The sequence below is a fragment of the Dreissena polymorpha genome, chromosome 1 (genome assembly GCF_020536995.1).
Source record: "Dreissena polymorpha isolate Duluth1 chromosome 1, UMN_Dpol_1.0, whole genome shotgun sequence".
Lineage (NCBI taxonomy): Eukaryota > Metazoa > Mollusca > Bivalvia > Myida > Dreissenidae > Dreissena > Dreissena polymorpha.
Window position 1 is genome coordinate 134,383,630 of NC_068355.1, and position 62,416 is coordinate 134,446,045.

The following is a 62,416-nucleotide window of genomic DNA, read 5'->3' on the forward strand; positions in this document are numbered from 1 at the left end:
GTTCTTGGTATTTTTGCTGTATATAGTGTTTCTATAAAAACTAAGTTTAAAATATGACTTAAATGATACTATTTTGAATTTTATGACACTTTGTTTTTAACCGACCCCAATTTTTACTTGGCTGAAATCACTTACATTTCATGGTGCTCTTCCATAGATAAAAATTTGTAAAAAATAAATGTCTGTAAAAGAATACTTATTTCATCTTGTTTAAACTTTAAACACCTTTACAGCATCTGTACACACCAACTGCATGCCCATATTTGGAAATTTGAAGAGTGAAAATAACCACGAATACAGGGTCTGAAAAGATAATTCAGAACTCAGAGTACGAAAATTATAATCACGAACACGGAGTCTGAAATAATAACAAAACAGGTCTGCAAGGATAACTTACGAATGCAGCTTTTGAAAATGACGAGATGATTAAAATAGATTTTGAGAAACATATTTATAGTGCGAGAAAACTATTTGAAGATTCATTTTAAATAAGTGTTTAGGATACATAAATTTCAAATGATAATTTTGTTTAGGCGAGGGCCGATTTCCTGATCGAAATTTAGTCCGTTGTCTGGAGAACAAATGATTCAATATTTAGGCGAAACAAAGCTACAGAATAGTTAATTAAAAGCCTGATTTAACGTTTGTCTCGAGTTGTGTTTTTATTTTCTGAATAAAAATAGAAGTACCAATGAAGCAAGAAGTATAAGCGTTCATTCGACGCAACAACTAAATGAAGACACATATGACATGGAACAAAGTGCTGAAAACAGTATTCACATTGTGTACACAATATGTGATAACAAAGATTAGTACATATAAGCGACTAGCTACAATTAATAATGACTGCGTAAAACACGGTGGTAGTATTAGTAAGTACTGGCCGCTTAAGAAAGAATGGAAAACGTACATTGAATATTTTCATTCAATCATGTAGTGCAAACTTAAACCAACAAAACGTTAAAACAATGACAATATAACCCTGGCTCGAATGGACTAGCAAACAGTTTTATTCGAAGATTTCAATGCACAAACGGTTTTATTTTTCATATATAACTGAAATTCCTGAGCTTAAAATGAACCAAAAAACCCCTCGAATATTTGAGCCAGAATACGATACATTAATTAATGAATTGAACATTAAAAAGGTCATAAAAGTTAGTAAAGAGAGCATGTTCACATTCACAGAGTTGCCAAATAAACACTCAACAATAAACCATTTTATTATTATTATTGATATTATAAAAACTTGATTATTTAATTAAAATTACGAAGATTTAATTTAAACATAACATGACGCATATTAAAGAAACTGTGAATGTTTTTTCCTTTACGTCTTTGTCGGCCTTTGCTACATATGTCTTGATTTGCCACAGAAAAGAAAGGAAAAGCGGATAACATGGAATAAATATCTTGTATGTACACATGATAAAATGCATGATCTTAAATATATAATGTGCAGTTACTAACTCACTGTATCAATTTCACTCTGGAATTCAATGACCTTTTAACAACATTAACAAAACGTGATTTACCTTTTCATGTAAGTGTGCTATGTTCTAAAGAACCTAACATGTAAATGAAACTATTTACTTTCATTTTTTTCTAAATTATTATGGACAATTTGCATATGTCTCGTTAGTAGCGACACACGAGTGTGTTGATTATGCAGAGATTATATCGGGTACATGTTGAAAATTGAAAACTGACATACGGAAAGGCGTTTATTGCAACGTACTGCAATTTTCATTCTTTCTTAGCCGCATGTATATCTCAGTTTCTATTCCATGTCACCGGTAGTGTTTGTTATATTAATTGTTACCAACACGATTCTTTCACAAACTATTTCCGAGACTATACATGTTCATTGTTTGCTTCTAACGCAACCGTTAAGTTCCAAGCTATAATTTCTTATATGGCTTACATAAAAAACATTGCCGCCCTTTTCCTTGGTTATTTCTCGGTGAACTCATCTATTCAAACGTTTCACTAACACGTCCTCGCTTTTTTAGTTACAGTTCCCTTCTGTAGGAAAGAACTACTTGTTCATTTACACGGGGCAGACATTCTGGCTGCTTTGGCTACATCACTTGTTTCATAAAACCAGAAACAACGATACAGCACAGTCAGTACGTTTTGCCACAGGACATGACAAAGAGGAACCCAATGAACATGCCCAGAGGATCGACAATCAGTGGACCAAATGTCATTGGACCCACTATGATTGGACCAAATGTCATTGGCCGCACTATCATTGTACCAAATGTCATTGGACCCACTATGATTGGACCAAATGTCATTGGACCCACTATCATTTGACCGAATGTCATTGGACCCACTATCATTGGATTCGCGGCCAGTATTGCGACGACATGGACGCCATGTGATGCATGTCCTGGGGTCCGCCCCCTGGGATTTGAACAGGAACGGACACCCCTGGTGATATTAAACCTGAAATTTGAGAACACGTATAAACGAATGGGTCTTTTTAGGCAGGTTGACATACAAATAAAATAATAAAACAATTGTTTACTTACGATATTATCACAATACATATTAAGAATACTGTATTTCAGTTTGAGTACGATGTGACCGAAAACTTCACAACACGATATTTCTCATAACATTTGTAAACGGGATATGTATAGAGATGTGCCAATGTGCTTACAAACAATGATTTTATTATAAATTAATGGAAATACAATCCAAAATGCTGGCAATTTCTCCTGCTTGCTATTTTTTCCGAGTGCAACACAATATCGAATCCAACACAACACTGCAGTTCTAGTCTATGTGTATGTATGTACCCGTATTGATATATGTCCTACCCGAGGACGCACCATTGTGAGAGTTGAGATGGGACACGTGACTTGGAATGCTGCCTGCTGCGACTGCGCTGCACGATGATCTCGAATACGCACTTAGGGAGAGAGCGTCATAGCTCCGAGGCCCCGGATAGTCTGTGCAATAAATAACCGAAATTAACAAAATCGCATTCACACGATTAGGTAGAAACAACTGTGAACACACAGACATGCACCACATCAAGCAATCTTACCCCTCACGTGTTATTCGACTAACTTTTTGTAAAGTTAATGTGGATCAATACAGAAAATTGCCAAACTTCCAAACCTTCTAATTTAATAGCTTGAGGTCTTTAACAGTTCCTACTTGAAATAAAATCGCGTTTAAAATAGTTTTGCTTTGTAATGTATTTACAATTCTCAGATAGTTAATGCAATCCATAGGTTTTGCTTACTACTACATTTTACAAATCCGAAAAGGACAACTTATATGAAAGGGGTGGGACATACTTATATTATTATTAAATATAATTGGATATGCAATAGCAGTAGTGAAATAAATGTTTAAAAAAATCTTGACTTTCCGCACAAACAAACTAATCAAGCTTTATTTATCTTGACTTACCACGTATCTAGCTTGCTTTTAAAGCTATGTGTTATGCTATGAAGCTACATATTTGTCTTGGCTTACAAGGTATTTGGCTTATATAGCTACATTTTTGTCTTGGCTTACCAGGTATTTGGCTTATATAGCTACGTAATTGTCTTGGCTTACCAGGTATTTGGCTTATATAGCTGCATTTATGTCTTGGCTTACCATGTATTTGGCTTATATTGCTATATATGTCTTGACTTACAAGGTATTATGCTATGCAGCCGTATTACGTACTGTATAAGTCATGACTTACCAGATATCATGCTATGTAGCCATAAAACGTACTATATTTGTATTGACTTACCAGGTATCATGCAGGAGTAGGGTGAACTGGAGGATTGAAGACACGATGGGTTGGATGGCATGGAATTGTTTAATGAGTAATTCTGCACTGGAGGCATTGCACTGAAGAAAACAATAGGACGATTGGCGTTTTGAAAATTAATGTTTGCGATTATATTTTATTTAAGTATGTTTTTCGTGAACCACACAGCGTAATTTTAAAGTAACTTAAAAGATCTAATATTGTAGCGCGTTATTTGAAGAACGTGTGCAGATATTTGTCTTAAAATTTAATGTTTAATTTGATCATCCAGTACAACCTTACAGTAATGTTTGTTTAATTTTTAAAATAACAACTGATATAATCAGTAATACGGAAAACGTTTTATGGATAAAACTTAATTATTCTGCAATACTTAATTTTAACAAATAAGAATATTTAATTTATTCGCCGTCATATTTAGAGCATAAATATTCACACACAAAACAACATAATGTTATATTTTTAGACACATGAAAAATAACCCTGTTCAGTAATGAAATATGATTATAATAATAATAATACATTGAATGGCTTTAAAGAAGGATTGAAGCGATATTTTAACATTTAAATGAACACAAATTATTTAACATTAATCTGTTTTTATATTAAATGCAAAAAAAATATACATAAATAACATTTTTTTTTAAAGATTTTTGCATCAATCAGTCATCTCTTAGCTTACTTTTTTTTTCTAATAATATCTCGTGTAAATTATAATAACAATATTTTTTTTAACTACTACTACTTTTAATACTATTTGATAATAATAATAATAATTATTATTATTATTATTATAATTATAATAATAATAATAATACATTTCACCCAAAAATCAAAGTCCGATGGGATAGTTAAAAGGGGTGGGTGCAATTATTGAATAAATTTAAAATTCAATGTTTTGCAGAATATTTAATATAAAATGTATAATGAAAATTTATAACGATTACAGAGAAAAAAATGTTAAGAATGTTTTTTTATAAGCACATTTACCTATCAGTAAAAAAAGTAAAACATGGAATGCAATATCATACTAATATTTAAAAAAAACTAACTCTAAATACTAAAATATACTTATTATATACATCGATTTTAACATAACTGTACAATATTTATATTTATTTACATCCATTCTAACTTATCAGTATAATATTTATATACTTAAATATATATTATATAATTAAATATCCACCGCTTTAATCTAATTCAATTTATATACCTAACAAATGTATAAAGAAAAATACACAAATAATAATTAGACTGTAACCTTTATGCATACGCAAATCATTTTAAATAATAATTTTTATAAATATATTAATACAACACCTAAATGCAATACATAACTGATTTTCAGTTCTTAACAGATGGAAACTATACAATACAATGTGATTATAGAGAAAGTAAATTATTTTTATACTGTAAATATATAAATAGTAAACCGATCGTTACCTATATGAATCAACGGACCCCATCTGGGATATGGTCTGTAGAGAGGGATACATGGAGTTGGGAAAGCCCGAATTGAGGGGGTGGAGACGCGAGGATCCACTTCCGGGATCACGCCTTTGGTTCCGCAGCTTCTCCTCTCGACGCCATTTTGCCCGACGATTTGAAAACCAAACCTAAAAAGGCAAATCGTGGATACAGTGGTTTTTTATGGTTTGTTCATTAAACTAAAGAAAATCAGACACATGAAAGAGGGGGTGTACTTATGATTAGAAATTAATGTGTGTTTTGTTAAATTAAACTAATAAATTAAAGACGCATCTTATGTTTACAAGTTGTTAAATAACAATTTTGAAATTCAACTATTTAAGAATACATTATAATTATGTTGGTTATCATTATAATCTGTTTTCATTGACTTCGTTATTGTTTTCACAGAAACATTGGAACTAATAGTAAAAACAAAAAAAAAAGAAGGAAAAAAGTAATCCACATCTGGATTCGAACCACTGGACCTTGGAGTAAAAGTCTAGCATACAAACCACTCAGCCATTCGTGCTCATACAGTAAGAATTTGATACTTTGTATAAGTCATTCTCGAAATGGCACACCATATAACGATAACAGCAAGACTCAAAATTATTTAATCGTTTGGCGTTTGTTACGCTTTAAAATTTTCATGTTTTTAAATCTTCAGGAGATAAAAATAATGGATATTTTAGAGCATGGTACGTGTTCAGCATAACTGTTTCCACGCAAAATTCATAACTACAACGGAAATTTGCGAATCTGTAACTTTTTGTCAATATTGTCAATTTACAAAAACGTAAAAAGGTCCCTTTAAAACAGCAACACTAACAACTAAAACAACGAATACCGGTATGTCGAACATTGCAAATATTTATGAATTAAATAATGTCAATATTTTTTTTCATATGTAATATGCAAAATGTACTAAATACATGCCGGCATGGAACGAAACTAAACAATAGACAAAGTATAATACCGTTTACGATTTAAATAAGTATTCAATTATTTGAAAAATACTATTGTGTACCTGTATTCTGGCTTCAGGAAGGTCTATTTTCTGTGCAAGCCGCTCTCGGGCGAACACATCGGGGTAATGCGTGCGCTCGAATTCTGAAAGCATATGTTATCATTGTACACAAGCATGATCGAGTAAAATGCACATAAATAATAATAACCACAATTGTACGCAATCACCTGAGATCTCGATTTTTATATCGTACAAAAATATGTTATGGCAATAAAGATATTCTTAGATATTTAAAATAAATAAATGCTCTATTTTTTATATAAATTAATAAAATCTTAAATAAAAATATACATGTATGTATAGTTATTAATTTAGATACAATATTATAGTAACATACATTCATTTTATTCACATTTCATAATAAAATACCAATTTCATCGTTATTAGTTTCTTGGTTAAATTTTTGAGCATGTTGTGTTCACAGTGTCGAAATTATTATGTAAAATGAATACATGGGAATTTGCATCATTTTTTTACAGAAGAATGTATTACTCTTTTATGTCGGCAGCGCATCTACAATCTGTATGTTTATTTTCCAATCAGATATTCGCATTGTGGCAAACACAATACACACACAGTATATTATTTGTATACTTCATTATATGTTGTATTTTTTTTTCTATATTTTAAAGAAAATCGATCACCAGCATTCAATAAAATAGTAGCGGATGCTAACGGTTGCTTAATTTCTTACAATTATATTTACGGAATTTCCTTCAACCTATCTTTTTTATTTACACCAACAGCTTGTTCTTAACAATCGTTTAACTCCTATTTGCACAAAATATAAACTGTTGTAATTTCCCTTACGATAACAGAAATACATGTGCTACAATTTTATTTGCACATTGCACACCGACTTAAGCGTGCACATGACGTAAACATTCATTGTTGCAAAGTCTTGGAGGACTTTCTAACGGTCACTTTAAACATCGATTCGGCAAACGTTAATAACCATACGCGCTCACAAAACATGTCAATGGAGTAAAACGCCAAAGTCATTGCGGCCGAACAAGGTATCAGTATCAAACCAAAGGTTAGTCCCCTGAAGGGAAAAATGTCTTTTATGTCCCTGAATACCTTCTTAACAAGTGACCCTTAACGTACCACAAAACAATTGTCCTTACAAAATTATCTCCAAAAAAGCGCAAAGATTAATCGTGAACTAAGTTGATCGACTTTGACACTAACAGGGTATGAGACTAAAGGTGGTGTCCGTAGATAAGTCAGCTATGTATTGGACAATATTAATTACAACGTGATTTATGAGGGTAGTTTGCACCCGGACACACAAGCCAGGGATCAGGCTTGAATGGACGAATTTATGAAACCGCTATTGTGAGAAAACATAACTTGTTTGGGCGTACTTGACGGAACTTGCAAAAGCTCGCACTCTTTTTTTTATAGAAATATCAAATAACGAAACAGAAAACGTCAAGAGAAAATGTTCAGTTAAAAGAATAACTGATACAAGAATATTAGTTCATCATCAATATTGTTTCATATATTGATTAAAATATACAATCGGGAAAACTAGTAAGAATGATTTCAATCCTTACTGAAAAAGATAATAGTATAACTTGAAAAACTTGCTTAAACTCGCACTCTTTTTTATAGAAATATTAAATAACGAAACAGAAAATGTCAAGAGAAAATGTTCAGTAAAAAGAATAACTGATACAAGAATATTAGTTCATCATCAATATTGGTTCATATATTGATTAAAATATATAATCGGGAAAACTATTAATTGGCAAACTAGTAATGACGATTTTTTGACGATTTTTATCCTTACTGAAAAAGATGATAGTATAACTTGCAAAAACTTGCACTCTTTTTTATAGAAATATCAAATAACGAAACAGAAAACGTCAAGAGAAAATTTTCAGTTAAAATAATGACTGATACAGATATATTAGTTCATCATCAATATTGTTTCATGTAATGAATTGATTAAAATATACAATCGGGAAAACTATTAATTGTAAAACAAGTGATGACTTTTTTTAATCCTTACTGAAAAAGATGATAGTATAACCTTTTGATAAATAAATATTGGTTTACTTCAAAATTTAAATATTTTCTGTTCATATGAAAATATACCGAAATAATGATTAATATCCTCCCATTAAAAGTTAACTTGTTTATAACACGCATGCGCAAACCTCATTGAAACAAAAACAATATTTCTTAAACTATCAATCACAAATGGTATTAAAGTCTTGGAAACTGGGATTAAAACAGAAAGAGTTTCACGACAATTGAATAAAAGGTGACAATATTGTTTAGAAGAAAAATAGTTTTTCAAAGAAACCGCCGATCGGCAATTTTAAACTTTATTTAAACAAATTGTGTCAATTTTTGTAAGTCATACACGCTTATGCATTGTACATATCAACTGTGTTACGTTTCGTGGATATTTCCCTCTGTACAATATGCAACAAATGCAGGATGCCTGCCAGGCGACCGTTGATAATTTAAATAAACAAAAAATATTTACTAGTATTGAAAAACTTGTAAGGACTTTTTCTTGAATATCCTTCCAGAATACCATGATTACATAATAAATTTACAAAAATATATTGGTTTACTTCAAAATCTTGATAGTTTTATGAAAGTTTGAAATTACAATAATTTCAGATTAAACGAGAGACTGATACAAAAAAAAACATTACGTCTCATGGTACATATTCAAGAAGAAGTTTAAAGGACAAACAGTATCAAAGACGGCCGTTTCAAATTTTATGTCACCCATCATTCTACATAATGTACATGCATTGTATAGAGTTTTGATTATAACGGTCCGTATACAATAAAATGGTTATTCGTGCACTGTAAGACAACGGTAAGGTAAAACACGTTCTCCATTTGTAATTTGGTAAGTGAATACAACGTCATGTGCTCTGTGACCGTCGACCTTATTACCTTGCACTGAAACATTCATCACCAACAAGAAAGGCTCACCCTTTTCCAGCGCCTCTATCTGGGATGCTGTAAACGACGTGCGGTTACGCTGAAGTTTCCGTTTTAATCTCATCCGCATTTGTTCGTCATTTTCCGAGCCCTTCGCACCGTCGCTATGGTTGCTATCCGAACTTGAATTTGTATCATTGTCTGGAAGAAAAAAGAACACGTTTATTATGCGATAAAACAATAACCCACGTGCAATATTTTTATATGCATAAAACACTAGTGCACTCCTCTATTTACGCTGTCAACATTACATATTTTTAAAGACTAAAAAACCTTCTTGCCTTTTAAATACACTGATAAACATTAATGGTACACTCCGGCTGCATGAACACTCAGATTTGTTATTTTATTTTTAAAGGAGACAAATTGCCGCAATATTAGGGATGTAACAAATTCCCAAATATCAAATACATGTTTCTATAATAATACAATAAACTTGCTTTTTACATTTGTTTTATTATTATTGTTAAACTGAAAAGGTTTGACATATTAAGTATTGCGTTTAATATTAATATTTGTGTCGTGTTCTGAGAAAACTGGACTAAATGCATGTGCGTAAAGTTTCGTCCCAGATTAGCCTGTGCAGTCCGCACAGGCTAATCAGGGACAAAACTTTCCGCTTTATGGTATTTTTCGTTTAAAGGACGTCCCTCCTTACCGAAAATCAAGTTTAAGCGGAAAGTGGCGTCCCTGATTAGCCTGTGCGGACTGCACAGGCTAATCTGGGATGACACTTGAAGCACATGCATTATGCCCAGTTTTCTCAGAACACGACACATTTAATGTATTAAATTGCGAGGCATGATTAAACATGTTACTCTCTTCTTTCAGATAATTAAGGGGTTAGAATTATCAAGTGCATTAAGGATTTCAATAAATTGTGAATTGCTTCCACGTGTTTGGAAATTGAGAACCATAAGGAAGAGTTTTATTTGTGATCTTGAAATGTACAAATCATGTAGTTATTCTCTACGGTAATTACGCATAATATAATATTACAATGCATTACATTAAAGAACAATTTGACTTCATTTGATGTTTGCATTGAAATCAGTTTCTTTAAATTCGACCTGTGTTCAAATTACGATACACCAGTAATATTTGTAGAAATCCTCAATATGTTTATATTAAAATTTAATTGCTCTTTAGAAATCATGTGAAATTAATAATAACATGATATTGATAAAAAGGATATTGAAACTCTAATTGCAATACACATTTAATGATCGGCATATTTAGATCAAATACATCAGCTTTTTATGTACACACAAACACACAGTTCTAACGGATGAAGTCGTAAAGATACATTCGTAACCATTTCGTATATAATAAATAAACTGTTCCTTTTCCGTTAAATGAAAAATCGTCACGTTTTAAAAAGCCAGTATAGTTAACAACCATTTTCCTCAACATCTGTTGTTTTGCCCACCCGGCTTAAAAAACGAAAGAGCAGCCGATTGTCCGCGCCAATGAGGTCAACGGGTTTATTGTGTTTTTATGTTTTGCGCCTCATCCAAAGTCCTTTGTATTTTTAAATAACAGTTTTGTAATGTCTCGTACAAATTAATATAATAAAGGGTTACCGATTATTACCCGAGTTTAATGATAGGCGACATTGTTCATGGTTTTAGCAAGCAAAATACGCATAATCATTAAATATTACCGCTACAGTGGCCAGAGGGGTCGAGTAAGGACGCGCGGCCGTTTATGGCCGTTCGTAATATCGTGTTTGCGAAAATAATGACAAAAACTCACGTATATCACTGAATGGTCAAATCGAATACAAGAGTTCCAGATATCTTTATTTCAAAACAGTGTAGATTTATAGGGTAATTTGGTATGAGAACTTGTGTTTTATTACGACTAATGAGAGCGCAGGGTTGGAGACTTCGTTTTCGGTGTCCAACTTTGAACTTACATTTAAAAAAATCAAAAACATTTGTAGCCGACAATGTTTCCAAATTGCATTCCTATGACGGTAAATTGGCAATGTTATATCAGTCAAATGTGGAAATGAAAGCAATAAAACAAATTAACGCGCGATTGGCTTCAGATGACGCGGGTCGCACTTCTCTCGATGCACATTACCTGTCTGTACTTCAACAGTATTTACATAGCTACGGGATTAGCCGATGTGATGAAAAGGTCCACAGACACTGTGACTACGTTTACACAATCAAATGCATATTTCATTCTGTCAGCACTTCAGCAGCATCCCCGCAATGACCAAAGGTGAAAGTGTAAACGATTTCTTTAATCTGTTTCGGCTTTCGAAAACGGGAGAAATTAATTGAGTCTGAGATGTCTTGCTAATAGAAATCCATCTCTGGTTCTTACACTTGTATCGCTTGGGTCGTCCCATTGTCCAATAATGTTGGCTGTAAACGCCGTTGACAATTACGATTTTACGGAGACGACACAGAAATCTGGAGTGTCCCGAAGCTGGATTTATTTTCAAACAATTTGAATTCTGAAGTGGCCCGGCATATAGTCTGGCGTCAAACATCTAGTTATGTAATCAACACTTTAATGCTAGTATTAAAATGCACTTTTTCTTTTATGAGAAACTGATTCGTTTCGCATTGCGGTGCGAGAAAGTGTTGGGAACGTTTGATAGAGAACATAGCAGATTGCCATTTTGGAGTAACGTACCGATTTGCGACCTTAGAGCTTTTTAAGTACAGCAACTACAATTAAAATAAAACTTCTTCACTGATATTGTTTTCTACAAATGAATTATATCCGTTTATGATGTTAAAATTATTAATATTTTTGTATTTGCTTGTTCAACACATCCGCCCTTTACTGTATGTGGTAATTTCGAAAGAGTTGAGTTATTCGTTAACGCCATGTGTATTTACAGGTTATTGATTGTAATCTTCACACATATAATTAATACAACACATTGTACGCTGTCTTAAAAGAGTAAAAAAACATCGGAAAGCAGAAGCTTTTGTTTATTTCATGTGTTTTATATTTTTCAATGCACACAGTAGTTAATGGAAAACATGCCCGATGTAAAGACTATGCATACGAGTCGTGGTCTGTGAAAACGGGTTAACTGCATGTGCGTAAATTGTAGTCCCAGATTAGCCTGTGTAGTCCGCACAGCCTGATCGGGCCTCGAGGACCCATTCTTCTTATATGATATTTTTAGTTTTAAGAAAGTATCATTTTAACAAAAATCCAGACTGTGCGAACTGAACAGCCTAATCTAAGACGACACTTGACGCACCTGCATCGAACGCCGTTTTCACAGAGTGAGTCTCATATACACTTTCTAGCTAACTAGCAATACAAACAACATCAGCTTACGTTTCTTGTCCAGTTCCAAGTGACTACTTGGTGGTTGATGGTAAGCTGGTGCTCCTAAAGTATGCATGCCCATATTGGGGTACCATGGGTTAGGCCGGGCCCATGCCTGTCCGTTCAGGATACCCAACTTGTCGTACATGCTGCCTTGACCCATGACCTTTTGGTTTTCTGTTGCTAGGTTTCGAAGGACACGGTTTATGGAAGAAACCTGTAACGCGTTAACAATGTATAATAATATTACAATACAATAATGTGAACAGAAATTTCAAAGCAAACAATATATGGTTTCTTTTTAAAGTAAAATGGAGAAAAAACAATTGCCATCCTGCATTACATATGATAATTCTCATGTAACGCTAATATAAGAATTTCATTCAGCTCGAATAATAATTTTATTGGTTTGGTATGATGGTTTGATAATGATATGTGACAGGAACGTCTTTTAATTCACATGCCAACGCAGATAAGGGAGGCCTCGGTAATAACGTGTGTATCGCATCGTGTATTTGTTTGCTAGCCCACTCCAAACTGTTTGCATTGCAATTTGTAGAAACGAATCTAAAGACCGACAAACATCCGAAAATCGAGTCCATGACTCCTGATCAATTGATGCTAACAAGGTATGAGCAAATTAATATAGAAGTCAAATTTGGCCATATGGTCTGGTTTTCGAGTGCCGCATTTTCTTGGTCACTGGCCGCGGACAATACTGAAGCTGGTGAGAGCAAAGGGCCGTTTCTATGACCCTGTGTTTTCAAGTGCCCTGCTTCGCTAGGACCCTAGACGCTGCGAAAGGGTAACCGGCGTAGCAATGTATTGGAAGTCGCCTCCACCAATCATGTCATTGAAGCACCATTCAGTTTGTTCGTTCAGACGTAAAACGCGTTTTAATGCCACCATCGGTCGCTAGTAGTTACTGGAAATATTTCTAAAGCGCCGACGAGATTTTTACAGAATATGCTTGACGTTGACACGCAAAAAAGAATCACTTAATTAATTTTCCCATATATTGGTAAATGAATTCCCAGTATTTAAGCACATGACCCTTATTTCCTTCGCATCAATAAACCGCATATTTTGAATAACAGGCGTCTTTATGAAATTATAATTCTTTTGTATTATTTTCTTCGAAACAAAATACGTAATCCTGTTGTGAGGTGCACTTGATCGAATCAATATTGTTCTTGTTTTTGTTTTGTTTTGTATTACAAAGTGGCACCATTTTCAGAACAAAAAACAGACATCAGCAAGGTTGCACTTAACTTTAATTAACACGTTTAGGTAAATTCCATTTCATATCATTTGGTTCTTGCGTTTGTATTGTATCGTGGTATTTCATATTAAAATTATTTTCATATGTTATTGCTGATATGAACAAATATCATTTTGATTTAAATAAAATAAAATTTAAGATTTTGCAAATCAGGTTCCACTATTAGCGCTTCCATTTTTGCCTTAACGGTGTGCATGACTTAAATCTCTATATGTGCTTCTTTAGTATACAGTTATTATTTACTTCTGGAATATATTGAGATGTCGTCTTAATACGGTTATTTGATAGTTGTCTTGTTTGTTTGTATGCCTAAAGTTATTATACAATAAATATTATTGCAAGTTTAAAAAGAATTTAAAATAAAATAAACGAAGCGCAGGTGTAAACAATATTTTCTCTGGAGTTTAACTATATTTTACGTTTTATTATTTATATAAATATAATTAAATACATTAGTCAAAAATTTAAAAAGTTTGTATTGGCAGTAGTGGGTTCCATCATTTTTTACCCCGAATATACTTATTTATTTACGCACCCCTCTGTGAGAAGGGGGCATGTGCGTGAAGTGTCGTCCCCGATTAATCTGCGCAGTCCGAAAAGGCTGATCAGGGACGACATTTTCCGCTTTTATGGTATTTTTCGTTTAAAGAAAGTCTTTGCTTAGCAGAAATCCAGTTAAGACGGAAAATGTCGTCCCTGATTAGCCTGTGCGGACTGCACAGTCTAACCTGGGACGACACTTTACGCACATGCATTAAACCTACTTTTCTCAGAGCGCGACTCACCGCTCACAACTGGCTTTATAATTGCAGTTCATTGTTATTCGTACACAAAACTTTGACATCGAGCCAAAATGAAATATGAAACGAGGAATTTACTATACTACGTTGAACAAAATATCAATATTTATTCATTCACTGATAATGGCGGTTAGTATGCAGTATGCAATTTCAACGTCCTGGGAAATGGATTAACAGGAAAATAGATATCCAGAGTGTCAATCGGTTTGTAATTACCGGGAAATATTAACGAAACAGGCTAATATTCTTCAAACACATCACTTAAATAAAAAGGGTATTTAGGTATGTAAAATTATATTCAAAATAATTTATGTTCACGATGAAACAAACATCAATTTGCAGTAAAGACGAACATTTCTTGTTATTAGCGTAATAAAATGTAATATCACTGAAAAAACTACTTGTTTTCTGATAAAATACTACATTCGAATTGATTTAAATATACGTATTTATTTAAATATTAAATAAAATTAAGTGATACAACAAACAACGCCATTTATCAATTATTATAATATATTTTAACACTAGAAAGTTTTGTCGCTTGGACGAAAATTTTCTGAATTAAAACGAGCACGCGTCAAAATTAACTAACATTTTTTTTAAATAAACGCAGCGTTTGATTGTATTAAAAGCTTAGATTATTTAAGCTCGCCCAACAACAAAACTTAATAATTAAAAAGGTTATCGAAATTACCACCTGCGTAAGTCCGTGTTCCAGACTATTCCACACGCAAAACAATTCCGAAGCTCAATACTGCCCGTATTTCCTTGGCGGGACTAAGTCAAGGGGATGATTTGGTTTCTTAAATTTTTCGCTTGGTTGATTCGAGCGTTAGAAATTGGCAAAAAGATGAGAATCAGTCTTACAGATATGTTTTAGTTAGACAGAGATGGTATATATTATGGATTTATGGAAATCATTAGTGAGACACGGGCAAAAGACACAGAACAAAAGTGATATTAGGCGGAGACTTCAAGTTGTATTGCGAAAATGAACGGAGCTTCTTTTTTTAAAGACAAAGTGCATCAATCTATTACTTTTATTTGCCGTTTTTATACGAACTATTTTAGCATACATTTTCTTCGGGAATAAATGCAAAGTATATGAAAAACAGACTTGCGCATCAAAGATTTATTGTAAAAAACAAAAAAGGAGCGCTAGATAAAGACCCTATTATTTATTTTTAACAAATAATTTGTACTGATCAATACTCGGAACACTTCGGTGTCCGTCGAATAACCATAACTGGAGATTTACTCTGAACATTCGTTCAAGATTTAATTACGTTTCAAGTGAGATATGATTGATTTCTACAAAGACTAATTCTGAATGAAGCTAAATAACATTTGTAAACAAAAATATATGAAATGTGTCTCAACCGCGGCTTGCCTGTGAAGACTGACTAAGCCATTTATAGAAGTGAATATACACGATTTCTCACCAAACGCGATAAATATAATATCCCTCGATTTTCTATACAGCCTTGCATTGGTGATTAGACGCGGCGTCCTTTGATCTTTTAACGATATTATATTTGCGATCGCAGATGCCGCGCCGTGTATTGACGGAAGAATAGCGACGCAATAGGACGCCGTTGCATTAGGCGGGTTTTCAGAAAAGCTCTAGGTTCTGACGCTTTATTTCGGGGCAAGCAGCATTCAATAGCTCCTATAGTTTGCGAACTGATTAGTTAATGGGTTGTCTTCGTTCTCCCTTATTCTGGTGTGAATTAATTGATTTTAAGTATCGATGATTTATTCTTTATCGCCTCTTCCAAACGTTTAAAATTAACATCGTTATAGGAAATATTGTACTTTTCCCACAAAGTCAGGAAACGCCTGTCGAGCTTCTTTTGAGGTTCGAAGTTAAAACTCTTTGACTTCTTCTAAGTTCATATCTTTGAATATGTTAAAGGCGCTATGAGTAAAATGTTCAGTTAATATACTTATTTACTGTTGCTTTTGTTCTTGTTTTAACACATATGTCGTGAATCGTTGGTGTATATTGAGAAAAAAGGTAGTTTCTCTTTCTGTAAATGGCTACAAAACGTTCATCCGATTAGCTTTCAATTATTTAATTGATGTTTCATTTATAAGTCCTGGTAATTAGCATCAAGAAATACATCAAGATTAAACATAACGACACAATAGCATGGACGTCATGTATGGAAGTCATTTATGAAAAATAATCTATAATCCATTTTTAAGTTTTAATAAATATAACTAGCCTCGTATTATATATACTTACACTGGGTATATTTTCCTGATTACAAACGCCGTCCGCCAGCAGTCTATCACGAATTTCCCAGGCGAATATTGACGGACATTCCCGTTTATATTGGGCAACGTGTCTACACACATCATTCGTAGCAACACGAGGTTTGCTGCCACCTATTGCTCGAGGTCGTATTGACCCGGTCTCGTAATAACGTCCGAGAATTTTGCTCACGCATCCATTGGATACCTGCAGAATCCGGGAAATGTCACAGGGCCTTGCCCCACTGTGGGCCAGCTCCACGATGCGTTGCCTAGTAGAATCCGGTAGAGGGCGTCCGTTGACAAACATACCTCCCAGCTGGTTAATTCCGCTATGACCTGTAATGGTTTAAAACCTATTTATTTTAGCTCGATTGTATTGAAAGCCTAACGCTTATTGAAACGCTCTCGATTCTGTTTTCTGGGTAGAATTATAGCATGGTGTCTTAACTGGAGATCTAAAGAACGCTGCCATAGTTGTGATAGAACCCGTTACCTCTCGGACGTTAGGCTGACACCATATCCTCTACGCCACAGCTATCCTAGTAGCGATAGCAACATTTATTACTCTAATAACGCATTACACGTTTATCATTTATGCATACGTTCAATGTTGATACATACTAAATATTGCGAAATACGCTTTGTGTGTCTTTTGCGAATCATATTTTTTTTATTTATTAATACATCCTGTGGCATATGTTATGACATCATGCTACCACATTGAAGGTCATTCCAACGACATAAATCTCAACCGATGAAATAAAAAAATGTTATGGTTTTATTTTCACGTCCGCATGAACTATCAATAAACAGTCGTACCAAACGTTAAAATAAGAATAAGTCCATTTCAAATTATGTTTATGATGCAATTGGTTACTTTTGTATATGGAGAGTAGCATCACATCTCGAAAATAAAGATTTGAAGGATGGATCAATATCAGAGAGAATAATCAAATGACAAACAAGATGGCGACGTCAATGCCGAGACAGGTATTTTTCGCCGTTTTTATACCCGTTATTACGACTATAATTGTTTAAATGTCGCTCACTTTCCAGCCATATCTGCAAGAAAGTTATCAGCGTTTATTACGTAATAACATTCGCTCTCTATCTCGAATTTACTCGCTGCGAAATTTCTTAGCGCGAGCTGTAATTATGTGACACGCTAAGAAATTTCGCAGCTAGTAAAGTCGAGATATAGCGCGAATATTAATACGATGTAAATGCTAATCATTTTCATGCAGAAAATATGGCTTGAACGTGAGCGGCATTTTAACAATTATTTAAAGTAATAAATGGGGAATATAACGGCGAAAAATACCTTTCTCGGCATGGACGTCGCCATCTTGTTTGTCACGTGATTACTCCATCTGAATACAGTACGTCTCAAAATACCGCAATTTTATTTACACCCGCTACAATCAATGTTCATAAACAAATATTTATTTGCCCCCGGAAACATCGCATCTCAAAACTGGAATTAATATATTGGAACTCGTAGAATCTATGAAACATATTTCGCTCTTTATCGGCATCATGTGTTAGTTTTAATCATTATTTACCACTTTCGGACAGATGTTAAGTATAAGTCTGGTGGCTAGATAACGAGACGCATATAAGTGTAGAGAAAATCTCAAACACATGATATATAGACACTTTACCGATGAACGTTTTCTGTTACAATGTTATAAATAACGTAGCATCATTCCATCGTCACGATATGACAATCTACGAACCCACTTGAAAGACATTTGCGAAGAAACATGGTGAACTATGACATCACGTGATTCGACCATATCACGTGACTCAGCCCTATTCTGTCGACGGGTCCTTTGCTGAGTACTCAAGATGACAGGAGCTATATAAATCATTCAGATAAAAGCCTGGGGTCATTGCCATATTTTATCCTGCTTGTATTCTTCGTTCTAGTACCGTGACCATTGCTGTACTGTCTGGTGTATTTAGAACATAACATGCAACAAATTACGCTTATTTTGTATTAAGAACAATCTACAAGTACGAGATTTAACAAACACGCGTTCTTCATTCTTATCATTAATGCAACTACATATGCATTTTGCCCGGGAAAAGAAGGTACTGGTTTTAACCGTATCGTTTACCAAAAAATATATAAACTACTGTGATCGCTTGATTGTTTTATAAGCAGACATCGCACTACGGGAAGGCTACAAATATTTGACTATAACATTTAATCACGTTAAATGCAATATCAAATACTCGTTTAATCTTTGAGTTTGGGAACACATTACATCTCGCGGTGAAAGCGTTTAATCCTTTCTAAGTCCTAGAGATCTATTTCCTGTCACCAACCGGCGGTATTCTTTGATGTGTGTGCTAGTCGTTTCAGTCAATGGATGCGCGCCTTTCACGTCAAAATGAATTTCCGGGAATAGTTTTTTTATATTCAGAAACAGATATAACTGCTACACGCACCACGTATATATCAGCCATGTTCTGAGAAAACTGGGCTTAATGCATTTGCGTAAAGTGACACTTTCAGCTTAAACTAGATTTTCGGTAAAAAGGGACTCCTTTAAACGAAAAATACCATTAAAGCGTAAAGTGTCGTCCCTGATTAGCCTGTGCGCACTGCACAGGCTTATCTGGGACGACACTTTACGCACATGCAGTATGACCAGTTTTCTCAGAACACGACTCATATCAGTGCTATGGAAGTCTTTGGTTGTGGTCATAATCTACTGTTTGATCTGATAATAGGTGAGTTCCAAGACCAATAAGTTGATACAAATTTTAAGGTTGTGTTACTTAATATGCTCTGATAAGTGTTCACTAAACCTTTTTTAACGCTGTATTAAAGATCATACAATTGAAGAAAAAAATGTTCAACCTTCTAAACTGTTATAGTTCCTTTCCATGCGCACGAAAGAAAATGCTTTCTAAAGATATTGCAAATGCATCTCTGCATGCAAAAAGAACTTTAAAAAAATAATCTGTGATTATTAAAATAAAAATACAATCACTGCTGATTCATATTTAAACAGTATATTTTATTTCACGCGTTTAATTTATTTATAAAATAATTAATAATTAATTAAATATAATTACTGAGTATTGTTCTGCGATTACTATATTTAAGCAATATTGTTTTTTAATGCACTTACTTATGATACATATCCTATTCTTATCTAAGATAATAACTATAAATACTTATTATATTTTAAAAGGTGTCATTTGCTTTACATGAAGGTATGAGATGTTGAAATGTTCAATTTACTCATGCAATAAATCGGTCAACAGAAGGGTTTGCATCCGCTATCGCTTTTTATCTAAAATAAATAACAACTGTTAAGAATATTATGTAAATCAGTATCATTAAATAAGTTTTTTTGTGTGATATGCGTGGCGATTAAAATTACTGAATATAGAACAGTCCCTTGTCAAAACTAAAAAAAAAAATGTGTATTTTAAATTAAGAAATGTGTTTCATTTGTTAAAACTGCTACTTAAATTTGTTGCTGTTTATTTTTATTGACATAAAAGGATATGACCCTGGGGGAACAAGGCTTTACGAACGCACTGGGGGAACGAGGCTTTACGCACGCACTGGGGGAACGAGGCTTTACGCACGCACTGGGGGAACGAGGCTTTACGCACGCACTGGGGAAACGAGGCTTTACGCACGCACTGGGGAAACGAGGCTTTACGCATATGCGTAAACTGTCGTCAGCGAGGGCTAATCAGGGACGACACATTCAACTTTGATTGAATTTTGTTTTGAAAGGAAAATTCTTCGAAACGAAAATCCAAGTTAAAAGGAAAGTATCATCCCAGATTAGACTGTGCGGACTTAACAATATTTTCTAGGATGACACATTACGCACATGCGATTAAGTCATTTCATTCATTCAATTCATGGACCAGACTGCATGAAGACGTGCATAGAAAAGGTCATGTTTCTGTGCAATATAAGGATTAGTCCGACCAATATTGCCACAATGTAGGCTTATACATTTCAGATAAAGATATATTTGCAATGTTCGATGCATTATAATAAAACAGTTGTAAATATATATCGTTCGTCAAACATCATGCAGAAGTATAAGAACATTGAAAAGATTGGTGTTACTTAAATGTCGTACGATGGAACGGAAAAAAGTCTTAAATCGCTTAGCGACACTTAAATGACGATCTTTTATTTCTGAAAAATATTAAACTATTGTATCTATATTAAATGATCCGTACTCTGTGGAAATGGGGTTTAATGCATGTGCGTAAAGGGTCGTCCCAGGTTAGCCTGTGCAGTCCGCACAGGCTAATAGGTTAGCCTGTGCAGGCTAATCAGGGACGACACTTTCCGCTTTTATGATATTTTCTAATTAAAGAAAGTCCCTTCTTAGCAAAAATCCAGTTTCAGCGGAAACAGTCGTCGCTGATTAGCCTGTGCGGACTGCGGAGACAAATCTGGGACGAAACTTTACGCACATGCATAAAACCTCCTTTTCACAAAGCACGGCGCATATATATTTTACACATTGTCAAATTTTACATTATTCGAAAAAGGAAACACCGTTTGAACAATTGCATTTGTAGTAATTGTTAGATTAGTGTTGACTGTACACGGTTTTCAAGTTTGTATTTAAATTCACATGCACAGAAACGTTTTTCCAATTACTTACTATGAAACACTTCTAAAGAATAATTTTGTTTTTATCGATTTATTGTATTTTGTTTAACCTATTTATGCCTAGCGTCTAGGAAAAAGGCCTTTGCAAACAGCGAAGACCCAGATGAGACGCCGCATGATGCGGCGTCTCATCAGGGTCTGCGCTGTTTGCTTAATGGAATTTCTTTAAGAAATATTCTAAATATAGAAATAACTATACTAGACATCCCTAATTTTTTAAATAAATTGATCCAATTTAGTAGGATGGGAGATCAACTCGGCATACATGGGTTAAAAATCCGCTACAGCTAAACCATGAACACACCTTATACGAAATAATATTTATTATATAGGAAACTATTCGATTTGGAATAATATTCATATAAAGCATTATTTAAGTTGTTGGAATAAGTTTTAGTATATAAATAGTATAATAGATCTATAGTTTTACTTAAAAAGTAATATGTTTCAGCTATAGGAATATGTTTTCTTAATGCGTTTATTATTATTGTTTAATGCCCGGGGGTTAACTTCCCTAATTTAAGGGTACAGGTGTCCCACTGAGACTTCCGAGATGTGACCCATTTTTATACCGGAACTCTGATAAAGTAGACCCATTATGATACAAGTTAAAAAAAAAACTGGAGCCATTTCAATAATAGAGTTTGATAAATTGGACACATTTCATACTAGAATTTTAATCTCTATCATATAAATACAGTATACTTATTGAATTTGTTATTATACATGTTTATTTGTACCCATTTTGATACTGATACTTACAAATCTATGTGCATTTATATACAAGCAAATTTCTGATTTCAATACCCATATCTATACTTAGATGCTCAAAACCATACACCTATCTATAATTTTATTCCTAAAACACACCCCATATTTTCGGCACACCCCTATATACCCGTATATAGGAAGTTACCCCCCCCCCCCCGGGGGTTTAATGTCTTAAACATTCATGGCCAATCGTATGTTGTCGTGTTAAATAATTTTGTTAAAGTGTCTGCTTTTTACTGTTACTTCATATTATTCATGATCGTGTGATATAAATATTGTATAAATCGTATCAATTTTGAATAATTAAATTGAATACTAGTTCTATGTCAAATAGATCTATATATTGCCATTGCAAAATGTAACTTCATAATCATGAAGTATGTTTCCCTTAAATTGTTCACACATAAAACGTGTCTTCCTTGCTGTAACAATGACATGATTGATGACGTCAGAAGCGGAGGATTGCATTCAAGTATTGAGTTTTAATAAAATATTTAAAGCGAGAGTATACGGTTTTGTCAAATATTTATTAATTTATATAAAATGTGTAAAAAAACTTATAAAACATATATTTTAATATAAATTAAAATAACAGTTAAGAAGAACATGTGTCGAAAAATGCGAAATAAGCCAGATATTTAATTCTGAAATCGAAAAAGGCTGTACAGTCGAATTCGCCAGAATGTATATCATGCATGTACGATGTGAATATAAATTTAGTTTAACGGTTAATTTTAAATTCCTGCAATGATATCTATTCATTCGACACACGAACACTAACTAAAAAGACGAATGCTTCGTTATTGTAGGAAAATATGTACGAAATATCTTCGTCACAATCGGCTCTGGGCGCTAATTTGTCTTTGCTACATTTTATGAAATTCGTCTAAAATGTATAATTTTTCTTGCCTATTTTGTGTTATTGTAACGTATTTTATCAATATATTACAATTTAACACATATACAAAATCGTATAATCTCGCTTTAACGATTTGTTTGTATAGTTTGACTTATCGCCGTTTTGAACAATATTTTATTCATATCATTATGCTCAGTTAACCAACCCACTCTTCTCACTTGGTTTGCTGATTTACCTGTACTAAGTGCAAATAGCTATGACAGTAAATGACAACTGAAGTAGATATGCTTAAGTCAGAGATAGTGCAGTTGTGGTAGAATGGCAGAAGAAAAGACTAGCTAGATCTACATGGCTTGTGCTTACATAAGATATGTGGCCGGGTCGACACATACGTTTGCATATTAAGTTCAATAATAATTAAAAATAAAATGTTCGTTAAATGATTCGGAAAAGGTACACACTATGTAAACAATACGTTCTAACAGAAGCATCAAACAACACTTACCTCGTTTAGACCTTGATTTCTTGCTTATTCCGTTTAGACCAGAGTCAGACCCGTTTGAATCCTCATCTGCAAATAGATATGAATCGCTATCTGTGAATTGAGCGTTTGATGCGTGTGCGTAAAGTGTCGTCCCAGATTCGCCTGTGCAGTCCGAAAATGCTGATAAGGGAAGACCCTTTCCGCGGTTATTATATTTTTCGTTTAAAGGAAGACTCTTCTTGACGAAAATCCAGTTTAGACGGAAATTGCGAACTATACAGGCTAATCTGGGACGACACTTGACGCTCAGACCCTAACCCTACTTTTCTCGGAGCGAGGCTCAATGATGAAATCGTGTAAAATATTTTGACCGTGCTCTGTGAAAAAGGAGTCTAATGCATGTGTGTAAAGTTTCGTCTCAGATTAGCCTGCGCAGTCCGTACAGGCTAATCAGGGACGACACTTTCCGCCTCAACTTGATTTTTGCGAAGAAGAGACTTTCTTTTAACGAAAAATATCACAAAATAGGAAAGTTTCTTCCCAGATTAGCCCGTGCGGACTGCACTGGCTAATCTTGGGCGACACTTTCCGCACATGCATTAAACCCCTTTGTCAGAGAGCGTGGTCAATTAATTTTCGCAGCACTTAAATTTTCGTTGATGTCGTGAGGTGACCGGCCCACGAATTTAGCACAATCACATCGGTAAAGGAAGACGAAAATTCGTTGTTTCCACAATCAACAATGCACAAATGTACTTGTCAAAGTAAACCCACGAAATTGTTGACGAATGTGCTTGATTTTTCGATTCTAATACATTTGTATGCGGATAAACTAAGCAATAAATTGATTAAAATATTAATTACACAGGTTAATTTGAAACAAGGCTATTGTCAAGCAATATGGTCCCCTACCGGCTCCACCATTGTCAGAAAATCCACCATTTTCAGAATATTTTTTGTTACCATAGCAACCACAATTTTTGACGTAGGAAAAAAATGAAATGACGTGCATAATGTCCATATTGCCATCTATCCATGTTGCAAGTTTCATGAAAAAATATTAAGAACTTTTAAAAGTATCGCAGGATCCAGAAAACCACCATTTTCAGTAGTATTTCTAGGCTATTTGTTGCCATAGCAACCATAATTTTTGACGTATGAACAAAATGAAATGACGTGCATAATGTCCATATTGCCATCTATCCATGTTTCAAGTTTCATGAAAAATATGAAGAACTTTTTAAGTTATCGCAGGATCCAGAAAAGTGTGACAGACTCACAGACTCACAGACGCACAGAGCGCAAACCGTAGGTCCCCTCCAGTGAAACCGGTAGGGGACAATAAAATTTCTTGGTGAAGCATTAAACTAATATGTTTCGATGAAGACATGTTATGAATTAAGGATAATTTTTGTTGATATGCATTTGTATAACAAACAATGAATAAGTGTCATAAGTATTGCAATATAATATTCATAAACATGACATAACTGAAATAAAATACATTTTCTTATACTACTGTGGTTGCTGTTATTTATTAAATGAACGAATCAAATACATAAAAAGCCACTTAAATCAACCCTTTTAGTATTGCTGACACGTATCATTTGAAATATAAATGTGTATTATTTTAACTAGATACTATAGTTGGTTTCATTAGTTGTTATTTGCATAAAGGAGAGCTTTGTTCATAACATTGTTTTTAAGGCACATTGTTCATTTTTAATGTTGTTGTCATATTCCCCATAATTTGTATTTCACTTCTACTAAATTCTTTTTCTTAGCATTAAGAATTAAGAACACTGAATGTCAAGTGGAGAGCTGCTACTCGAATAAATGATTTTGCACATGAAAATTACATTTAAATGGTATTATGCTTTGTATAGCTAATTAGCATCTAATAAAAACCATTGCACTTGTGAAATAAAATAATACGAGATGTGTCTAACTACGTATTCCAAAAGTGTTGATTCATACCACTCATCAAATATGCATATTTGTTTTAAATGGAAAATGCAAACAAATTCATTTGTTGATTTTTATTATTTATTGCATAATAATTATTATTATTTAAATTCTCTTCAGATGTAAAGGGTGGTGCAAAAACATGGGCAACACATTTTAATCAGTTTAGATGAATCTTAATTATAAATTCAGTGTAAAGAAATATAGCCTTACCATAAAAGGTTAATACATAGAGGATATTTGTTGGATCCGGTGGATTATCGATTTTAATTCACGAGTGATCATAGAAAAATAATATTTTCACGAGTGGCGCAGCCACGAGTGAAAATATATGTTTTCTATGATCACGAGTGAATTAAAGTCGATAATCCACCGAATCCAACAAATTTTCTTTTTATTTAATGCATTTTTCACAGTTTATATACATTGTTCAAGAGTTTAACTAACGAATTTTGCTGGGATAATGACGTCATTTCGTCAAAAAAATGACGTCATTTCACAGTAAACAATGAAAATTATCGATAATTCTCACTGATAATTTTCACTGTTTGAAACAGTGAAATTATCAGTTTTAATTCACTGATATTTCTCTATAAACCACCGGAAAGCATTAAATAAAAACCATAAATGCGTGTATTTATTTATATTATGATAAAGAATAAACTGCGAAAAAAAAAATACAACAATATTCTAAAAATGATAATAGCTAAAACATATTTTGTATATTTGTTATTTAATTCCTATTGGAATAAATTGCAATGGTAAATAAATTAAAAATATGTTAAACAGATTAAAACATTTCCTTAACAGAAAAATTCAACAGTCAAATAAAAGGAAACTGTATTAATTGTCGAATTAAAAATATATACCAGTAAATGTGAATTATAAATATTTACTGAAAGAAATCCTATACAAGACAATGAAATGACTGTTAATTTTTATAGAAAATGGTATGAAGCTCAACAAAAACTTATGTTTAAACACTTTTTAATGACGTTAATTATTATTTGCATAAACTTTTCAAAAGAGGCAGGTCGAATTTGTTTTGTTTATTGTTTAGGCCCAGTGCGTAATGATAACAATTTCGGCAATTGAAATCCACAACAACGCGCAACGCAGGCAAAACTGCCATGGGAAACTTTCCTGAATTAAATGAGAACGGGATCAGAATGAAATGACGCCGAAAAAATAATACTCTTTAGTGTTATGCCTAATAAAACAAGGGTTCTAGTAAAATTAGCGAAGAAAATCCCCGTGCCATGTATCGCGCTGTTATCATTGTTATATTACTTAGGATTGCGATGTTACAGGTCACTTTTCGGGATGAAAACTCATTAGCAGGGAATTCTAGGGCTCAGGATACAATTATCAGGGGCTTATAAGACGTCGCTCATGAAAATGCATGAGTTTCGATCTCCGAATGTGAGAGATGGGACGATACCAGGGCCTCAGGCTCTGGTGAGACATGACTACATGGACATTTCTGATATTGTATCGTATATTCGAACAGCCATATATGATCAACATTTTATCATGAACATAAAATTTAATGGATACCATGTTTCAAACTTCAAAGTATTAATATTGTATGGATACAATATTTAAATAAAAGTAACGAGACATATTTTATTTGTTTCCTTTTTTTAAATTTTCCTGTCGTTGTTTTATTCTGCATAATATTAATATGGGGTTTTTAATCTGTAATTTGTAAATTTAATGTAAATCTAATTATTTTCCGTAGTTAAGTTTTTACAAAAGCTATATGAAAAGGGACTACATTAAAACATATACACACATATATATATATATATTTATTTAGACATTAATATTATCTTAGGATATAAATACACATTTGTAGAAATATTTTTTTTTAAATGTAGAATTATTTGAACACATTCGAAACACTTTAGTGTTTAATAGTACAATAGTTGACTACTAAATATCATATTGAATTATTATGAGTTCAATATAATAAATGATAATTATAACAAATAAGGAAAATATTTCGCATGAAAAGACTATAATTTGTTAATCCAACTGTACTGTAATATAAAATATATAAACTAAAAAAAACGTACACATTTCCCACCTTTAGCTGAGGCCATAGATTTGTCCTCAATTCCGTCCAGTGAGCTCATTGTCATCCGCAATCAACTTTAGAAAGTTCCCACTTTGGACCAAATCTCCACAAACACGGCTAGTCCTCGGCCCCAGATCGCGACGTTTTTTGTTTATATCCTATCAATACACAAATGCTCACTCATCAGTGTTTTATCACATATATATATATATAATAATCATATCCAATAAACGAATTTATAAGCAATAGTCATCTGTTAATTAAAAAGACACATTGCTTTTCTCCGAGCTATAAAAGACATGTTTCTGTCAAGAAATCAGTGGGAATCTTCGATGCTAATTTATTGTCTTATTTCCCTAAAGCAGCAGATGACAAATGTTTCCGATAACGTCATTCAACTATCTCCACTTTAACGTTTCTATGTTGGATGGAATTATATTATATTACAACCGATGACAGAAAATAATTCCCATATACAATAGTGCACAATCCTTGCAAGTACCACAATCAGGTACATGTACATGTACGTATGTTTCAAACACAATGCTCAAATGTGTGTGGTCGAAGGGAGATAATCCGACAATTATCTTTACGTATGCCCGCTTTAAGTTAATAATTGTTTTAAATCAACGCGTCCGTATGCAACTGGTCGTATTATAACTATTTCCGCCTATACTAGTCATGAAGAACAAATTTAATTTCTCTTATATAGTTTACACATCACAAGCATCATTTCCACTCGTAGCTACCAAACTGAACACAACTTCCACTTCACTGCCCATTTCTAATATGTCCTTAACAATTTTTCACTCTATGGTATATGCTTTCACCCTGCGTATGATATAATTAACATAAGTAGCAGGTTTACATTATTTTTGTAACGCGTTTTTTCATTGGTTGCGGGGCTTTGAGCACTTTAATCAGTCAATCATTTCTAACGTATTCAGCCCTTTTTGCAACTGTCCAATAGCGAGCAAGGTATTCATGAGTCTCAAATTTCAAATCATGATATCCAAACTGAAATGTACACTTCAAATATTTACCACTGATATTTTATTACTAGCTTATGTTGTCGTGAGATAATAATTTAGAAATTTGACATAAACAACCTGTGATGGCTTAATTTTCTATTCGCGAAACTGAGTCTAAAATGATGAAGCTAAACAAACACAAAGTATCATAGGCAGCAAAGAACAGGACACTCGGGATAAGTCAATATTGCTGACTTGCAAACAGGAAATATGCTAAAAAATAAACCGATTAAGATCTATTTAGAAGACAGCAATGATTATTAACAAGAATTGAGCGTATTAAAACAATTTAAAATGTAATTATATTTCTCATCTATATCACTTTTAATGTGCAAATGCAAAATTACTTTTACACATTTAATTCAATTATTAATTGTAGTATTTAATACCAACAGACATATGGTAAACACAATAAAAAAGAACAACAAAAACACCCAAAAGAAATCGTTATTAAAATGTACATTGCCTTCACAATGTATTAGATGAAAAGAACGACGGTTGTTTACGGTATAAACACATTTTAAGGTGCCGATTCACTTTAATTATTTGAATTGGGTAACAACCACATGTGTATTGCATACATATAACAAAACATGATTATATTGTCCTCTAATAAACCACTGCAGTACCATTAGTATTGAAACTGAAGACAGTATCGTTGAAAAATGCGTGGGTAAAGAACAAAATGCATAAAATGGTAACCTGAAACGACCAACATTCATGAGAATTCATGCGCCAGACCGTCCCTGCAGGAAATACTCTTAATGGATTAAATGACTAAATGATAGTTGTGCGACTGACATCGCTCGATAGTTGTATTTTGCGATGCTCGTCTTTTTTCGGAGGCATTTATAGTTATAACAGTAATCAACATCATCGAAGACATGATAGTTGTTAAGCTTTCACAGATCCGAATAAAGCTTTCGACAGAATAAGGTAGCGCGCATTCAACAGCAGTTAACAATTTGCAGCAATTACCGTAACGGTGGTGATTAGGGAGTGTAAGATGGAGAGGAAGACAGCGTCGACATCCTCGCTAAGCTTTCAATACTAAAGAGGTATTTGTCGAAATTTGGAGTTAGACAGGGGGATACTCCTAAACCCCAACATTATCGCTTCGACTGAAAAATATATCATGATGTAATTTAGATTTTGGCCGATAACGCCGATGTACAAGTTGATCTTTATAATAAAGTGAACTTCAATTTCATGACAAAACCCTGTCTTTCGTTAGCGATTTGAAACGCGTGTGGAATTTCATACAGATATAAAAACTGAATTTTGACCAAACACGTGCAGTTTTATTATCAAAATAAGAATGCAAAAATAAACTTTCATCAAGCGCGTATAGTACATATCATGTTTGACACGCAGAATATATATTGTTCGACATATAACTATATTTTGAACTAATTGTTCATGAACGAATTAACTAAAAGGTTTTTATGTATTTTTCTGTCGTAAACATGCTTACAAAATAACTGTATCTCTCCTAAAATAAAAAATAACAATTTTGTAGGAGTCCCTATATTGCTAATGCAGCTGTGATTTTGGCATCAATTGGCAGTGTGTTGACGGATGTTCCAAGGGCCTGTGTTGTACACTAGATAGAAACATTCTATATGACACATACTAAGACTATACCTGTAAGCCACTGCTTTAATTGAAATATAGGCAATTTATGGTTGCAAATACGTACATGATCTGTGTGTGTCACTGACCGTAAATTTAAAGAATTATTAGAGACAAGCTACAATGACATCATTGTTTCCTGGACTCTCCGTTTCATCGTATGTTTTTGCGCAATAAATAACACGATACATTGCGTGTAGCTGACAAGCATTGCAGCGCTGAATTTAGACAAGCTAGCCGAATACCATACAACGTTACACACATTTTTTGATGTTTGAAAACTTGAAAAGACATTTATACAATAGAAACATGTACACCTAAATATATTTTATGATAAATTATTACCGCAAGTTAACAACCAATCATAAAAAAACAGATAAGATTGAGGGAATTTTATAAATACTCTAACATAACGAGGAGAGAAATGCTTGTCTTTATTTAAGGCAAGTGAACAATGGTTTACTGAATACATGTGAATATATGCAGTCGGTTTTTATGACAAAGATAATTGAAAGTGAAAGTATATGCCCACTGATATATTTTAAAAATGAAACATTGGAATAGGATGTGGTTTCAAATGATTGAACGCTTTCGTACACTGTGATCGAATAAAATACAACCGTAATGGCTAATTAATTTATGAAATAAATTGAATGCTTTTTATGTTTGTTTCTTATTTGTTCATTTCGATGTTTAGCTGCACTAGTTATTTAACTTATAGATCTAAGTAAAATATGTATATTACAGTATTTATTATTATTTATAACCTGTCAATCATGGTAAATTTGACGTCACTATATGAATTTTATTTAACATACTCTTCGCTGTAAATGCGTATTTATGTATCGCATATTTAAACAATAAAAAAATGAATGCACCAAGCATTGGAAGAACATAATTATATATATTTGCTTTGTATATATCAAAGTTAAACACTTTTAAATACACGATTTAACAGTTTTGCCGATTGTTATCGTAAATAAACTTAAGTGGCAGTTTATTGTTGAATATAAATGTGCAGAACTACATTCAGACATAGTCGGTGCGTGCGGTTTCTATATCAGAACAGTGGTCATTTCCTCGGGGCATAAGACAACGGTAATTATAATCAGGTGATAAAAATGTGTATTCGATCTTTATAGCTTGAAAACTTTGATCATTAGCTATTGATACCTTAGATAGCATCAATACCCGTAGGAAAAAATCTGGTGTTTACTTGTTTTGTAGATATGCGCCAGAATATGTCTGGTGGATAGTTTTATAATAAGTAAATATTTTTAAATGTATCACCATTACTTTATATCATGTCAATTTGTGATTTTGTTAATCAAAACTATTTTATTATTGTAAAATTAAGAATCGTTTTTAGAGATTGACAGTGCATGGTAAGGTCTTTAATAAAATTGGACACACTTTTAAAAATAAATTTACCATTAATATGAAACATTAATGTGTCGTATGTTATGTTAAGACTGGTTGGTTTCAACCTTATACAAGTTATTTTAAATTTTAAGATCATTACTTATTTACAGCACCAATCAAGAAATCTTGTATAATTTAAGTATGATTTATGTTATTATCTCTTTGTATGTCTTCGCTTAAAAAAAAGGTAAATGCTTCATTGATGTGTACTCTTAACTCTTCGTGTATTGTCATTTTCAACTATGGTAATGACTAAAGAAAGATATTGAACATACTGAAAAATACATGACTTTCTTTTCTTGCAAATGGTATGTTATTTCGTATGAAAAAAAGGAGCTAAACTTGAAGCATAAGGAAATACGTAAGTATTTAATTATTCATATGTAATTTTATAGTAAATAGAAACAATACAACTTGACACTTTAAAATAATAAATGAGGGAAATTTTATTCGTGATATCCGCCAGTCTTTACTTCAGCAATACAATTAAGTATGCAAATGCTGCTGCCTGATTAACAATGTCGTGCACGGATTGCACGTGTAATGAGCATTTTGTTATAGTTTTCGAGAGTAACTTCCCCGATTGTTTCGTTTCGACGATATCAATTGTGACATTGAACATATCAAATGGCAGAACACATTAACTCCTAATATGGAGTTAAAATCTTTGAAAGGAGATAGGACATATTCTAGCACGTTGTGTAACCCAGGAGGCTAACGCATTGAAGAAATACTATCAGGTTTTGTATACAGAGATTTTGTCTCAGTGACTGTATGAACTTTTCCCGATGTTTTCTGGCTCTTAGTTATCTGCACAGTTGTGCAAATTCTCTCAATCGGACAGTCTTATTTGACCCATGCGTGGACCTCCAAGAAGTTGGGCTCTATCTCGATAAGGTTGCATTCAATTGTTCGTCTTGCATGCAAATCGGTGTTGATCATTTATGAGCCGCGCACTGTGAAAATGGGGCTTAATGCATGTGCGTTAAGTGTCGTCCCGCACAGGCTAATCAGGGACGACACGTTCCGCTTAAACTGGATTTTCGTCTAAAAGAGACTGTCTGTTAACTAAAAAAATCCATAAAGGCGAAAAGTGTCGTGCCTGATTAGCCTGTGCGGACTGCACATGCTAATCTGGGGCGACACTTTACGCACATGCATTAAATCCCTTTTTTGCATAGCGAGACTAATTTTTACTGGATTTTGATTTAATGACATCTATGCTGGATTGTCAAAATAAATAGAAACCAAATTCTATCTACATGTTTTGTTTTTTATTCTGCATGCAATATAAGATCATGTGGATATGTATGTTCAAGCATATATTCATCATTAGTTTTTTAAGACATTTAGTTATTTACACAATTTTGTAATGGCAAATTAAAATGAGGGCTAAAAGTGAACGTTTATTTGTTAAACATTCAATATTCAACAATGGCAGATTATAACTTAATATTTAAGCATTTTGTAAACCGCATTATTTTAAAAATATTAAAGCATGTGACTTTTATCAAAGATATTACGATTTTTAATGTATTTTAAAAAAAGAAATAAATGCGATTAGGGGAAAATGATACATTAGAAAAGACCAGTTAGGACACGTTAGAAATGTTAAAGTTTACAGAAAATATTTTGTAATTAACTTCAAAATGAGGATAAAAATTCAGTTTTAAAACTGAACGGGTAATTTAGTAGATTTGTATGTCATCAAGTTTCTTATTCAATGAAAAATTAAAACAAATATTTTTTAATAATATAAATTTAAACATATGTATTAATTAATGCATCAAATTGTTGGTTTCGTAAATTGTTTATCAACTTCATGTTACTCTAAAAAATAATAATGTTGATATATTAATATGTTCAAATTTTTAGGGGAAAATAATTGTTATTTTAATACAAGAAGTATCTATTTATAAAAAAGCAATAAAAACACGCAAATAAATCGACGTCAAACATTTATAACGACATTAACAGGTTAATGCACTGCTTTCATATCTGACATGAAACAAATATGACTAACATTTGTTGCCAATAATGTAACATGAGGTGTTCGAGACTGCAGATGCAACATTGTGCATTGTTTTATTTATTTTCAAGTGTATTTTGAAGACGTTTTCACTTCTTCAAAAGGCCATATATAACAATTAAAACCTCTTAAGTTGGCGTATTGTTGGACGTGGTATTAGCCATAATCCTAACAATACACAAGTAGCTAATATTGAAGGAAATAAAGAAATGTATTACTGAAAGTGGATTAAGACCTCTTATCTTGGATTCGAAAATAGTTTCAACTGCACGTTTCTTTTAAAACTGATCGGTGCTTACGGAAATATTATGTTCTTGACTTTAAATGATACATTAGTCCAGAACAAATTGTCAATTTAGATATTTCTTGATAAGAACAAATCAAGTGGCATCTAAATTACCTTAGGATTAAAATTAATACAGAAAAGAAAACATATGTTCATTTGAAAGAAATATTTAGCCTTTAAGTTTAATTTTAAATTTTATGTTAGTGAACGTTTCGTTGTAGAAGTTTTATTTGTGAACATATTATAGCAAATATATTTAAAATAGTTATACATACATATATTACAATTTACAAAATACATGAAAACTGCATATCATTTAGGGGTTGTTATAATTTAATAAATGTGTTCATAATCTTCAAAAGTAGCATTTATGTATAATAAAATGAAATAAATAATTATTACTATACCATCTTATTTTATTGTGTATGTTTTTTATGAAAGATGTCTTATAATCTTCGTAACTGTTCTGGCTATATATTCCACTCCTAAATGCCTTCCAATGCAAAACAACTTGACGAAACAAAGTTTGAAATAATTGAAAAACACTTACAGTGACTTAAGCAATTATCCTTCAGCCAGCAAACGAGGCATGGCAATACAGCCTTGCGTAACACTAAAATACCCAAGCGTCTAATTAGGTCCAATTAGGTATGTCCAAAATTCACGGTTTCAGTCAGTCAAGAGAAAAAAAGCTAGAAAATCTCCAACCAAACTGGAAGAGCAAAAATCACATATGCAAGAATTAATCGTAAATCGTCTATGAAAAAGTGTTACACATGAAGAAATCTTCGCCTTATCCTTCGCATCTCGCACCAACAGAAATGTTTAACGAAGCCACGGTGGTCTGTCGCAACCAGTGAACATAATTTCAGGGACGATTTCTCTTTCCACTACTTTGTTTTATTACAAGAAGTAATTGAAGATCACGCCTAAAATCAGTAGCATGCTTTCGACCGTGAACGCTCAGAACCACAGTTGAAGAGAAGGCCGCGCCCGAAGGCGGAGCTTACGAATCCGTTGTCCAATGGTGCAGGCGTGAGGTGTAAACCGATACACGTTGCACTATTAATATACTGAATAACACGCCATACATGAGCGATTTATGTGTTCGGTCATTTATTGTGTATTGGATAAAGTGAATAATTATATTTTGTTAAGTTTTAAAACACATATTTTTCAGGAAACTGATATTACCGCTGTCGTGTTTGACGTATGCTTTGAATACGAATGAGTTATTGATAAATTGTTTGAACATGTGATTCGTTAAAATGTGTCAACAATCGGCCATATTGTTTTCCGTTAAAATTTGACAGATTTCGCGGGAGAAGAAAACATGTTTTTGTGAATTTCGGTGTTAGTCAGCCACAATTAATATACATTAAATTATCCAAAAATTGCACAAAGCAATCCTTTTTAATAGCTAACAATACGTTATATTTGCAGAATGAATGACACAACAATATATAATTTCTATTTCATTTGAAAAGTTTTTTTTCCGCCGTATATTGTGGTCTCAAAACTGATTTATAATTACAAAGATGTTGGAAGTTGTGGTTTACACAGGATAATTGGAGACAACGTCACGTTGTTTAACGACGTTGATTGATTTTCGTTGCTATAGTACTTTTGTTTACTGTTGTCTTCTTTCTTTCAATTGTATTCAGCTTTCTCCTGATAATGTTTTTCAGGGAGGATGCTCCATCGTAAAGAAGAATTTGATCAGATGCGAATAACATGAACGGGGACGCCTGAACACGAAGGATTTTCCAGTGTGATCTATTTCTAGAAATCAAATGGACTTCACATTTTCTAGTGTAGAAAAAAAATTAAAAGGAATATATATTTTTTTGAGTTGCAGTTAAAAACAATAACAACAAATAACATATTTATAAAATTGGTAGAAAAAAATCACATATGCCTTTTCTTCGTTTTAATAATTAAATGAAAAACAACTATGTTTAAAATGGATTTTACCAATGTTTGATTGATGAATGCAATACAATATATAAAGAAAATTACAAATATACGCTAATGTTTTATGGAAGAGAATACGTTTTTTATTTTCACATTTCGCAATTATTTGGACTTGAATGTAATTTAAAAAATATTGCAACTGCTATTTATAAGTTGCACATTTTGTTAATTTGAAACAATAAATGGAACTGCAAATAGCATTTAAGTATATAAAAAGCTTATCACGAACATGCTATACATAATTACAGCAGTCGCAACATCAGCAGAAAAAACAACAGGAAAAAATAATTATTATAACAATAACAATAATACTTATAATAATAATAATAATTATTATTATTATAAATTGATTAATGCACTGTTGCTGAGCATAAAATACACATGTAACACATCTAGCGGCGAATTATCAGCAAAATAAATACATAAAACTGCGGCGAAAATGATCTAATTACAGGTGTTTATATTATCCAATTGTGTAATTACGAGATATATAAAGTGCCCAGCATATCAGCTAGTCGTATCAAAATGCAAACATCTCACCCTGTCAAACCAAACCCCGAGAGATGCCAGACCGTTATCTGCATCAGCAATTTGGAGATTTCGCTTCGGACAATGAATTTCCCGAGGGCTATTTGCTTTGGCCATTTGTTCATATGAAAATAATTTCTTGTTCATTCAGTACACATTTTCGCAATGTCTTTCGTTGGGTGTGTCGAAGCGATATAAAACATATATCAAACAATGCGGTTTTGTTATTATTGTTGTTGAGAATTTTTTTTTAATATATACATAATATGCTATTATACCACATCAAAAAGAAACAGTAAATAGTTTTTAAAACAATTCGTGAAGTTTGTTCTTTTTTTATTGAAATGCAATTTCGTGTAAGTATTGACATAAAATTATATATTACATATGGTTATACTTCCTTCATATTTGATGGCCAATAAATAACTTATAAATGTGACATCATAAATAATACTGAACTCGAATTGACGGCAGTACCAAGAGTTTCTGAAATACTTTCTCAAAATAAAATGTTATATGAATAAATGACGGAAAAACCTACGTGCTTTCATATTTAAATTAACTCTGCAGTAACGAATGTTATTACGGTATAATTTGTGTAATCTTTGTTATACGATGAGGTATAACAATGTGCAATTCGTTAACAAAATAGCAACTCCAAAGTTTTACTTTTTTCTTAAAATATTAAAAAATATTTTTGCTTCGAACGTGTTCCTTTCTATACTTTTTTTTTTCCTTTACGAAACCTTTTATATTTATTTTAAATTGTTTTATAAAAAATTAATGCGCGGAACATCATATTAAGTGTAATCTATTAAAAATGTTCAGTCTGCACATGCGGTATACCACGTTATCTTTTAAAAGCAAAACGTCCAATATCTTTTCTTTTACATATTCAGTTATAAATAATATACACGTTAATTAGTCGAAACAATATTGAAGTAAGAATTAAGAAATATATAGAAATTATTAACACAGATTTTTTTGTATTAATTTCCAATATTTGTCCAATCCAGTAATACAACTGACAATATAATACAATATTTGTATTAAACGCCTTATGCAACAATAGCTTTAAAAAATAGATTCAACGCTATAGAAACGCAATTTATTGAACTTACAAATTAGAACTTACAACACCAATATAAAAGACGAACCGTCTAGCGATGTTATATTTATAATTTTCTGAAAAATATATGTCCATGGTATCAATTAAACCCTTAAATATCTGACACAGAAGAAGATACGTTTCACACTTGTACTTGAAAACACTTGATCTCTCCGCCATTAAAATAACATCTGTCAGATCGTTAATATAAGACAGACTCATTTTATATCTAAATTAAAAACATCTTCGTTTTCTTCAAACAGTCAATACCTAAACAAATATCGACTCAATTTCAAAAGTCCTTTTCCAAAAATTCCGTTGTGTCTCCCTTTTAACTGGTCATACTTTAATATCAAAGTATTTTATATCTCAATTTAAAATTTATCTTCGAGCAGTTCAAACTTCAAATAAAAATCGGCCATTATCGGAAAATACGTATATATTTAAAATTATGTCATATGTCCGTTGTTAGCGGCTAAACTACAATTATTAAACTACTCTTAGTCCGTGAGATCATGTTTTATCGCCACTTCAAACATTCCCGTTGTCTTCAAATTGCTCTAACTTCAAACACATTTAAAGAGGCAAAATCATCAACGTGTCCAGGTTCCAACGCGCGTGTGTCGGCATCTTCAACCTGAGCTAATACGACAATCTCTAGTTTGTATGCATGCACACTCAAAGTCACTGTCATTTTATATCTAAATTTGTGGCATACACTTCTACTTACCATTGTTAATATTTAAAAAAAATCGGCCAGAATCTGAAAGCTCACCCTCAAAGTTCAGTTGTTCTCGTCCTCAAAGTTCAGTTGTTCTCGCCCTCAAAGTTCAGTTGTTCTCGCCCTCAAAGTTCAGTTGTTCTCGCCCTCACAGTTCAGTTGTTCTCGCCCTCAAAGTTCAGTTGTTCTCGCCCTCAAAGTTCAGTTGTTCTCGCCCTATAAGTTCAGTTGTTCTCGCCCTCAAAGTTCAGTTGTTCTCACCCTCAAAGTTCAGTTGTTCTCGCCCTCAAAGTTCAGTTGTTCTCGCCCTCAAAGTTCAGTTGCTCATCTCGTGTAAGTAGACTCCTCGCGGAATAAAATGGATTATGATATAATATATAAATCATTTTATCTTATGTATATTGTGTACTGACGATTTTTTTACACTGTTATTTTTGTGTGCACGATCACACAACAACATGTCGGTATTTCCATTCTAGAAAACTGTTTTAACACCAACCAAACAACCATTGAACTGTACAGACAATTATATGTATATTCATAGCCAATGGTATAATATCAGCTAAAAAATTAATGCTCATTACATTCAGAATTTAAAACTCCATATTAGTCATCTTTTTTCCCGACAAAGACCTGATTACATATAATTAAGCCGTTTGACTAACTCCCCGAGAACTGATATTTAACAACTAATTCCTTCCTTGTTCTCGTTTCATACACACACGTTTATTCACAGGAATAAATAAACATTTTTCATACTTATTTTAACATAATCATAAATATATTGTCTAAATAATTTATTATTCAAACGAACGTGCACTCAACAACTGGTAAATAATTTTGTTTTCTCAATACCCGTGACCTTGAGAGCAAAACAAAAATATCCGGTGCATGTTTTGTGTTTAGTGATTCAGTATTTACACCATAATGGCCAGATTGTGTTTACTCGCCACACAAGAAGACAATCCCATCCACCATGAGCACTACTATTGACTTTATTGCGTTAGTACTATGGATTCAATTAATTGTATAATACAAACTGATACATTACAAATTTGGTTATTTACGGAAAACATTACATACACTTAAATAACACGTGATTACATATAAATTAAATTAAGTAGTACAATTATTTATTAAAATAGTCAGTTCATAATTGTCAGACATAAATGACATTAATTGCTCATGAACATTTTATAATATTTCCGCAAATCATGTAATTTATTAATACATTTTTTACAAAGTAAATGTAAAAATATTACTTATAATAAACATTCATTTAATATTAAATAAATAATATTATATAATTATTGTGTTTTAACCGACAACCAAAATAAGAAATAAGTAAGAAAATTAATTTAATTTCAGCTTTAACAGGTCGCACTACTGTCGTTCATAGCAAATTCATAACTAAACAAGTTTTCTAACACAATAATGTAATTTAAAAAAACAACTGTCAACCCTTATGTTATATAATAAAAATATATTAAGGACAAGTCCATTTTTGCAATAGCAATGCGTTTTTTTCTTTCATTTTTTTTTTAATGTTTGAACTCAACAATATTAATTACGTCTTAAGAGCAGAAAATACTCCAGATCTTTACCCAAAATTGCTTGCTCACGATTTAACTGAAAACTGTAAGATACTCGTTTATATATGTTGAATAAATTCCATACGTAAAAGTAGATTTGAGCATTAAAAAACATATAATTAAACACACGCATTCTACAATTTCTTTTAAATTTAACGTTTAAGGTATTCTCGTCGTACTAAATATATATCTTAAGCATTTGCATTTTATAATTGCGAACGCAACAAGTATTAAGTAAATAATAAAAATTGGAAGAATATGTAAATGGTTAAGATATTTCGTGCATCAGCATAATACATCTATTAAATTACATTCTTCTAGAAAATATAGTTCGTATTTACATTAAAAACGCACATGAAACTGTTTTTGTTTATACGGAATGATTACATCAACAAATGTTCTAATCCGTAGTGTTTGTTATGTTCTATACAAAATTTAGTATGTGCATTAACCCTTTTGGTATTAACCGAATATTAAATAGTGCAATAGTATAAGATTATTTAACAACGTTGTGTACAAGACGTGATGTATTCGGCCGAGTGCACAGCTGATGTATCATATAATGATCTTTTTATAATATACCTAAGATATTAGTTTACTGTCTTACATTATTTATGCTCAATATACATTACAACGTCAAATCCGCGAAAGAACGCGAAGGCTCGTGTCATCTAATGACGTTGTGAGACTGTAAATATCGTGTTTCGCGAGAAATAATCCATCGTAGAATATTTATAAATAAATAATATTATATTATAAATCGGTATATACAAATTTATAGCATACATACATGAGTCTCTGTGAATAAAGCCGCAACAATAGCAGAGAAGCTTATACATGTAGATTATATAATCATGTTGAATGCAATAGGACAGTGCAGATCTTAACCAAGACGGCTTCCGCCCTAAAAGTGGTAAATCTCTGTCTTGCTCTGTATATTTTACTTGGTATGCATGAGGTCGACATTAAAAATTGTATACTATCTTATATTATACACCGAGCCTCACAATCAACTATTCATGGACACATACTTCGACCAAGATTACCACAATACTAGTATCAATCAGATCACCCAATCATTTCATGATTTTTTTTTTATAAACGTCGGCTCATTTTTGCAATATATAGACAAAATGCGTTTATTTTTTTATGTGACTACACAATTTTTTATTACTGCAAAGCGGGAAAGTTCTTAGTTCATGACCGTTTCTTATTTTATGCTAGTCTCGTTTTTAAAATCGTATTCCAGCACAGTGTGCTATTATATAAGTATTGACTTCTTTTATCATACCAAACAAATTAACAGTTACTTCTGTACAAGTACTAATCTAGTTATACTACGACAGAATCAGCCGTCGTTACCTAGCGTTACGTAAAGCGCAATGATTTAAAATAGTAACGACAATTATCATTAGATTTTGTGTACAGTATATCTTTCAAAACAAAATAGTTTAATACAATATTTAAAGGGACCGTAAACCACGATTGACGAAAAAAGAAAAGTTCTTAAATACCGTTTGTGTTTTTTTTTACAATTATTAGTTTATATTGATTAAAATATCACGACTGGTATATTACATTACTTGAAAAAAGTTGTTAAATTTTCATACGTTCAGTATATTCTGTAATACATTTTACTGGGTACAGGTACCAGGTAACTACCAGTTTACTATTTATAACGCCAGTAGATTGATCATCATCGTCACGTGGTAAACCCAGGAATGCAAATTTAGCATGCGTAGTGAATTGTATATATTTTTTATATAAAATGATCAATCTAATTGTGTTTTTTTTAATGTGTACATCGTTATGTCACCTATTTTTGCGATGTACTTTCGATTTCACATCGCGAAATTTTAAGTAATGTATTATATCAGTCGTGATATTTTAATCAATATAAACTAATAATTCTCAAAAAAATATATCATATTTGAGAACTTTTTTGTTCGTCATTCGTGGATGACGGTCCCTTTAAACAACTGTTGGATATTTAGAATAAATAACGTCTCAAGCAATTGCAACCCGTATGATTTGAATTTGATGCACATATTATAGGCAATGTGAAGTGCATTGGAGCCGTCCTCGTGTACGAATGGAAACTGTAAGGTACGTTCTGACAACCCACTGCGATTTGAAAAGAGAATTTGTTTCTGGTTTGCACGGTTTGCATGAAACGAAAACATATGTATTTCTTTAATTGCACATACTTCAGATTCTCGTCGCATATTTATGTTTAACGAGTAGATCGACGTAAGTATCAGACGGTATTGTAAGTTCAACGCGATGTTCACATGACATTAGTAGGGCCACGACTTTTTTTTTTATTGGTTTACAAAAATTATTTTGAAAATGGTCCATCGGGCGGTCGAAAAAAAAAAAAAAAAAAAAAAACATCATTGGAAAAAAAAGTTAATACTAATAACATCAGAACAAAGACAACATATCTTTTATAACCTTAAACACAGAGACAAAAAATCAAATTATGCAATGAAACACATCTATATCTTCAAATAAAATGAGTCCTAACAGCACCTTATGTAACATCAGGCAATTTTAAACACTGCATTACATGACATGCGTTCTTCTCCCATTAAAACGAAAAACTGCGCTTCATTTCCATAATTGGATGCGCACCATTACGCAATGCGATGCCCGTTGCATAAATCTTATATAAGATAAACTACTCATACACAAATTACCCGGTATGTGTTTGCTCTTACTCGACTTATGAGATCGTACATGAAAAAAAAAATCGAGGTAGATCGATCCATGCGTCGTCGCGGTAATGTTTGTCAAAGTTGTTGTTGTCATGAAAACTCGTTGATTTACAACGCAAAACGTCTTATTTGAACTGACGCGAATTAATTTAATCATATTTGTCAACTTCGCTTTTGCTTTATTTTGATAATTTAATCCAAAGTTTAATGTTAGCAAGTGTTTTTTTTTTACTGGAATTGTAAACAAGGAGTCAGTTAAAGTCTTCCGAAAATGTGCAGTCTGTGTGAATTGACAGTTTGACGTCATCAAAGGAAAGCCGCTTTCTGTCGGAAGCAATAAAGCGACAAATTTTGCGCCGAAAAAATTGGCTTCCTTTGTCTAGCAATCAACATGCCGAATCAATTGTGTGTTTGGTTCTCAATTGCAATCCTCCAATTTAATAAAAGCACGTGCATAGCTCCGCCTTCGAATCTTTTGCAGAGAACGGAGGCGGAGTTTAACGGTTAATTGAGCTAGTGTTTTACACAAGTTGAGTTCCGATTTGCCGAAATTACTCGGCCCAAAGCGTTGAAACGACAAATACATTTATCAATGATTTTCCGAGATATACCGATTTGTTCCGATTTCCAAACTTTCTGTACAGTTCCTATAAACTATGGCGGACGTGTTTACAAAATTCCTAAACACATATATCGTAAATAATGGCAGTGTTTTATTGGATTATTTATACTAATTATCAAATACTATCGGGTTTGTTTAATATAATTAACATGTTAAACAATATAGTTGCGTCACAGACACGGAAATAAATTTTGATGGGGTCGACATTTGACTGACGCTGATTTTCTTATTGTCTGTAATTTTTACCCGAAATAAATTTTGAGAAGTGCCCATAAAAGGACTGGTACATAATGTGTCACATTGAAAAATATCCCGATCTCTGCAATTGAATATATGTGAACCAATCGTTGATTGTACTTACTTGATTTTATTCGCAACCGTACTCAAACCGGATCGTTTTTTTTTCTCGTTTCGCTCGTTTTGCAGTGCGGTCGGGAATAAAATATTTAAAAAAAAGACGATTTTCCGATTTTATTTTTTTTCCCATTTTCCAAAAATTAGGGTCGGCGGTTTTGTAAACCAAGAAATATAAAAGTCGTGGCCTAGGAGAGATTGCAAAAGCATTGACTTTGACATGTGTTCGGTACAATAGGGAATATGCTGACTTACTTGAGGGTGACAGTGCATTTTGTCAACACGAGACAAAAAGCTTCGGTCGACAGTGTTTGTTGAGGGTTAACCAAACACACTGTAATCCTCAAGGAAGTCAGTTTTTGAGTAACTTTACTGAACAAATCAAATGTAACGCATTTATACAAAGGCTGAAATCAGACTCTCGTACTTTCCAAAACCTGTAATGGCTGTATGACCTTAGAGCGTGTAAAGTTATTTTTAGACGTGTCATGTTTACAAAATAGCGTGTTCATTTGAAGTTATTTCACCGCGTTGATTTAAACCAGTACTTAACAAGGCGTTATCAATTCAAAACACATCATGCGCCACAGCATTTTTTTATGTATAATGTTTATAAAGTGTTTTAATTGAAAAGGTGAGCAAATTACGTCATAAATGTGTTAAGTGTTCTAAGAATTAGTAAAACAGTGGCGGCCTATTAACACCGGATGTGCCTTGTTTCATAGACTAGGATTGGTCCTATGTTGTAAAATTTGAACGCGTTTGTTTGTTTCGTAACTATTTTGAAATCATTTTATTATATGTCTCTTGAATTGTTATGGATTCCCTTATACATATTTAGGAACTAAAACGAAATATATGGTACTTTCTCACCTGTAAAGTCGATTAAGAAAATCGTGTTTCTGGTTAGAACAGTTCTCACGAAACGAAAACGTATTTAGATATGTGAAGTAAACAAGGGACTAGCAAATATTGATTTCCGGATATTTTTTGTAAAGAAGGTCAATCGACGGGACAATTTTAATTATAGTATTTTGTTCAGTACTGGTCCTTCTATTTTTAGCTAGGGTGGGAGTTCGGTACCTGGCGACATTTCCGTCAGACATATCTAGAGCTTGCGAATCATTTGTCCACTCTAAAAAAGAGAACTATTTTGTTAAATACAAATAAGTTGAAAATGGGAGTGATGAACATCCTGAGAAAAATAAGTTTACAATACTCTTGTCTTATATATTCACAAATGCCATTTCCTAATACATTACTGTAATGAAGGATAGTTGACTACCTTAGAAACTTCAAGAAAAAATAAGGTTTCACCTTAATTGAACATATTCGCCACTAGTGTATAGACATTTAGGAATATATGCATGTATATTGCATACAAATAAAATTAATATATGTGAAGAAGAGATTTTCGATTTCAAAAAGAAACAACGTGTACTCAGGGAAAATCATGTATTGTCATGTTATCATGGTAGTGTCATGTTATCACGGTATTTTCAGGTTATCATGGTATTGCCATTGTATCATGGTATTGTCATGTTATCATGGTATTGTCATGTTATCATGATATTGTCATGTTTTCATGGTATTGTCATGTTAGCATGGTATTGTCATGTTATCATGGTATTGTCATGTTATCATGGTATTTTCAGGTTATCATGGTATTGCCATTGTATCATGGTATTGTCATGTTATCATAGTATTGTCATGTAATCATGTTATTGTCATGTTTTCATGGTATTGTCATGTTTTCATGGTATTGTCATGTTATCAGTGTATTTTCAGGTTATCATGGAAAGGCCATTTTATCATGATATTGTCATGTTATCATGGTATTGTCATGTTATCATGGTATTGTCATGTTATCATGGTATTGTCATGTTTCATGGTATTGTCATGTTTTCGTGGTATTGTCATGCTATCATGGTATTTTCAGGTTATCATGGTATTGCCATTTTATCATGATATTGTCATGTTATCATGTTATTGGCATGTTATCATGGTATTGTCATGTTATCATGGTATTGTCATGTTATCATGGTATTGTCATGCTATCATGGTATTGTCATGTTTTCATGATATTGTCATGTTATCATGGTATTGTCATGTTATCATGGTATCGTCATGTTATCATGGTATCGTCATGTTATCATCATGTTATCATGGTATTGCCATGTTATCATGGTATCGTCATGTTTTCATTGTATCGTCATGATATCATGGTAGCGTCATGTTTTGATGGTATTGTCATGTTATCATGGTATGGTTATGTTATCATGGTATTGTCATGTAATCATGGCAGGGTTTTTTTAGAAATAGGGGAAGACGCTGGACGCTGGGTGAAAGGGGAAAATTGAGTGCGAAAGACACATATTTAGGGAAAAAATAAAAACTGTTTATTTCAATGTCCATAACTCATCTACAGAGGCATGCCTCTGTCCTTTTTGTTCTTCAACACATTAACAAGTATTAAAGTCAAAGTCCTAAATAAAGTTGCAGGGGTAGATCTAATAATGGGAAATGTTTTCAACTGTATTTCTGTACTGGGGCCGGGGGACGATGTCAATTTTGTGATTTCAATTTCATGATGAATGTGTAGACAATCTAGATCTGCTAAAGTATTGGAAGGGAAAGGTGCGGCAGCTGCCGATTGACAACTTTCACTTTCACAATGTTCGATGTTGATTACCTCCGAATCCTGCTGGGTTTCAACAGTTTTCGATGATAAATCCTTAAAAAAATGCGTCGATGCGTTTAGTATTTTCCGAATCCAAACGTTATATTTTTTCGTGTATGAATGCCAATTGTGAGGCATTTTTTCTGTTTTCACGTTTACATCTGTGCTTTCACATAACCCGGATGAACATTCGACTGGTTTCCGGTAATTAATTGACGAAATACCCTTCTCGCGCAAGACCGGAATCCAGTAAAATAGTCACGTGATTCGGTTAGTTGCCCGGTTTCCATGACGTAATTTAATAAGAGCTATATTTAGAATCACTGGGGTTCCCAGATTTGTGTGTTCGTCGGGAGAGAAAGAGAGCGAGATCGTTGTACATGGTACAAATTGGATAAGTGTCGACTGCCCAAGGGAAAAAAACATTTCTTTGAGGGAAAATTATTATGTTTAAGGTAAAAATGATATATATGAGGGGAAATTGTATTTTGAGGGGAACAAATTCTGGTAGGGGAAGACGCCGAATATCGGCGTCACTTTCTTAGTAAAAAACCCCTGAATGGTATCGTCATGTTATCATGAAATTGTCATGTTATCATGGTATTGTCATGGTATCATGGTATTGTCATGTTATCATGGTATCGTCATGTTATCATGGTATTGTCATATTATCATGGTATTGTCATGTTTTCATGGTATTGTCATGTTTTTATGTTATTGTCATATTATCGTTTTTATTCTTGTTTTATTTAAAACAATTCACGTAAAAAATTAATATTATGCTTTATACAATATGGGTACATCAAATGAAAAACTAGACATGGTTGTGCCGTTAGATGCATATCAACGAAAGTAATATCACCCTTAAGACTAGATCTTTATTATATACAGGATACTTTACAGGCAGATAATTTTGTAAGATAGTTCAGTGAAAACAAACATTGATGTAGCAAAACAATATGCACTAGCTTCAAAATATGTGTATAATGTTAAAGCCTTTCTTACATATGTTATATAAAGATAAAGACATTTTCCACTTAACTTACCTAATTGCTTTGTATGTAAATTACTTCTATTACATACATAACGTTGCATTATATTATTGTGGTAATATTTTATTTTATATGTATTTGCTTGCAGTATTGAAATAATATGTGCTGAGCAAAAATGAAAAAGGGGGTTTTGCAGTCTATAAATAATATGTGCTGAGTAAAAATTAAAAAGAGGGTTTTGCGCCGAAATAAAATGTTTAGTACGCCGTCCTTAGAACTCGAGCATTCTTACCGACGACAATATCATTTATAAACAAGATAAAGGTAAATAATAAATGTATAATTGTCAGCATCAAAATGTAGTATATGATATGTTATACTGCATTCAACAGATCTGGTTTGTAATTCTTTATAAGAATTATCACACATTAAAACTAGCATTCAAACATTATTTTGAAATACTGGCAGTAAAACTATGTAAAAATATTATCTGAAACAATATGGCTTAATTTTTCCCATACATATACTTCGTTTGAATTGCAATCATTATCATGTTTTCATAACTACGATTACTTTCACACATGTGATGCAACGAATGTTCACAAAAATCATAGAATGGTGTAATATTCAGCCTTTGGAGGAACAGATTTAGATAACGGATTCGAACAACTTCAGAAAAAGTTAACAACAGTTTTGACGCTTATTAAGGGTTGACATTATTACGTTTGACAATCCTGAAGTTGTGTTTAATTATGTTAGTTGACATTGTCTCCAAATCAATACAATCAAGTCACCGCGCCTGTATTTTAATGTTATTAAACCTCAAATTGCTGTTTAATTGTACTTATGCATGTTGGTTGATTTCTGTAATGTCGGTTTCATATGTTGGCGATATTTAAGTACACCAAAACGACCAAACTCTAGGATGACACATATACACGACAATATGACAACAAAAAAGACAACACTCCAGGATGACACATATACACGCCGATACAACACCAAAACGAGAACACACCAGAAAGACCATTATGCAATGTATCGTTCTTTCTTGTTGGCGTATTTGCGGAATTGATATAAGCCTAACTAACTAAACGTAACACCAAATACAGGCACCGATACGACAATTGTGGCATGTTTCGTTAATTCGTGGTATCGTCATCGAACTGTTCATATTTGTCTACAAAAAGCGCCAGTCTAAATTGTTTCCATTCAGGTTAAAGAAAAAGATTTCGTTACTTTTCCATTGCAACTCAAATTTGCAGGCTTTTTTACAAAACAGGCTCAACTGGTTAAAGGAATAAGACAGTAAAACGTCCACATCAGAAAACTGTCGCACACATGATAAACAATTTAATATGTAGAAACGAAACAATGCATAGTCTGATTTTGTTTTGTGTACATGTTGCGGAGAAGCAGTTTAATTCGTATCATGTATGTTTTAGTAAACAATTTACTGATATGATATTGTGCATAATTAAGATTGCTTTTTATAAGAAAGGGTATTGGATATTTCTCGAATATTCCTCGAATAGCATGATATAAGTATTTGTGAAAGTTTCAAGCTTTATTTGCGGAAAATCACTTTACTTGATAATTGTTGATAATTTAATGTATTAGTTTTAATATTGATACTCAATGTACAATTGGATTTATACATTGATTATACTCAAATTGTTAATGTTTATTAACAAATACGGTACTTCTATATCAATATTTATATTTTATCCAACTTGTATATACAAACTTCATATTTTTAGAATAAAGTTTACACATTTCATTGTTTCTAATTTTCATTAAAAAACTAGGCCAAAACCCATTTTATATTTAACTTTAATTTGTTGTTATTACACAGATTTAATTGTTAAATATTGTTTCTAAAAAGACTATAATATGTACAGTTGAAATGTAGCCATAATAATGATCAACCTTTTTAATAGAAAACTTGTGATCGAGCTATTCTAGTCTTATATTCTTTTTATTATCTTAAATATGCTTCATGAAATGCTTTCTGACTGCGCTGATATAAGTATGCAGTTGCAAGTGTCCTTATATCTTTTTTAGTGATATATATATAATGGGTGATATTTCTAAACTGGATATTAAGGGATTCCCAAAAGCTGTCAATTGTTTTACTCGTTTTAGAATTGTGTTTCCTAATAGGGAAATAAAGTCGTGTTTTTCAAATCGTTCAGAAAAAAAGGTCGCTGCCAAAAAGATTTTAAGCGACACACTTGCGGATTGCCTCAATTTGATTTGGATATATTACTCTAAATGTAAACCGTTCATTATTTGTTAACATTGTTCCACATGCGATAAAACTGTGAATATACAGTTTGGTTTTTACAAAAAAAAACCAACAACATCAAAGTGAATTGTTTCCCGAATTATGATTCAATATACCCATTCGAGAAATTTATTGTCTATTCTGCATTACAACCAATACAAAATAATCTCCGTTGTTTCCTCAATTAATTGGTAAGAGACCAATGCACAAAAAGCGTCTCACGTGAATGGTAACTGTATGGTAACAATAAATGCAACATGTCCAAGTCGCTTTTTAAGCTTAAACGTGACTTCACGCATGCAAACATGATAATTTATAATATGAAATAGTTAATCCCGGATATCGTTTACGAAAACATTTACAAATAACTATTTTTTTATTTCCCTAAAAGTCATCAATCATTGTTACCTGACTTTGAGTTACTGCAGGCATTGACTGCTAAAAATATTTATTGCTTAATTGTAAAATATGTAAGACCCTTTTAAAAAAAGAAAAATTGAAAATCTTTATTTTTGGGATATATTGTTTTGAAAAACATAAATCAGATTATATATCTTTATATTATTGCGATAAAAATAACAAAAGTTAAATGAAATAAAAATAAAAACTGACTGAGCAGCTGCGTGCATTGTCATAACAGGTTGGTGCGGATCCAATGAGTCGCGTTCTGATAAAACTGGGCATAATGCATGTGCGTAAAGTGTCGTCCCAGATTAGCCTGTGCAGTCCGGTAAAAAGGGACTTCCTTTCAACGAAAAATACCATTAAAGCGGAAAGTGTCGTCCCTAATAAGGGACGACACTTTACGCACATGCATTATGCCAAATTTTCACAGAACAAGACACCAATATTTAACAGAAACAACTCAGAAACACTTTTCTAGCGAATTTCAAACTGAGCCGCGCTCTAAATAAACAGGGATGCATTCATGTGCGTTAAGTGTCTTTCCAGATTAGCCTGCGCAGCACGCCATATTTGAAGTTTTCGTTTAAAGGAAGTCTCTTGTTAGCGGAAGTCTAGTTTTTGCGGACAGTTTCGTCCATGATTACTCTGTTCGGACTGCACAGGTTAACTTGGGAGACACAGTACGCACAAGAATTAAGCCCTGTTTGCCCAGAGCGCTGCTCAACTATGTTTTAGACATGTTTGGACATAAAAAAGACATAAAAAAGACTCCGTTTATCATTCTGAATCAATATTCCAATATTCAATATTCCAGACATGCTGTTTCGGCTGAATATGTATTACTTTTTCGATACGCACAGTTGTGTTATGTGCACTTATTAAGTTAATATCGCCAAAGCATTGTTTGGTTACAGAAAGCGCTTTTTTCCCTTCACGTCTATATTTATACAGATATGATTGTTTAAGAACTGAACCTACATAGCAAAATAGTTAGAATTGTGCACTAGTGGAGACATAAATGTTTCATAAAGTAACACCAAATTCATTTTCGCAGATGGTATTTTAAAATGCTGAAACCCTTGGGACATCATCAGGAGATAATCTCTCGTCACCATTCGAAAATCCTTATTTAACCCATTTATGCCTAGTGGACTCTCCTATCCTTCTAAATTGGATCAATTTATTTCCACAATTAGGGATGTCTAGTATATGTATTTCTTTATTTAAACATTTCTTACAGAAATTCCTTTAAGCAAACAGCGCAGACCCTGATGAGACGCAGTATCATGCGGCGTCTCATCTGGGTCTACGCTGTTTGCCAAGGCCTTTTTTCTAGACGCTGGGTTAAGACAAGTAACTAATGCCTCCATAAAATACTGGACTTGAAATACGTCATTTCACAACAGCAGAATGCAAAAACAACACTGAGAATCGCTTGTTTGTTCAGTTTATAAAGGAATTGAGATACTGGATGAATTAAAAGGGGAAATTATAAAATATAACGACAGACACCGTACTTTACAGAGATGCTTTACTATTTTGAAAATAAATGTAAATGAAAACAGAAAATGCAATAATGCTAGGAACCACATACGGCACAACATCGTGCACTTTCTGGTACAAGAGAATCACAACATTGTCATGCACTTTCTGGTACAAGAGAATCACAACATTGTCACTGTTTTTTTAGCAAGACAATTACCAAAGATTCAGTAAATGTATTGGAACTACTTTAAGCGTGTTTTAATAGCTGTCGTATTGTTTGGCAATTGGTTTCTTGCCGTATATAAAATTGGTGAGCTAAGTGTTTCCTAATGTTTAGATTAAAAACAACAATATGTTTTAATATGAGCAAGTCCGCACAGGCTAATCAGGTACGACACTTTTCGCTTTTATGATATTTTTCGTTCCAAGAAAGTATTTTCTTAGCAAAAATTGAGTTAAGGCGGAACGTGTCGTCCTTGATTTACCTATGCGGACTTCACAGGCCAATCTTTGGCGACATTTTACGCACATGCATAAAACCCCCTTTTCATATAGCGCGGCTCATATGTTTTGTGTAAAGCGTTGCTTCTTGAATTTGTGAATTACATATTTTTGAAGAGACATTTAAAGAACACAACTCACATTATATAGCTCGTATAATGTTAAAGTTGTCTGAACATAAGTCTGAAAGTATGCAAATATCTGCGCGATTTACATTACCGCCCAATGATTTTGTACAAATAATTTTCTAGAAAAACATTATGTGTACTTAAATAATGCGTCATCGCATACTTCAATTTTTTTTTGTTTTCAGTTTCTTATGTATATAAATGATTGTTAAATTATATACTTCCCGGTTGGAAACAAGTTATTTATTCAAAAATGAATACCGGAATATCCATTAAATATTATGAGATACTTATTAGGTCCGTGCCCTATTTACAGATTAAAATTAATAAAACCTGTTGCATTTATTTATATAAATTTGAACTATTACTCAGCGTCTCTCTCTTCGTACCATGTATCTACAAAATTTATTCATCTTATATTTAATAAAGCGCGTCGATATATTTAATAGACTATGATTTATTTAAATTAAAAGATTGATATTGTTTATAACCATGTGTAACAGTAAAATTGTTTTAGTTTCACCCCAAAATCGTGTTCGTATATAAAAAAAATGAATAAATCCAAGATAAACTGCGCATACTCAAACGATAAAGAAACATTAAATTACTAAAACCTGTTATATATATATTATATATATTGTTAAAAGACAATCTAATAATTTCTCATGTATAAATCCCTTCCGTGGTATATTTAATCTAAAAACACATTTATAAGTTTTAATAACGCTTTGAGCAAGCGTATTTTTTTTTTATTAACAGCCAAATTCATTTTCGGTTTTTACATTATTTTAAATACGAAATCTTAACATTTATATTTATTTGAAGAATCCGGTTTATATATTATCTCTTCTACGTTTTGCAAACAGAAACATATACAATAACTAGAAGAACTTATTTCATTATTGTGAACTTTTGTAAGCTAAACGCAACTTAAAAACTGTCATCGTGAATAAAATCCGAATGGATTCCAGAAAATAGGTTTTTGTTTAAAATTCACCAAACAAAATATTTGTTTTCAAATGTGAACATAAACAATTACAAAAAAACTTCATTAAATACTCAATAAAATCGTAAAAAAAATATTGCAATAAACATAAATATTTTAGTGAGGTATCAGCCCCACATTATGTGACCCTTCAAAGATGACGATCAGGAAAAGCGTGTCGATAATCTGGAATATACCAAACAAATGAATACAACGAAAAATGATGTAATTTTATTTTAAAACACAGTAATTGTGTTTCTTTAACACGTCATGTGAAAAATTTACACACTGATCACATACATAAACCGCACATTTTACAATGTCTATGACACAAACGTTAAACAGAAGTGAAGCAAATGTGTGTAATAATAAGAATAACTGTGCAATAATTGTGTATATTTTACGAATCCAGATACCGACACATGTAACGCCATAATAGTTCTAACTGAGATCATTTGCCTCATATTAAAGAAACGGTTTAAGGAGTTTGATTAAGAAAATATGCACCTCCGTCGGACCAAACACTTTAATGTTGTTTATATTTGACAATAAATTTCACCTGTGTTTGTCAAAATTCATTACACAATCACGAACTCGGGTTAGAATGCTCAAACAAAAACAACATACAGCAATAATACCTTAAATATGCACTCTTTGATCAAGCCATAGGTTATGCTTCCTCAGGTTCACATAAAATAATATGGAAATTCTTACCGACTAATCAGTAGCAGTGCAGTTGTGACAGCCTTCTAAAAAATCGGCCATATTCCTCCGCAGTAAATAAAATAGTGCGCGGTGAAAATGTTTACAAAAGTTAAGGTAAATAAAATAAATCATTGCAAGTTATCAAGCGTCGATTGACAAGAACTGTTGCCTTAGCACATATGAATTGGCTTCATTTATAATTTATCATGTTCTATTTTGCATTACAATTGCAAGAAAATTCCATTATTTTTGTACTTTAGCACACAATGGCATTAACCGAATAATTACAACCAACCACTTCCTGTTGACAAAGATATCATGTTCACCATGACCGCCTCCTGTGGAAACTCCAATCGCTGGTGCCAATGTGTAACCTTTCTATTGTAAACTCCTAACGAAATATACAATAATATAAAATAAATTATGTTCCAAGTAAATGGCATTAAATTTACAGAAACAAAACGAACATACACAGTGCGACAATAATCCGATGGCGTAACAATTTACGCTATGTGATGCGTTGCCCCACGCAAGGGTGAGCGACGAACCCTCTAGGGTCATAGACACTCCTAATAGAAGTCACCGATTCCTTGTCGAGTTCAATTGGTGCGATCAGCCAAAGTTTCATGGGTTTCTGCGTCCTGACAATATCGTGTTGAGCACTAAATTTGCTAAATGCATGTTTGCATGGTCAAGGTAACCGTTAGTTCATGTTACCTCGTTCGGGGATTGAAGTCACACCCGTCATTAAAGCATTGTAAACAGTGTAAACTCATAAACAGCTATTCATTTTGTTGATACACGGGTACAATGGCTTGATAACCTTGTAAGGCGAGTACCAATATGTAAACAGGTTTGTTTGTGTGGTTTGTTGGTGGAATAACGTTAATTAATAACATATACATTATACGGATTGTAAAATGGTTAGCAACTTATCTTATGCAAAAATAGTGTTAGTTTTGTCGATGATGTTGTTGTTTTGCAATATTATCAATACTATGTGTTAGTTTGGTCAAATACTAATACTGATAAACGAAAAAATAACATTTAATAATTCGTGCCTTTTTTAACACATTTAGAACTGGAAACACATAAGACGCGATAAATGGCATCTTTTTTTCAAAGCGGAAGCAATTGTATAAGCAAACAATTTTAAAGATATAGAACTAATGAAATTCAAGAAACATTTTTGGTGAGAATCCTTTATTGTTTCTTTAAACTAGCCAAGGTACTTATGCTACTTTGTTAGAATCATGTTCAAAAACATGTTTTCTGTACCAATGCCACTTCCAAATTAAATTTTTTAAGTCGGTAAAACTTGTCGAAAAAGATGTCACTGTTCCTGAAGAAAATCCTGAATATAACTGTCTGGCATAGCCATCGCACAGACGCTGTAACAAAACAAGTTCACGACTGTATGCGGAATATAAATTTCGAGAAAATAGTAAAAGTTTGGAAACAAGACATGGTTCATTCACTTCTACAAATACGCAAAATGGGGCAATAGCAGTTTTCAGAAATTAAAGCAGGTCTAAACAATTATAGCTATTTGACTATAACATTTTTTTTACCAAGATGTGGTTTAAAAAAACATCGAATTATACGCAAGTATGTGAAGTGATTTTTTTTAAAGAATGATTGAATTGTTAAAGCATTTAATTTCTTAAATAAATAGAGGATATTTGTTGGATCCGGTGGATTATCGATTTTAATTCACGAGTGATCATAGAAAATAATATTTTCACGAGTGGCGCAGCCACGAGTGAAAATATATGTTTTCTATGATCACGAGTGAATTAAAGTCGATAATTCACCGAATCCAACAAATTTTCTTTTTATTTAATGCATTTTTCACAGTTTATATACATTGTTCAAGAGTTTAACTAACGAATTTTGCTGGGATAATGACGTCATTTCGTCAAAAAAATGACGTCATTTCACAGTAAACAATGAAAATTATCGATAATTCTCACTGATAATTTTCACTGTTTGAAACAGTGAAATTATCAGTTTTAATTCACTGATATTTCTCTATAAACCACCGGAAAGCATTAAATAAAAGCTTTTTTATAATACTTGACACCGATATTCCATCGATATTTTAGTTTATTTCGTTTTTTGTTGTTTTTATTAATGTAGGTAGGTTTCATGCTGCCTTGCAAATACCGTCTTTTGCGTGCTTTGCATAGTAACCATCCTAAAAAAGAGTAAAGCGTTCGTACAGACATTTCATAATTTAATGTTGCCGAGGAATCCGAATGTGGACAAGAAAACATAAAAGTCGTATCATACAAAATTTGCTACTTTACAAAGATTATTCGGTCAAAAATATTAATTCAAATGGTTATTTGAATTTATGGCATTCTGGCGAAATCAATTAATTCATAGAAAAAATGTGATAGTTATTATTATTATTATTATTCTCTTTATTATTCGTTGTTTGTGTCATGTTATAATACGCAATACTTGCACTGATTAAGTAGCATTTAACCGAATTTCGGAACGTTCGATGACAAATGTATCTACTCTTGTAGGCAACATGTCAACATTCAATATAGTGATATGCCAACGGCCTAATTCACAGAATCTTCACAACAAAGATATCAGACTTTACTCCGTAAAACACAACAAAATAATTGTATAACAAAATAATTTGTACATAGCTTTTTAGTATTAAACTCGTGTTGTGTTATGAATATATTGAAGTAAATTAACGCCTTTCCGTGTATTAAGCATACGTTTTTGCATTTTTAGAATGCGGTTATTTTACGTTAATACATTACAAAAAAATAAGCGTATGGAGTACCAATTCAGCTGCACCAGCAGGAAAGATAATGTTCAAACCCTTTCGGGGTCAACGTGTTTGTATATTATCGGATTGCGTAATTCATAAAATCAATATCAATACAGTTGCACATCGCTTTTATTTGGTGACTTTGCTTCAGAACATATTTGAAGACTTTTGGAAATTCTCATTTTTTAATCAGCCAATTGACAACTACTTGTTGTTATCTTATTCCAATGCGGGAGAACTAAAAATCCATGTGTATATGTCAATAAACAACGATCAATAAAAGGAATCATAGTCATACGGACTTGTGTGTGTAATGTTTCGCTTACGTTGCCTTATGACTGATGAATTAAGTATTTATCACTCGGTTCTTTCTTTAAAAAGAGGTTTATATTTTAATTTGTAACTTTGGAATCATTAATGTCTAATAAGTGTAGAACATTTTCTAATAACCAACAGGAACTTTGTTTGTTTGGTATAATTTTTCGTATTTTTTTTTCGGAAAGTAAATTTGTTTATAGAATATTAACATGCAGCCAAAGTATAAACATTTGTCGGAAAAGATTATGTATTGATTCAATAAAATAACGTTCACTGCACGATGAATAATGTATATAGTCATATTCCATCACAGTCGCACGCACAACACCACACGTTTCTAAGAAATACATGCCCAGACGTATCGATTCGCGTAAAAAAATTCTGATCGTCTTTGTAGTTACGTGACATGTTTACCGATATGCATTTTTTATAATTAACTTACAATTTCTAAGTAGTTCTGATAATTTGCATACTCGTTTCACTAATATAATTATTATTTATAATTGTACCAACGCTTGAACAAATGTCTTTTATTAAAGCCAGTTAAGGGAAAAATGAATTCACGTATAGATCATAAACACTAACACAGTAAATTGAAAATAAACTAAATAACATTTGTATTTAGGAATTATATTTAAATTCGTTATCAAATGAATATCCGAATGAAAAAACAACACACGATTAACTTCATGGAAACGGCAAAACTTAACAATTAATTCAACTTAAATTAGTCAGTTTCAATAACAGATCAAACATTGCTACTTTCTGTGTAGTTTATAACACAATCATCTAGTACGCTTAATACAGGTTCAGTTCAGTAACGTGACCAATTTTTTTCATAACAAGAATACCTGTGGTCATTTGTAGAAGTGGGTAATACATCTGGCATTCAAGCGGGGGTGAGGCCGTATTCACCCCTGGGGCATTTTGTACAAAGTTGCACAACCTTGTGAATGAAAATGTAACGTTTTAACTGTTCTATTGTTGTAAGGAAATTAGACAGGAAATTAGAATTCTTTGAGTAGAAAAATACCCTCCACGCCCATCGTCAACTTTTTCTGAAGGTTGTTGACTACGTAGATAGAATCTCGATTTTGCGAATTTATAAGGCTTTTGGTGGTCACTGACATTTCAATTTATTTTAATTTATATGAAGGTCGGGTTTCTATGGTAACGATAATGACCATCACCGGGTGTTGTTTTCCAAAGTGTCCGATATTATGTCACCAACAACAAACAGGAAATTAGGCATGTAACAAGGTCGATTTGATTGACGGATACGATTGAATTTTTAACGGAAAGTTGTATCAACCATTATTGCAAAAATAAATGACGATTAATTGTTAAGTTCAGGTATACCTACCAAATGTGTACATGGCGGGCGAATTTAATCATTATATAATGGATGATGTTTTAACTTCTAAATTATAAAGGAAATCAAACCATAAACAACTTGATGCTGATGAACATCATCATCACAATCACCACTACCACCACCACCATCATCCTCATCATCATCGTCGTCCCCCTGCTCCTCCGCCTCCTCCTTCTCATCATCAGCATCGTCATATTTAGCATCATACTAATGATTATGATAATAACCATTATAATGATGAATAATTAGAATAGTAAGATAACACTGACAGAGTGAAACTCTCCGATATCATAAGCCAAATCACAAATTGTACTTTGTGCTAACACTTTGAAATTGTTACGCATATAATAAAGAATCAAATGCCTCAAAAACATTATTCGCATAGTATCGGCTCGCATTAAAGTCTTAACAAGTGTTTGCGAAATGTGTATTCAACATAATGGAAAACTCAGAAAACAAACTGTTGATCAAGAATTATGTAAACATTGCGTAGATAGTTAAAAAACACTAATTAATGGATTATTTCTATAAAAAATTGTTTGCAGAAACGATCAAGCCGACAAGCACAATATTGAAATATCCTTTAATAAAGAAAATTATGCAAGTCAATTTCACGTCGGCTGGTTACAGTTTGTTTAAAGTGTTAACAGTCAGGAATGGAAATATTTGTAGAAAAGATATATAAAATAAACAAATAAATAGCATGGACATTAGTAGATGAAAATATGGATCAATGGGAGTAACACGAGTGGCTTTATTGGATTATTCAAGTTCGAACGGTATCCCCTGATTCAGGACGATATCACAGATTATCATGGGAAAACGGTGCTTAATGCATGTGCGTAAATTGTCGTCCCAGATTTCCATGTGCAGTCCGCACAGGCTTTACAGGGACGACACTATCCACATAGACTGGAGTTTTGTTAAAAGAAGACTTCATTTGCACAAAAGATTTTAATAGGGCGGAAATAGTGTTCTATTGGATTGTAAGCCTATGTGTGTTTGCATTCGGGATCCCAGGCCGGCCCGGCTAGCGCAGAGCTTGCCCCACTCAAGTCACACAGAGTATTCCTTGCGGGTTGAGTTTACTTCAATGTCGCCATGCCAGACTGGTTACGTGTTCTAGTTTGACCCTACTACACAAGGCCACAATAAAAGTAAATATTTTTAGGAAAATAAACAGCTATAAATTCGTCCAAACGTTCGTGAGCCTCTTATAAGTTGTGAGTTTTGTAGACACTTCTGGGTTCTAAAGGAATACTCCGCTTCAGTAACAAATGGTCATCATAAAATTCGACACACATCAAAAGTTCAAGATGTAAAACAGATTATTTCAGAATTACGATACCGCAATCTTAATTGTGGTCTTTACTAGAATTACCGAATGCATCATCCATAATGTCCAGTCTTATACAGTATTTCAAAGGGACTGTAAACCACGAATGACGAAAAAAAGAAAAGTTCTAAAATACCGTATTTTTACAATTATTAGTTTATATTGTTTAAAATATCCCGACTGGTATACACGAAACGAACTTCACGTTGTGTTCTTTAGTCATGCACAGTGCTTAAGGCACTTGTCTCAGTCATTCCATTAAAGCCTGATATGTTTTTGAGAAAATAAATATAAATAAAAAAATATGAAAATAACAATGATTTTGACGATGTTTAATAATGACGATACAAATAAAACGATTGGAAATACATAGACAACGATTATGAATATCAAATGTGGCCTTTACCGCTTTGTTGGATAAAACAAAAATACAAACGTGAAATAAATTGTTATTGGTGATATCTTTTCTTTAAAAGAAGAGCATAGCGATTGCTATGCAGCTGCAACTAATGCTTTTTAAAGAAGAACCCATTCGAGTGTATAACCCCATTTTTCTAATACTGTATCCTCCCCCCGCCGCCAACCAGTTTGCCTTTGCCTCGCTGCGCATCTTACATGGAGCTGTACCAATTACCTTATAACGATACTCGTATTGGACGCGTAGACTTGTCGAGCACGATTTCCTAAAACACAAATAGTTCAACATCTTACAAGAAATCAACACTGATCGGAACGCACATGCCTTCTAATTGATGTCAAAGCCTCGGGTAACCCTAACAACCGGTTTTGTTTTCCCCGGATCAGTATTGCATACTTCTTTCATCATTTCTGTCATGACTTGCTCGTACGTTTCTTCACTGGCTCGTGAATAAAAGGGCCATAAAAGGGGCCAGGTGACCCTGGTTGGTTCTAGCACACGTAGGGACCCAACCCGGCCCTGTCATTATCTCTCCGGGGGTCGGTGGAGCAAACGCTCTGTAATAAGATACAGTGTTATTTGCATACGAAGATCATGAGTCTAGGAACACTCGCTGGTTATTGACATGTGTTATGTGTGAACTGCCGTAAAGTTAGATGACATTACATTCTGTTGAACTCTTGTAATGGTTACGCCCATATTTAATGGTCATGTACAAATACGTATGTTATATTACTCTGTATGATAACGATACGTGCAACTGAAAGTAGCAATTAATAATATTGTTTCGGTTTTCACTCAAATTAATACAAATTTTATTTATATTATTGACATACATTTTTTTCGGGCAATCAACATTATTGTTCTAAATTAAAAAAAAAAATTCCAACATTTCTCAAAATAGACATACTAATTATAAATTGGTTAGTAATACATTAATTGTCTTTTCTTCATAAAGGTGATCGGTGATGTAGGGTTAAATAAAAGTATACATTATTTTCATTTTTAAACGTTAACTTCTTTAAACATTTATTCTTCGATTTAGCATGGCTTCTAACTAGTGTTTCAATAGAAAAAAATTATGCAATATTAATAATATTTCAAAAAGTTATACATATATTTGTATTGAACATAATATTTTATATAAATCAGAATTTATCATTAACATTTTTTATGAATGCATCAATTAGCAATAACAACAGGAATACTTGACAATTTGTCAATGAACAATCTAGACGTGGCAATTAGAATGGTAAATTAAATAAGACGACAAAATATCTGAACAAATTGTTAGACAATGTTTTTTCGCGGTGAGTGTCAAGATAACACGATGACATGGACTGGAACAAAACACAAATTCGAAGATCGCCATAGATATTGTATGACACTCGGCCTCGGGGTACTCAAGTACATTATGTTGCTACGGGCTAAACAAAAGCGGACCATAACACACTGCCCTGTAGATGGAAATCTTCGTGTGCAACATACAAAGTTTGCTAATATATTACTTCTTCGTACATATAAATTCAACGTATTAAAATCCAGAATTAATTTTATGTTTCTTTTTATGTAATATTAGTTTAGAAGGGACTGATTAGATGGTCAAACATTTGAACATAATGTCGACGAGTAGAAAAATCTTTGAAGTTTCGTGGAAATATTAATAACAAAATATCATTTTGCTGTCTTGAAACATACGTAATAGTACATGTATAAGTATCCTCATCCGAAATTGATAAAACGTGTTGATCGGAAAATAAAAGTATACACAAAAACTGTAAGATCTTAAAAATATAAACTGCAGTTTGGAACTTTTTAAGGAAAATATTTATAGGAATGGAATTTATATTACCTGAAAAAACACACACAACCATTTCATTTGTTGACAGAGGTGCTGTAAAAAAGAATATATTTAAACAAACAAAACGAGTGTGATCTTTGTCTATTTGTTAAGATATATATAGTCTGATTATAGTAAAATTAACGATAATCGTAACAATTTGCTGCTGATAGATTTTATTTAAAAAAAACAACATAATTTGGAAATAACTTGCATGTTGGATAGAAAACAAACCTGTTTATTTGTTAGTATTAAGATGTATTTTTTTCATCTTTCAACTCAGTTTTTAGAGAAAAAAGTTATATTTTTAAAGTCAAAATCAGCGTAAAAATAGTACATGATCTTTCACAAGCAACACTTTGGATTGGACGCAAATATATACCACTTTTTGAATTCGAAAAAAGCTGGACAGAACTTTTGAC

At 32.7% G+C, this 62,416-nt stretch overlaps 1 protein-coding gene across 1 annotated transcript; it reads right to left on the reverse strand.

Annotated features, from left to right (window-relative positions):
- Positions 1–287: 287 nt before the first annotated feature.
- Positions 288–23,767, reverse strand: LOC127867180 (paired box protein Pax-6-like). Its single transcript, XM_052408233.1, has 9 exons — positions 23,706–23,767; positions 16,894–17,240; positions 12,573–12,780; positions 9,249–9,398; positions 6,285–6,367; positions 5,231–5,403; positions 3,764–3,864; positions 2,808–2,960; positions 288–2,451 (listed from the first exon to the last, which is right to left on the reverse strand). The coding sequence occupies exons 2-9, from the start codon at positions 17,209–17,211 to the stop codon at positions 2,342–2,344; spliced, it is 1,296 nt and encodes a 431-aa protein (XP_052264193.1). The 5' UTR covers positions 17,212–17,240; positions 23,706–23,767; the 3' UTR covers positions 288–2,341.
- Positions 23,768–62,416: the final 38,649 nt, after the last annotated feature.

Bases quoted from the DNA above. Each gene is read 5' to 3' on its own strand.
- LOC127867180 (XM_052408233.1), bottom strand. From the start codon at position 17,211: ATGTTTGTCAACGGACGCCCTCTACCGGATTCTACTAGGCAACGCATC. The intron at 6,368-9,248 runs GTGAGCCTTTCT...ATATGCTTTCAG, and splicing joins GATAGAGGCGCTGGAAAAGG to AATTCGAGCGCACGCATTAC. The intron at 3,865-5,230 runs GTAACGATCGGT...TGTTTTCTTCAG, and splicing joins GGGTCCGTTGATTCATATAG to TGCAATGCCTCCAGTGCAGA.